The following is a 72,089-nucleotide window of genomic DNA, read 5'->3' as shown; positions in this document are numbered from 1 at the left end:
GCTTCTCTGGATGAGGAAGGCTTCCTAGCAGAGAGAATTTTTCGCCGAGCTGCCAAATTAATAGCAGGAGGATACTACCTTAATTTTTTTGGGTATAAATATCTTGTTCTAAGTTTTTGTCGGGACAATTCTTATCTATATTATTTTCTTATAAAAAGAAGAATTGATAGGTGCAAAGTAACAAATTGATATATACATATTCTTAGCATTAATATCAAAAACATCCATCCATATGTACTAATTAAGAGTGTCTTTATTATGAAACCAAATGCAATGAGATGTTCTTTTTTACGTAACAAGCTATGCCTCCAATCCCCCTGTAGGAGCATTTCTTATTCCGTGTTGACCACAATATAAATCCCTCAATGTGATGAACCTTAGATTTTTCATGCTCCTAAGTTTCAACCATAAATATAATATCAATTTACTTAGGATCTAGCTTAATATAGACCCTTTGCTCCATGGAAAAACATGGTAGTTCCATGCGAGGATCTAGAGTGTACCGAATTCCTATTTATTATTATCATTTTGGTATATGCCCCTCATAATAGTTTTTTCAATTCCTAATTATTGTCCATTTTATTTCCTTTATAACTTCTTTTACCTTTTGAACTTCCCTCATTCTACTTGGTCTTATGGAATGAGGTCTTTGTTTATAAATATTCTTGACCCTTTTAAGCTAGAAGTATGTTATATTTATGGCCACTAGATCTTATCTGATCATGAATCAACCTTTTTTATGTTTAATAATTTTTCCCAACCTCTTTGCTTCTATGAAGTTGTTTCAATTTCTGATTTGTTGTTTATTTTTCCTTAACTATTGCCAGTATGTCTTCATCTTTTTACTCTTTAATACAAAAAATGATAAGGTTCAAGGCTCTTTTGTTACACTCATGGTATAACTCTATGAGCTTATTCATTTGCTCTTTGGTGGGTTAAGTTATGCTCCAAACTATTTAGAGCTAAATTGCAAAGTATTTAGAACCAAATTGTTCCATAGTTTTTCCTCTAGCTCTTTAATCTTGTCTCTAAGATTAATATTTTCTTTGAGCTATTTGCCTTGGGTTTATTGTTTGTTTTCTTGTCCTTGGTTTTCCAGTTCTTACAATCTAGCATCCATTTCCTCCAACCAAATCTCCACTCCTAATATTAAATTATTTATCTGTATCAAAATATTGTAAATAAGTGATTATCAAAGATTGCTTCTAACTATGTTTGAAGTTTGATTTTTCTCTCTTCTCCACATTTTTGTAAAGAATCTAAATGTTCATATGATTATCGAGGGCTATTTTTTTAGCCCCCCCAAGAAGATTTTGACATTTGTTGTGACCTATAAGTATTTTTTGTTTGTTTGCTAGGTTATGTGAGTCTTGAGATGACTGACACACCTAACTTGTGGCTTGAGTAGTCACAACCTAGGGGCATCTAAGCCATCAAAATTAGTCGAGGACTGCACTCGACTTGGGCCACACCAACCCTTAGCATGGTTGGATTTTTGCCCATAGAGTTTCGAACTAGTGAAGTTAACACCACTAAGTGCCTTAACATAAATCCCTCTCACTGTCTGCTCTATGCCTCGTGGGCTATTCTTTCTATTTTTTAAATTAGAACATCTTATACTTTTTTATCAACACACTATTGCATCATATTATCCATTTGTATATTGTTTGAAATCTAAAGAGGTTTGGCAATTAATATATTATTGAGATGATAGTTTGAAGTAAAGAGAAAAAAAAAGATATATAATCATGTTTTACTAAGTTATTAAAATGAAAGGAAGTTTCAAAATTTAGAAGGTAGGGGTTTTTATTATTGAAATGTTCAAATTGTGTAAATAAATAATGTTATATTAATCATTCTCTAATGGCATCCATTTCAACATTGATTTTAATGACAAGATAATATAAAAATATTTAGAATTTGATTTTAATAATGATATAATACAAAATGATAGGGTGCATTGAATACATTGATAATACAATGAAAAATGATTCACTCCACTCCAAAAGGCATGATATCAAGAAAATCCATATGGTATATTGATTTTAACATAGAATATTAAGATATATAGACAAAGTTAGAATTATGGAGAAATATACGAGGTTAAAGAAAGAAACTATTAATATTGGAAAGCAAGAAAAGTAGAGTTGGAACTTCAATTTAATATTATATAATTTCAAGTTAAAGTTTGAATAATTTTCCAAATCAACATCTTAACACTTATGAGTAAAAGAAAAAAAATGAAGACATATTGAGATTGGTCACTACTTAATTTATTTAGGGATACTAATTACTATCTTACTATTTACCTTTTTCATCATTCAACATTATTACTTTATTATTGTTAACTTCAATCCTTTTGTAACTTTTGAATTATCCTTTCTAATAATGTTTAGTAAATTAGAAATGATCAAATAGATTTAAAACATATACAAATATATATAGACGATGATCTATAATTTGGATGTGATCATATAATCAATATAGATTTAAAACATATACAAATATATATAGACGATGATCTATAATTTGGATGTGATCATATAATCAATATAGATTTAAAACATATACAAATATATATAGACGATGATCTATAATTTGGATGTGATCATATAATCAATATAGATTTATCTTAACATCAAATCAATCATAATTAGAATGAAATCAAAGCTTTAGAAATTTTCAAATCTTTAGAAGTAAAAACCTTTCATTAAATTTTATATTTTTAAAAATTTAATTGTTAAAATAAATCTTAAATTAAAATAAATTTATAAAAAAAAATATTTTTAAAATTTAAATAAAAACTATTTCTTAACCCAAAAACGTTGATTACTTCTGATTAAAAATAAATAAAAGTTAATTAAAAACCATTTTTTAAAATCAAATTTAAAGATCACATTCCGCAAACCATGGTGATTCCACCTCTTCATCCTTCAACTATGTTCACATCCTCATTCTTGAATTATTGCTCATATAGTAACACATAATATAGATCAAGTTTATGAGATTAATCGAAGTTATGACGTGAAGGAGCTTCACATATGCCCATGTCTTAACTTTTTGGTGGCTATTGACATGGCTGGCAGGCAACCAACTGAACTGCCTCCTTTTCTTTTTCTTCAAGTTGAGAGGTCAGAGGCAGAGGCAAAAGAATTTCTAAGTTCAGAGACAGACACAGGGAGAGGGAGGTAGTCATCGAAGAAATCTTCTATGGAGGTGTAAGGAATCTCTGGATAAATTTGGCACACCTCTACATCATGAGGTCCGTCTGTCTCAAAGTTATACTGGCATCCCTTTATGAAGATGTCGTGTGTGAGAGAAGCCACAATGCTCTCTGGAATGCTGTTCTCTGCATTTATCAAATAATTTGAGTGAAGAGTGGGTAGTTTCATCTTTATATTGGGTGTAGATTTTGGAAATATTTAAAATCAGAAAGAGATGAGTAAGGTGAAATTTCGAAATATTCTTAAAATCTAGCTTAAAATTAAAACTAAGTAATAATTCTAGTTCTTTAATGGCATCCACAATCTTGAGTTGGTCTGTCACCTTTGAGCCTCCCATGACAGAGATAACAACTTCTATGCCCCTCATTGCATTCACCAAGGAGTTGTGGTCGCTCACAGAGCCCTATACAACCATGGTATCAAACCAACAGGATATTTTTTTGGAGCATAACTGAATTGCAGATTCTAAAATATTCTATTCACCAGCATAGATTCATCTTAAATAAAGATCTAATATGAGCTTAGAAGGACCCAATTTCTCCACTTGCAAATTTTTTTATGAACTGACATTTCAATATTTTGTATAGTTATTTATTTATTTTTGTTTTATTTTTTTGGACAGATATGAGCAAAATTTCAACTTTGATGATGGACTGACAGGGTTACACATCATTCTGGGCTGTAGAATGATCCTCTATGCTCAGTTAAACTCCCTATATATCAAGTTCCGAAAATGATCAAATCTCTCAAAGTGCAAGTCTATTTTTTGAGTGCAAAACTTGATGAAGATTCAGAATTAAGATGATCCAAGCTAGTTTAATTATTATTAATTATAATTATTAATTTTGTTAAATTTTATTATTTTTTATTTTAATTCAATTTTAATTTTTATATAATTTTACGAAATCAAATTGTTTAACATACCATAATCTTACAACATTTTTTACATATTAATGAGTCACTCTTAGCACAACAAATTTGACAATTTTTTTTTTTTTTTACATATAAGTGACTCTTGGCACAACAAATAACAAATTTGACATTTTTATTGCAAAGGATCTCTTATGACAACCAACTTGATATTATTTAGAAAAGATTATTGAAATCCCGAAATTAACAGTTTTACTTGAGAGCACCTCTGGGCCCAACTAACTTGACATTCTTTAGAAAAGAGTATTCAAATCATGAAAATTTCGGAACAGTATATTATAAGTTAATTTAATAAAATTATAAAAAATATATAAAAAAATGTGAAAACCTGAATTATTTGATAATTTGACAGGATCAAAGATAATCAGAAAGGATCAAAACACAGAAGACTTTATTCGCCCCCATTTTATCATGAAGATTTTTAATCTGTAAATAGACTTTATTACAATACATGGACGAATATCATGGTTTATTAGTACCTCATGCTGAAAAAATCATAACTTAATTCATATAACACTTGTTCATATGACATTTTTTTAATTTAATTAATTTAATTAAAGAGGCAAAACAGTTATAACTACTTTGAAAATAAATCTCAACCTTTGATTTGTATATACTACTAAGAATATTTTAGAATATTCTATGAAGGTTAATAATTATTGATAATTAAATTAAAATTTTGGAAGCCCTATTCCAAAATAGGCATGCTTATAAACACAATTATTAAATTTGAAAGTTTGGCACTTCAAAATCCATGCAATGATTAAATATGAAGGGTTGGCACTTTAAATAGTATAATTTATGTGTTTATTTCAAAATAAAATATTTTGGAAAAGTATATATTTTAATTGATAATAATATATTAGCAATACATTTATTAAAAATGTGTTAAAAATAACATATTTTTAGCTTTGAGGGTTAGCTCAATTCGTTGAGTCTTTTTTGTTAAAATACTTTTGTTATTGAGAGTTCATGGGTTCAATTCTCTTGACACTCTCGTGCTCAACTCTTGTGGTTGAGCACAAATATTCCCTTCAAGTGGTGTCACTATAGAGACAAAGCATAAGTACAAATAAGAGTAAATGTTTCTAATATAAGAAATGCATTGTGGTGTCACTATATATTTTTCCAAATAAAAACTAAATTAAAGACAAAGCATAAGTACAAATGAGAGTGTGTTTCTAATATAGGAAATGCATTTTAGCACTTATTGTTTTTTATTTCACAGTAGTTAACATCAAACAGTTAGTCAAATTTGAAATGCATATTAAAATAACGATAAACTTCGTAAATTATACTATTTCTTTTCAAAATGAAATAGTACATTTTGTTCCCAAAACAACGTATTTTTGAGTGGTTTTATCCATCATATTTCATCTATTCTCCAAAAGTCTATATTGTAATTTTAAGAAGCTGAAATTTGGGACTATAGATATGTTCCACAAACTTTTAGAAATTAACTACTAAATCTCAGTATTTTTAGTGGCAAAAACTTAAATGAAAGAGGAGTGGCTTTGCAAAGTGTTCACATTCACATTTTTTAAAATTATCAAATCTTGGATAATTAGAAACATGAATCTATTTTTCTAGTCAAAGAGGTTTTCAAGTTTCATATGTTCTTATATATCATATATAGCATGTTTGTGTACCTTGTTTAGAGCATGAGGTACATTGAGAGACATAAACATTAACATATTGAACATTTCTAAACAAAGTCTTTGATATACCATCATTTATATTTGATTTAGTTTTGAGAATCCTCTTGCACATATTGATGTGCTAGAGGGAATAACAATAATAGCTTTCCATACTTGCATCAAACATGGAGATTATTCAAACCATTTATGTTCACCTCCTTATACCTCACATGTTCCAAACATTAGTTTTTTTAGGTATGATTTATAAATAGTATAAATAAATTCATCCATTTCATCAAAACATCTAGCATTATCCACAATAGGTGACTCCCCAACACTAAATTTCTCCTATAAACATGCTAGTCATCTTTTTGTTTGGGAATCTTTATCATCCATATCTTTATAATACTTATGCAAATTAAAAGACTTAGCAACATTAAATATAGGTAAAGATGTGAACCTTACATTTAGAGAGTGAATCACCTTCATTACAAAATTTTTTCCCAACATAATGTAATAATCTAGTGTCCTTGTTTTTTATGACTTTGAAAAACTCTCAAACCTCAACGTATGTACACATACCATACCTATGCAATTTGCAAACAAAAGAGTTCCTTGTTGTGTTTTACTTAAAAAATATGATGTGAATTGCAATTTCCCTAAATATGCCTCTTAGAAATCACTTATCAAGGAAGCTAATAGTGATATCAAATTCATTTCAATGATATAATGTGAACATCATCCTCTTAGAACTTTTGATTCAACATATTTAACTCAAGAATAACATTTCCAAGTAAATGGATGAAAAATTGCACTCAAAATATTGTGGCTAGCTCATACAATTTGTCCCCTAACTTTAAGTCTCATGAATAAAGTAAGCATGAACTTAACGAGTTTTTCCATGAATTTTCCTCTTGAGAGCCACCTAATATAATGAATTTGTATGTAACAATTTTAACATTGTGATTTGAAATGATTCCATTAGATCTTCCAATTATCCATGTATTTTAGTAGATTTCCCAAGTCATGAATAAACCTTGTTTACAAACTTATCAATAGCTCACATTTTTGCAAAATAAGTTGAAGCATCACTTGTTGTTAATGCTTCTCAAATCTCTATGAACTATGCAATGGACATCTAATAGATAAGAAGCATGCTAACAGAGCATAGTAGGTAAACCTTCATGAATACTCCTCATGGATGAATATCCATCAAATCCAAGTCCAACTAACTTCATAGAGGATATATCCATTTCTACCAATAGAAATGTCACAACAACATACAAGATTGTGATGTTCCATCCCTAATTTGAAGCAAACATATCAAATTTTTAACACATTAACCTCTTCCTTCATTTGTTAAATATGTAATATAAATGTTTAATTGTTGTGCCATAGTTCAATAAATAATTTCATAAGATAAAATCAAGTAAGATGGGTTGTCGAAAATATCATCTTTTAAATTTGTCCAATATACCTCTATAATAGCTTGTAGTTTATTTTTATTTTTCTTCACAGAAAAATACATGTAATTTTATTCATCAACGAAGAAGAAAATTACATTTTTCATATGCACCCAATGCATTCCAGACAACATTCACCATCCAAAGCCAGGAAAAATTCTTACAAACAAAAAAAACTAAGGCATGTAGGCCCGTTGTAAAACCCTGAAGGAAGCATCATTACAAAGCCCAAAAATGGGCACCCAACATTGCAAAGCTGGAAAACAAACCCCGACAAGAAAAAAATAAGGAAAATGACACAAGGCCCGCACAACAAAGCCCCAAGGGCACTGAAATTCCGGGAACAAAAACAAGAATATGACTCATAAATGAGTGACAAGAAACAAGTCATAAACGCCCAGAAACCGGGCCTCCACACAAATGAAAACGAGCAATAAAGCCCACACAAAAACCCACAACAACATCAAAGAGGGTACCATCGCCAACACCCCTGAGAAAAAAGACTAACAGTGACAAGGAAAAGTGATGACACATTAGCCAAGCCTAATGATGGGATGAAATAAAACAAGTCACAAAGCTTAGAGGAAAACGAACAGAGGCGCCAAAACAACAAACCCACAATCAGGGTGGCGATAAGAAAACCAACGTGAAACAAAGACAGACAATGAAGCCGAATAGGTGGTAAGAAATACTTCCAGGACCCAACAAAGTAGAGTGATAGTGCAAGAACAAATGACGATGGCGGGAAGGAACAACAACATCCAAACCCCAACGGGAAGCACAATGCGGAATACCACACAAAAGAGAACTTGCAAAAACCTAAAAATACCCGCTAAGGAACAAGGAAGAAACCCCTAGCTACCTGGAACGAGACGATACAAACCAAGGAGCCAGGGTGACTATGGTTCTAGCCTCCCCGCTCCCTTCTCCCTCAACTTCTACCTTCTGATAATAGCTTGTAGAAATTATTTTCCATATGTTTTATTTGTATATGCTAAGTATTACTTTGTAAGAAACATATGAGGGGTGTTTTTATACCTATTGAAGTCAGATAGTGACTTAAATACTTCTAAAGGTAAATCATGTGTGGCAACAAAATACATGTTTTTGATCGCTAATATAATTATATCCTTTGTAGCAGGGGTCATTAGCTCTACATGTTTAGTAATTCTAAGAGTACTCCATTTTCTTTCCCCTTCCAAAAGTTTCAAAGAAAATATATGAACATCTAATGTTGTATGGGTGTTTAGACCACTGACTTAAAGACTCATAATTCCTTCTTTAACAAAAGGAATGTTCTATAAACTACCATGGATATTCCACTCAACAATTCATCCCAACAAATCTCATAAATTATACTTTAAAATATGAAATCTACACTATGAGGGTTTATTTTTCTTAAGATTTATGGATATGTAAATTATTGTTTATTACATATGCATGAAAATTACAATTATGCAAAAAAAGAAAATATCACAAACCATGGTTTGAAACAAGATATAACCTGGGAAACCCTTTTGGGAGAAAACCCAACTGGAAGGTGGGACCACTCAACTCACTTTCTCTAAATATAAAATTGTTGTGAGTAAAAAAAAGTGAGGCATGTGGCCCATGGGCTACTACAATGCACACATCCTATCAGTGTGCTCTCTCCCTATCCCTGTTAGTTACTCTACTTGTCTATGGAATGAATGCACTAAAAAATTGTAACAACCCCAGGTTAAAAGTTCATGTAATAAAGTTAATAAAGGAAAAATAAGACCAAGTTCATGGGACAGGTATTCCAAGTTGAATGTTGGGAAAAATATCCTAGTGGTTGTCACTTTCGGTTTATTATGGCTAAGGAAATTGGAAAAGGAAAAGAGACATTAATTGGAAATTGGCAAAGGTGAAGAGGCATTAATTGGAATTTATTTATGAAAAATAAAGTAAAATAGGAGAAAAGGGAGATGAAGGGCCACAAATTTTCATGAGAGGAAAATTGAAGGAAAATGGAGGAAAATTGAAGAAAATTGAGGCCTCAATGATAAAAAGGTTTCTAAGGATCAATTCACAACTTTTCATCAGTTCATTTTTGGAACTCTCTTTATTCTCTCATCCTATTTCACACTTCGAGAATTCTTGGAGCACTCCAGCATTGGATAAAGTAAAGCAAGGAAAGACAAAAAAGGTGAAGGGGGGGCAAGGAAAGAAAAGGACAAGAAAGGAAGGTTGGATCAAGTAGCTTCAGCAGGAGGAATTTGTAGGTAATAGGTTGCATGTGTGATTTCCTAGTTGGTTTGTGAATGCATGGTACAAGAATTTGTGTATTTGGTTCTTTTACTGTCATTGGCATGGATTTTTCTGGGTGTGACAGTGGTTTCAGACTTGCCTTTCCATTTCCAGATAGTCGTGGTGTGATGGGATTCTTTTTTGGTTGAGCTTTGGATTGCCAGAAGGTTTTGTAACCGAGTGAGGTGGTCTCAGGAAAATTCCTAAGGGTTTGGGATGGAAGTGGTTTAATCTCCGGCAAGCCCTCAATATGTGGGTGGAGATAGACAAATTCATCAAGGTAATGGTGAAGAAAATCTGAGGCATCCAAGCTTGTTTTGGGCATTGTGATCTCTTGACCGGTTTTGGAGGGATCGCGGTAGCCTGAGGCTGGAGGTGGTTTAATCCTCGGGAATCCCTGGTTGTTTATGTCTTTAGTCACCACATTCATGCTTGAAATATGACTCAGGGGTGGTTAACTGAAAGAAATATTTATTTTAGCCCAATCTATGGTCGGGTGATACGTGGAAGTCCCTGACTTGGTTGGCTTTTGCATATGTTAATAAGAGTTATTTTCTTATTTTGATTCATGAGTACTTGTACTTGTTATTATGTGGCTTTGATGTCTATTCTATCATGGTTAATATTTTGGTTATATGTGTTGGGCCTCACAATTTTCATGATTCCCTTATCCTATTTCTTAGTTTTAATATTGTTTTCTTGTCTTTTTCCTATATTTATGATACACTGGCCTATATAATATAGGTTTTAGAAGGAATCAAATTATTTTTACTATTTTTCCTTTTTGATGAACTATTTCGGTTGCAAAAGCATTATTTTCTCATTATTGAGCCTTTACTATGAACGGGGGTTTCGTGATAACTGGAACTCGATGCTACTTCTTGACCTATTCGTGATAAAATCGAGATAGCGTGATGGTGTCTTAGCCAACTATAGCAGAAAAGTGAGCCTGATTCTTTCCTGAGTAAATCTGTTAGGGACAAAGCCCTTGATTCTATCATTTGGGCGATATTAAGACTCTTTTATAATTGAAAACGAGCATCCTAAGAATAATTAGATTCTCAGGATTGCTCTTTTTTAAAAGATTTACTATTTTTATCTTCTGTAACTGTGGTATAAAACTGGGGGCTTGTGTCCCGAAAGAGAGCTTTTGGATGTAATATTTTTATACATTTGAAAAAACTCGTTGAAGTGTTGTAGTCGTTCTTTGGTAATATAATGCAAGTTTTTGTTGTTGAGAGTTAATCTACTATTATGATTTCTCCTATAAGGCAGTCTAACTCCAATAGTTTGGGCCATCTCCTAGATAAGGTGTTGTATTCCTTTGTACACTAGCTTTGAATTTTATCCCTTTATGTCAATTATCTATATGTTAGATTAATTGCAAATCACGTGCTTTATTTTGAGTAGGGTTAATATTGGTAGCCATAATATTGGTTTGTAGGGAATGCTATTTAGATAAGTTGATTTATAATTATTGTTGCTTTACTGTGGTTCCTTGAAGGTTATCTCTAGATCATTGATGCTTCTGCACTAGTTCAGTTTCTTTCCTATTATTTGTTCGTTTTATTTCACACAGCATAGTTTTCTTGTGTTGTTCCTTCAATTACGTGATTTCCATTTCTTAGGTAGAAGATTATAATTCTATAGATTTCTTTGCTATTTCTTGTGAAGATTAATTAAAATTCGATTTTTCTGAATGTTTTCTAGAAGCTGAGAGATAGATCTTTTGAATGTGTGTTTCATGTTAGGAATTGATTCAATCGATTGAACAATCACTATTCAATCAATTGAACAACACTTATTTGTTCAATTGATTGAACAATCACTGTTCAATCAATCAATTGAACAACACTTAGGAATTTACTGTTCAATCGATTGAACAATTATTGTTCAATCAATTGAACAACACTTATTTGTTTGTGTGTATTTTTCTGTTCAATCGTTTGAACGATTGCTGTTCAATCAATTGAAAAACACTTTTTTTTTTTTGTGTTTTGTTGTACAATCAATTGAACGATTGCTGTTCAATCAATTGAACGATTGTTGTTCAATCAATTGAACAACACTAATTCCTTTTTTTGAGTGTATGCTGTTCAATCGATTCAATGATTGATGTTCAATCAATTGAACAACACTAATTCCTTTTTTTGAGTGTATGTTGTTCAATCGATTCAATGATTGATGTTCAATCAATTGAACAACCTCGATTTTGCTTTTTTTGTGTGTGTTTATTGTTCAATCGGTAGAATGAATAACTGTGATTTCTTTTTGTTGTTTTATCGTCAATCGTTCTTTTTGCCATTTTCTTTCTCTTTTATGTTTTGAATAAAAACCATCTGGTTGGATATGTGCCTAAGATAAAGAAAAATAGTAATGTTAATACCATTATGACCTATGAAACCTTTTGATGGTCATATTTATTCAAAAGTTGACATGGTGCATCTCTATAATGACTGGCTGAATATCTTCTCTTTGGACACATCATAAAATGATTTATTATTCTAATACCATGCTGCTTTATCTTTTACACTTTCAAATGGATAAATCCCTTTGATATGATGATATGGGGGTAAAAGCATAACTTTCATTGGCATTTTTTTACTTCTTATGCCATCCCTGACTCTTAAGGAGTAAATGAGCCTCCCTCTTTTTACAATAAAAGCATCAAAATATGAAAATACAACAAATATTGTTTTAAAGAGGATAGGGGGTCTCATCACGAGCCAGCCTACCATGATCATAAGGATGTAACAGGTGACATTCCATTATGGCCACCACACCAAGGTAATGACCTTCTTGATAATTAAAACTGTCAGAAGGATAGGGGGTCTCATCATGAGCCAACCTGATCACTTTGTTATATCCTAGTGAATGGCACTATGATTACCTAGTTACCATGCCAGCATAGTGGTCTCTTTATAGCAAATAAAAAGAGAGAATCATCTAAATATTAAAAGGAGGACTTTGGCTCATTTGTGGGGTTAAAAAGAAACCCTGTCGAGGCTATGGACGCCTGCTGGCAGTAGTGGCTCTGCTTGTGGTATTGAAGTACTATGTGACACTGCCAAATGCTCTCTATTCTATTACCACCTATGGATTCGTTTCTAAAGGAAAATTTCCCATTTGAACAACATTCCTAAAAGCCAACATGCATGGTAACTTATATATTATATCCATTATATCATATTTGTCCAATCACTTTACTGCCAGTCATTAATATTTATCGTCGGTCGTGCGTTTGCCACTTTGCCACCTAAGGTAAAAATCTATTGACATAATGGTATAAATATCTATTTTATTTTACAGGCATTTCAAATCTTTTGACGTGTACTGCTTTGATTGTTGTTGTCGTATATTACACTGCTTTTATTGATTGGTTGCCTGCATTTATGATTTACCGATGCTTTCTCCTTTATTTCCCATGCTTGGCGGGCGTGGACGCCCTTTTCTAATTGGAGGGGGGATGGTCTGCGTATGAACAACATGTGTGACAATTTATGGATAGTTGTGTGATGATTATTAAACTGATTTTCGGTTAAAGGACTGCATGATGATTGCATGTGTGTAATAATTATCAAACCATTTCTGATTGGAGGAAAGAAGGCAACCATTATGGATAGCATGCGAATTGATTATGATCATGTGCCAAATATTGCTGACGAGACAAATAACTTAATTTTCTATGATATTAATTCTCAAAACAACATCATTTTCCTGTCAATAGCTTTAACGTTCTCTGTTGCTGTTCCAAACTGTGAAAGTGTGAGAGAAGTGCATGCAAGTGAATCAGTCACAGAAAAACAATAGCCATGGGAGGAAAAGCCATTCGAAATGAACCCACAGTGCTCAGGGTATCAGACCAAGCTCGTGCGATTCTTGAGCACGCCGACTGGCTACAATATTTGACCAAATTACAGGGATTTCATGAGGAGATGACACTTGAATTTCTGCATAATTTATTGAATGGCTACACCATGGTGAGAGGCAAGAACATAACGGTCTCCAAAGAAATCATAGTTGAAGTCATTGGACTTCCAACAGAAGGAACAAGATGGACAGACAAACATGTTCTTCTACAGGAAGCAGTCACAGTATTTCAGGACCCAGACGAGCAATTGGTGCGAAAAGGAAAAGGGTTTCACCCTACAGCTTTGAGACAACCATGGTAGGAATTGGCAGTCATTGTGCAGAGGTACATCACGTGTGACGGATGACAGGACATGGTAAAACCTCGCCAACTTAAACTGTTAGCTATTTTGAAATAGAAAATTACAGTTAACTTGCCATTTTATTTAAATTCTGTATTGCATGATGTTGCTCGTCGGGTCAGAAAGGCAAAGGACCCACATACAATCATCAACCATCATGGGCTGATCAAATTAATCATCATTCATGGACTGGCCCAGCAGCAGCTAACCTAGGATAACCTTGTGAATCCTACTTTGGCCCCACCTATAGAAAACCCAGCAATTGAACAACAAGGGCCAAGAGTGACAGGTGCGAAAAGGAAACAGAAAAGGAAGAATACCTCTTTGGCCTCGAGCCCAACAAAACGAAGACGCTCTGCGAGGATAAAGTCGCAACGACACACCCCAATTCAAATAGGTGAGGCAGGGCCATCTCACATACCCCCTCCAAGTCCACAAGATGTCTCTCTGCAAGACTATGAGGAAGAGGTTGCCCATGTACTGGAGAATATGGGGATATTTGGTGAAGGAAGGGAGCAATCTGGGAATTTTGAAGGGAAAAATTATGCCCCCAACCAGTCTGCCCCTGCTGGTAGTCCTGGTCATGATGAAACCCTATCGTTTACTGATAATGTGGAAGAACAGAGAGAACCAGTTCCTTCTATGGAGGAGCCCCTTGAAGCAAAAGTGCATGCAGAGGAAACCATTAGGGAAGGAAATCAAGTAGAAGCTACTGGTCCACTGGAACCCCCAGCTAAGGAAAACCCTACAAAAGAAACCCTGGAAGGTGAAAATCAACCAGGGAGCACCATTTTTATGAAGTCCCCAGAGGACGAGGCCCATCTTGAAGTAGACCCTGAAAATGATAATTGCTCAGGAGACACCATTCCATTGGGGTCTCCTGAGAGGGAAGCTCATGGAGATAGAGACCTGGAAGGTGAAAATCCATCAGGAGACACGGTCCCATTAGAACCCCATCCTGATGTTGACACAATTCCACCTAAACATGAACCTGAAGTAAATACAACCGTGCCATCGCCGGTCAAAAGCCTCACAATAAAGAAAACATACAAGGATAGACTCAAGAAGATGCTTAAGAAATATAGGAGGCAAAAGAAAACAATTAAGCAGCTAAGACAATGGTTGAAGGAAGCAGTCAGGGTTAAGAAAGTGAAAGTAGAATTGGAGACCACAGGGACCCAAACTAAACATTGCTTTGGGGAAGATGTTGAAACCCAGACTGAGACCATTTTGGTTTATTCAAAAGAAACCCAAACAGAGCCATGTCTTTTAGAAGACAGTGAAATGCAGACAAAATATCCTTGTGTTTGCCCATAGGAAACCCAAACAGACTTCCCTACTGTTGATGCTACTGTTCAAACTGATACTGAAGAAAACACCCAAGTTGTTTGTTGCATGATTTGAGAAGCGACCAAGGTTGCTGTTCAAACTGACCCAATGGAAACACAGGATGATAATGTCCAGACAGAGGAGACGCTTGCCTACATTCCCCTGGTAAGGGAAGTGATCATTAGGAAATTGCAGAATGAACTAGTCAAGACTCAACAGGAATTGACTCGGCATAAAGAGGAAGTAGTGCCCCTGCGAGTACACCAGGAGTTACGAAAGAAATTTGAGGCACTCACGGTCACAGAGGATGATACTTTCACTAATTACAAGGATGAACAGAAGAAAGTCGAAAAAGCATAGGTCAAGTTGCAGAAAGCTAAAGAGAAATTGGACACTGTTTGCTCTCTTTATTCAGATGCCTTGTCATGCCAAGCTCCTGACACTAACTATGCACTGTTCCTACTAGAAATATACTTCTTATTGAAGATAAAAGTTGTTAAAGCTGGAAAGTCAGTGGAAATTAAGACCACCCCAGATTTTGTCAAGTGTTTCAAAGAACTGAATGAACAAGTACATCGCCTCCTGTGTGAATTGTACATGCATTTTAGAAGATGACTTAGATAGCAATCCTGGCCCCTTCATAGGGGATATCCAATTCCAAGCTTTTCTTTCCTTTTCTACTAACTAGATCAAATGGGCTAAAGCCCATAATACTTTTAGAAACCGAGAATATAGCATAGACTTATGGGTTAGGGGAGAACCTACAAAACCCCTGCATCTCTCTATCCAACACAAATAGTTCATGAAACGAACGGGTGTTGTGGGCCAATTAGGATCCCTGCACACAGACATTATACAGGCAGGGAAGGAGTACTTCTAGGAAATAAAAGAAGAAGCTTTATCTGCAACCAGACAGAGAGGGGAAGCCTCCAGCAATACTATCCGGAACAGAGAGCTATTTGGATTAAGGAATTTCAAAGCTTCCTCCATCCACTTACACAAATACAACAACATGGTCTTGAGCATGGGCCCTGAGTGGATAGGGTGCCGATATAGAAGTCCAATTATTTGGTATCACCCAGATGGTACCGCAGTGATTATAACTTGATAGATCAACAAGTGCACCAGGCTTTTGCAATGCTAAAAAAGAAAAACAGTTTCAGGCTGTATAAGGAGGAAGTATATCCAACATATTCCTTAACTCAACTACACATTAACCATCTGATTTCATGAGGACATGCAATAAGGTAAGCAAGGGAGTATGTTGGGCCGAGGAAAAGGTATATTTTCTCCTCGTAAATAGCCTAATTAAGCATTTGTCTTCACATGTTTATCTTCATTTTATGGATAAAAATAGAGGAAACAATAGCAGAAGTTGGGTAAAATCGATTAGTAACAAATTAGATAAATCTAGGCATAGAAAACTGACTTTCACTATCTTTATATGTAGGGACGCGGATTGGACAATTGCTGTTCAATCGACATGACAAAAACAACCAATAAAGGAAAAGAGACAACATCCTAAGCATGGAAGAAAGCAGAAGACCAGGAGGACCAATGCTATTTTATGATGAAATCAGATCAAGTGTTGCGAAATCCTCAGGATCCCCTGATCCTGAGGATTCACTTTTATCTATTTACTTTTCCAAATGTTATATAAAGCCGTAAGGCGAACTGAACAACTAGTTTAGGAATTCACATATTGTAACTATTCTTTTTGGACATATAATACTTTCATCTCGGTGATGTTGTAACTCTGTTATTGATTTTAATGAAGAATATTGCATTTAATTCATAATCATATTCTGAATATCTAACAGTGGGGACTTCTAGAGACTTTGGGCCCAGTCAATAGAAGATCTACTGCTTCAATTGTGTTATAATCATTTATGTTTATTCTTCACTGTTTATTATTGTTAGTTTGCAAAGTTAGTATCATTCTGATTACTGTGAGGATTGATGATTCTGATTTGCGTTTGTTGTTCAGTCAAGATTCTAGATTTAGTTGTGTGATTATATATGCGTGATGCTCTTTATTGAATTGGTTATGTTAATTCCAGATTGTTGTTCATTCTAAGGTAACACTATCATAGATTTCAAAGCTAGAGTGATTGCTTTCCATGAGATGTTTATATGGTTATTTGTTGTTCAATTATCATAGCTTTCCTTCATGTTAAATGAGTTAGTTTCAATACCAGTTAGATTTTCAAGTGTGATTCTTTCTATTTGCATTTTGATTCAGTTGCTTGCAGAATAGATTAAGTAGCTTTGAAAGTGTGTTATGAATTCCTTTCAGAAGTGTTTGGATTGAATTTAGAGAAATAGACATTAGCAATTGCAATGATTCCAACATAAATTGACCTCTGAATTCACTACATATATAGTGCTGACACTCTTGAAATAAAAATTGCCCTAAGTTGAAAATGAATGTAGGTATTAAGATTTCTTGTAATAAGACATCTTATTTCACCAACACCAACTATCATACAAATCCAGGGGCGGGGAACTAGAAAGAGAAAAAATAAGAAAATATTCAGATTGAGTATCAGCTGCATTATTTCCATACCTTGAATTTCTTGATCTCTTTTGAGGATGATGGCCTTCTTCACGATCACTAGGAGCATATATTCTTCTTCTATTGAAATCATCTCTTCTTCTTCTATCATTCAACCTGTTGTTGTTGTAGCCATAATTGTTGTTGTAGTTGGACCTTGGAGCATCTCTCTTTTCTTGACAGTCTCAAGCATAGTGACCATGCTTGGGGAAATTGAAACATTAAATTCTTCCCACTCTTCTATTGGAGTCCTTTGATTCAGGGGCAGGATTTCTTGAATTAGATGGTCTTCCTCTTCCTTTCCTCTTCTTGTCTTGAGCAACAAATGCAGGGGGTTCTCCTTCTTCATGATTTTGAATCCTTCCTCTAGAAATCATCTTGGTCTCTTCTTGAGTGCACTTTCCAACCAGTTCATCAAATTTCAAAAACTTGTAATTGTTGCTAATAGTAGTAATGAATGTCTCCCAAATTGGAGGAAGACCTTGAAGTGTAACGAGTACCAGCTCTCTATCAGACATAGATTCTCCAACAGTCAGTAATTGATCCCTGAGTTGTGATAATCTCATGAAGTATGATTGCACAGTCTCTCCCTTGTTCATCTTGATGTCCTTGATTTGATTTTTCAAGGAGATAATATCGTTTAAATTGTTGATCTCATACATCCCAACTAGCGTATCATAGATTTCCTTGGACTTTTCCTTCCACATATTCCAATACATTGTTCTCATCTAAGGTCACTTCCAACCTGATCTTCCAAACAACAAAATTTGATGAGTCATTCAACTTCTTTCCCTCCTTGAAGTAGGTAGAGATCTTGACAAAGTTAAATAGGCCTCTTCAAATTTGTCCAAAGATGATTACTTTCCTCTTGTCTCCTTGGGCTTGTCTTCACCTCAACTCAGATACCATGTTAATTTTTCCAGTGTTCCATGCTTAACACAATCACTTATTACAATTCTTCAATTAGAAATGAATTCATCCAATATTCATCCAACAATAATAAGAAATTGTAGATAGAACAATAAATCAATGCACAATAGAAGACAACAAAGAACAAGAGAGACACAATATTTGGTCAAAGACCAGGGAAAATCTCCACAAGGGGGAAAACACTATCAAAATTCTTCTTCTATTAGATTGTCATCAAATGTTCAACAAAGAGATATAATTTTCAATTTCATCCACAATGAGTCAAAGGGCTAAGCCCTTGACTAACCAAGTCAAAAATTAATATCCAAGTGAATGATGAGCTCAAAAGTCAAATTTGGTCAACAAGTCAAATGTGCAATTCTAGTCGAAGTCAACAGTAGCAGTAGTAACCCTAACCAGTCAATGATCAATGGTCAAACCACCTCTAAATCAACTCTGCCAGCAATCAAAATATGTGGCCTTCTGTGCTAGTCAAAGTCCAGTCGAAACAATCAATAATATTCTCCCAGAAATCGGTCCAAGTTAACATGTTGACCTGTGGAAACCCTAGGTTTAGACTTGCGGTCAACTCTGGTTAACTTCGGTTAAACTGATCAGAAAAATTTAGTCAACCTTCCAGTCAACTCAACCTACCAAGTAGATAAAAAATATGGTCAAACAAAGTCAAAATCTCCACAATCAACATTGGTCAAACAATCCCAAACAAAAAGTTAATGCACCAAAATAGAAAAAGCTTCCTTCCCTCCGCACATGTGAAGTCAACCTATAATTCCAGATGTAGTACGAACCAATCAAGAGAAGAGAGACGATGTGTGATGATGTTCCAAAGTGATGTGACATAAGGTCTATTTATATGAGCCTTTGGAGGTCAAATTAGCTTGCCCATGCCAACTTGTAATTTTGTGCACATGTGGGTTTCACCTTAAAAATAATATTTTTTCCTTTAACAAATTAAATTCTTTCAAGGGCTAGTACGGGCTTCTCTGGATGAGGAAGGCTTCCCAATGGAGAGAATTTGTCCCTGAGCTACCATATTAATAGCGGGAGGATACTACCTTAATTTTTTTGGGTATAAATATCTTGTTCTAAGTTTTTGTCGGGACAATTCTTATCTATATTATTTTCTTATAAAAAGCGAAATTGATCGGTGCAAAGTAACAAATTTATATATACATCTTCTTAGCATTAATATTGAAAATATCCATCCATATGTATTGATTAAGAGTGTCTTTATTATGATACCAAATGTGATAAGATGTTCTTTTTTACGTAACAAGTTATGCCTCCAATCCCCCTGTAGGAGCATTTCTTGTTCCATGCTGACCACAATATAAATCCCTCAATGTGAGGAACCTTAGATTCTTCATGATCCTAAGTTTCAACCAGAAATATAATATCAATTTACTTAGGATCCAACTTAATATAGACCCTTTGCGCCATGCAAAAACGTGATATTTCCATGCGAGGATCTAACGTGTATTGAATTCCTATTTATTATTGACCTTTGGGTGTATCCCTCATAATAGTTTTTTCGATTCCTAATTATTGTCCATTTTATTTCCTTTATAACTTCTTTTACCTTTTGAACTTCCTTCATTCTACTTGGTCTTATGGAATGAGGTCTTTGTTTATAAATATTCTTGACCCTTTTAAGCTAGAAGTATGTTATATTTATGGCCACTAGATCTTATCTGATCATGAATCGACCTTTTTTATGTTTAATAATTTTTCCCAACCTCTTTTCTTCTATGAAGTTGTTTCAATTTATGATTTGTTGTTTAATTTTCCTTCACTATTGCGAGTATGTACAAAAAATGATAAGGTTCAAAGCTCTTTTGTTACACTCATGGTCTAACTGTATAAGCTTATTCATTTGCTCTTTGGTGGGTTAAGTTATGCTCCAAACTATTTAGAGCTAAATTGCAAAGTACTTAGACCCAAATTGTTCCATAGTTTTTCCTCTAGCTCTTTACTCTTGTCTCTAAGATTAATATTTTCTTTTAGCTATTCTCCATGGGTCTATTGTTTGTTTTATTGTCCTTGGTTTTCCAGTTCTTACAATCTAGCATCCATTTCCTCCAACCAAATCTCCACTCCTAATATTAAATTATTTATCTATATCAAAATATTGTCTTACAAGTAATTAAATTGATTATCAAACATTTCTTCTAACTATGTTTGAAGTTTGAATTTCCTCTCTTCTCCAATTTTTTCTAAAGAATCTAAATGTTCATATGATTATCTAGGGTTAATTTTTTAGGACCCCCCCAGAAGATTTTGACATTTGTTGTGAATTATAAGTATTTTTTTTTCTTGCTAGGTTATGTGAGCCTTGAGATGATTGACACACCTGACCTGTGGCTTGAGTAGTCATGACCCAGGGGCATCTAAGCCGTCAAAATTACCCGGGGACCACACTTGGCTTGGGCGACACCAACCCTTAGTGTCACGCCCCCAAGCCTACGGCAATTTTTTTGACCGTGCCCGGCGGGGTGCGGCACCACCGTGTACTTTCTTTTCGTTAATACTTGTACATATGGACTACGCATTTCACATAAACATACTTAATTTCGTCTTCTCAATTAAGTAAAATGCATTAATCTTCATTCACATATATAATCAACATGCAATTAAACCATGAACATAACAATTGCACATAATCATATAGGGAGGGGCAACTCCCGAACGAGTCCGCCCAAATAATATATTATGAAACCTTTTCAATAATACATACACATAAGTGTGCCGGGCAAGTCCACGGCCAACACTTAGAATAATTACAACGAGGCAAGAAAGCCTTTTACAATTCGATACCAATCACCTTTGGTAGGAGCGAGCTCACCCGAGCCTCCAAAACTCCACCAAACCAATTCTGCACCAAACTGTCCTTCACCGTGAACCGTCGTCCTTGAACCAATCCCCGGTAAAATCTGCGCACTTATTCTCTTATGCGCATGAGAGATGCGCACTTCTCTGCGTCCTCTTTATTTCAGATCGAATACAAGAGGAGAGCGAAGTGCTTGTTGCCAAATGAGCCTTCTGCGCCTTGAATATATAGCCATCTCAACTCTTTGATGAAGGGGTGTCAGCTCTTAGGCCGACCCCCATAATACATACGTTGGGGCCCCTACTTTACTTTTTAGCAGGTCGGCCCTTGCCTAAGGGCAAGGCCTCCCTACGCCCTTATAAAGTTCTGCAACTCCATCGCATTATTTTCCAAGTGTTATGTGTGTGCTCCCAAAACGTCGCAGCCGGTTTGTATGAACGTCGCATGCTGTCCGCTCTTCGTGGCATGTCGCCCGTCGTCGTCGCACTGTCGTTTTCTGTCGCACATTGCCCGGTTGTGGTCGCGTTCTGTTCGTCCGCCGTATGGAGGGGCGCCCGCCCGGGTCGCCCTCCCTTCGCACACATCTACGCTGTCCAACCGTGCCACGCCCTCGTCGAACCCACTCGCGTCCATATCGTGCTGTCGCCATGTTCGCTGTTCGGTGGTCCGCCCATCGGGCGTGGGCCGCCCACGGGTCGCCCTCGGGTCGCCCTTCCGTTTCAGCTCGCCCGAGCCTCAACTGTCAACCTGTTCACCGAGTCGGGTAGCTGCACCCGCGTCCTAACTTGCTGCAGCTCGTCCGCAGCTCGCCCTTGTCCGCCGAATGTCACAGCTCGCCAAACTGTCCATCGCTCGCCGTGCACGGGTCGCGGCACCCGGGGCGCTCGCCCGTCGTGCACGGGTCGCCCGCGGTTCGCCCATGGGTCGCCCGTCCGGGTCGCCCGCCCGTCGTGCATGGGTCGCCCACCCGGGTTGCCCGCCAAGTGAAGGCGCGCCTCTGCCCAAGTCGCCAGGGCGTTACACTCTCCTCCACCTGAAGACGTTGTCGTCCCGACAACATACCATCTTAGTGACTCTCCACCAAGACTAATATCGACCATGTGCCAACTGCCCATGTATAACAACAAGTGTTACACATCCTAGCCATGTGCCAACACTTATCTCCACGATTCCATGCCCAGGTCCATGGAAACCCCATCTTTCTGCAGCATGTTAAGATCACCATACCTGCTCAACCATGTTTGAGGGCTCACTGCCATGAGCAGCTTAACAATGAGCCCCATCTTCTATGTCATCTAAGAAGATGTGGAGGGAGAAGAGCCAGGTGGCTCTCTCTCACTAATCAGCTCAATCCATCTGTCCGGATCCTCAACCTCCATCCTTTGTAGATATGCCTCCCGATCTTCCTTCTGGATGTTCGGCCTCACATATACCTCATCGATATCATCATCATCATCCTCCACCCGCTCTAGCCTTCTTGATAAGTCCAAGATGCTATCTGAGAGTGATCTAATGACCAATGATTGTTCTGCAAGTTTTGCCTCCATCGTAGACAACCGCTTGTCCACCTTCACTTTGTCCTCCATCTGCATTCCTCCTAACTTATGATCAGGTTTTGTCACACCAATGGTTGGAACACCAATGGGTACATCTTCCCTTCCATCATAAATGAAGAGTTTCTTCAAATGTGGTACGACCATGGCCTCATATTGCTTCATGAACTCCATCCCCAATACGGCCTCATAGTCATCAATCCTTACTATAGTGAAGTCCACTTTTCCGGTCCATGCACCAAGAGTAGTGTCCACCTTTTCAGCTATACCAAGAATGTTTGTAGGAGGAGAATTCACCGTCTTCATTTGTGCCTTCACTGGTACAAATTTCAGCCCAAGTCTCCTTGCAGTATCTTCACTCATGAAGTTGTGTGAAGCACCACTATCCACCATAGTGAGTACATCAGCACCTCCGACCTTCATCTGAACATACTCCAACCTGTTCCTTTCTGGGTCCCTCCTAGAAGGTGCCTCCGTAGTAGCAGAAGCTCCTAGTACCTGCATCATTCCTACCGCAGCATTCTCATCATGCTCATCATCGGATTGTGCAGCAGCAGCCACCTTTGGTTTGGAGGGGCAATTCTTCACCACATGTGGTCCTGCACACAAGAAACACTTCAAAGGCTTCTTTGCCTTTGGACCATCATCTGATTTCGAATCATCATCCTTCTTCTTTTCTTTTGGCTTATCGGACTTCCTTTTCTCATTAGAAGTCTCATCGTAGTGATCCACCAACCTGTCAACTGCAGCAAAAGCCTCCTCAAGTGTTCTGATCTTCTGCCTCTTCACCTCATTGCGTGCCCAAGGTTTCAACCCAATAATGAAATTGAACACCTTGTCCCTTTCCGCCATGTCGGGAAGTTCCAGAGCTGCACTTGAAAACTCTCGCTGATATGCTTGTAAGCTTCCAGTTTGTTTGATGTACTTAATCTTTGTCCTTGCTTCCCATGTTTCGTCCTGGGGACTGAAATGAGTCTGCAAAGCCTTTTTCATGTCACTCCACGAAGTGATGTCATCAGCATTACCATTGATAATCTGATCCACTCTCCTTCGCCACCACATCTTAGCATCTTTTGTTAGGAATTGAGCAGCTACCTTGACTTGTGTCTCCCCATCGGGTAGACTCAACCGTTCCAAGTACTGTTCCATATCCCATAGAAAGTTGCCAAGTGTTGCTGCATTCCTGGTACCATCGTAAGATTCCGGTTCTTTGACCTTCACATGAGGCACTCCTCCACCTGAGTTGTGTCTCACGGCCCTCTTCAATACCGCAATCTCATCTTTGGCATCATCAAGAGCTTTATTTACCTTGTCAAGAGTTCCTTTCAAGTTCACGATCTCAGCAAGACCTTGATCCCTTGATTTTTCAACCTCTCCAACCCTTTCTTCCAACCGAGTACACATAAGATCATTGTACTCACATTGTGCTTTGAGCTCATCGTTTTGTGTCCGGAGTTCTTCAAGTTCTTCCCTGACCTTTGAGATGGCTTCTCGCTCCTTAGTAAGAGAGTCCACATCCTGGTTCCAAGAAGTCTCTAAAGTCTCCATCCGTTCAATTACTTTTTCCATGAACCCAAGAGTAGAATCCTTCATGACGTCCTTCATTGTATGGCTAGACCCGGCTTGAGAATTAGATGCCATCTTCTTCTGCGACCTAGTCTCAACCATTCATCTGTAAGAACCTGTCCAAGTCTTCACGAGCAACCCTGCTCTGATACCACCTGTCACGCCCCCAAGCCTACGGCAATTTTTTTGACCGTGCCCGGCGGGGTGCGGCACCACCGTGTACTTTCTTTTCGTTAATACTTGTACATATGGACTACGCCTTTCACATAAACATACTTAATTTCGTCTTCTCAATTAAGTAAAATGCATTAATCTTCATTCACATATATAATCAACATGCAATTAAACCATGAACATAACAATTGCACATAATCATATAGGGAGGGGCAACTCCCGAACGAGTCCGCCCAAATAATATATTATGAAACCTTTTCAATAATACATACACATAAGTGTGTCGGGCAAGTCCACGGCCAACACTTAGAATAATTACAATGAGGCAAGAAAGCCTTTTAAAATTCGATACCAATCACCTTTGGTAGGAGCGAGCTCACCCGAGCCTCCAAAACTCCACCAAACCAATTCTGCACCAAACTGTCCTTCACCGTGAACCGTCGTCCTTGAACCAATCCCCGGTAAAATCTGCGCACTTATTCTCTTATGCGCATGAGAGATGCGCACTTCTCTGCGTCCTCTTTATTTCAGATCGAATACAAGAGGAGAGCGAAGTGCTTGTTGCCAAATGAGCCTTCTGCGCCTTGAATATATAGCCATCTCAACTCTTTGATGAAGGGGTGTCAGCTCTTAGGCTGACCCCCATAATACATACGTTGGGGCCCCTACTTTACTTTTTAGCAGGTCGGCCCTTGCCTAAGGGCAAGGCCTCCCTACGCCCTTATAAAGTTCTGCAACTCCATCACATTATTTTCCAAGTGTTATGTGTGTGCTCCCAAAACGTCGCAGTCGGCTCGTATGAATGTCGCACGCTGTTCGCTCTTCGTCGCATGTCGCCCGTCGTCGTCGCACTGCCGTTTTCTGTCACACATTGCCCGGTTGTGGTCGCGTTCTGTCCGTCCGCCGTATGGAGGGTCGCCCGCCCGGGTCGCCGTCCCTTCGCACACATCTACGCTGTCCAACCGTGCCACGCCCTCGTCGAACCCACTCGCGTCCATATCGTGCTGTCGCCATGTTCGTTGTTCGGTGGTCCGCCCATCGGGCGTGGGCCGCCCATGGGTCGCCCGCCCATCGGGCGCGGGTCGCCCTCGGGTCGCCCTTCCGTTTCAGCTCGCCCGAGCCTCAACTGTCAACCTGTTCGCCGAGTCGGGTAGCTGCACCCGCGTCCTAACTTGCTGCAGCTCGTCCGCAGCTCGCCCTTGTCCGCCGGATGTCGCAGCTCGCCAAACTGTCCATCGCTCGCCGTGCACGGGTCGTGGCGCCCGGGGCGCCCGCCCGTCGTGCACGGGTCGCCCGCGGTTTGCCCATGGGTCGCCCGCCCGTCGTGTGCGGGTCGCCCACGGGTCGCCCACCCGGGTCGCCCGCCAAGTGAAGGTGCGCCTCTGCCCAAGTCGCCAGGGCGTTACACTTAGCATGGCTAGATTTTTGCCCACAGAGTTTTGAACTAGTAACATTTACACCACTAAATGCCTTAAGGAACACCATGTCACCATCTGCTCTACACCTCGTAAGCTATTTTTTCTATTTTTTAAATTAGAACATCTTATACTTTTTTATCAACACACTATCGTATCATATTTTTCATTTTTATATTGTTTGAAATCTAAAGAGGTTTGGAAATTTATATATTATTAATTAATATATTATTGAAATGATAGTTTGATATAAAGAGAAAAAAATAAGATATATAATTATGTTTTAATAAGTTATTAAAATGAAAAGAAATTTCAAATTCAAAATTGAGAAGGCAAGGGGTTTTATTATTGATATGTTCCAATTATGGAAATGAATAATGTGATATTAATCATTCTCAATGATAATATAATATAAAAAGAATATGATTTTAATTATGATATAGTACAAAACAATGAAAATTGATTCACTCCAAAAGACACGATATCAAGAAAATCCATATGGTATATATTGATTTTATAGAGTATGTTAAGATATATAGACAAAGTTTGAATTATGGAGAATATACGAGGTTAAAGAAAGAAACTATTATATTGGAAAGTAAGAAAAGTAGAGTTTGAACTTCGATTCAATATTATATAATTTCAAGTTAATGTTTGAGTAGTCTTTTAAATCAACATCTTAATACTCATGAGTAAAAGAAAGAGAATAAAGACATATTGAGATTGGTGACTACTTAATCTATTTAGGGATACTAATTACTATTTTACTATTTATCTTTTTTATCATTTAACATTATTACTTTATTATTGTTAACTTCAATCTTTTTGTAACTTTTGAATTATCTTTTTTAATAGTGTTTAGTAAATTACAAATGATCAAATTGATTTAAAACATATACAAATATATGTAGATGATGATCTATAATTTGGATGTGAGCATATAATCAAAGTAGATTTATCTTAACATCAAATCAATCTTTTAAAAGTACAAATCTTTCATTAAATTTATATAATAGTTAAAATAAATCTTAAATTAAAATAAATTTATAATATTTTTTTAAAATAAAAATTATTTCTGGACCCAAAAACATGGATTACTTCTGATTAAAAATAAATAAAACTTAATTAAAAGCCATTTTTAAAAATCAAATTTAAAGATCACATTCCGCAAACCATGGTGATTTCACCTCTTCATCCTTCAACTATGTTCACATCCTCATTCTTGAATTATTGCTCATATAGTAATACATAATATAGATCAAGTTTATGAGATGAATCGAAGTTATGACGTGAAGGAGCTTCACATATGCCCATGTCTTAACTTTTTGGTGGCTATTGACATGGCTGGCAGGCAACCAACTGAACTGCCTCCTTTTCTTTTTCTTCAAGTTGAGAGGTCAGAGGCAGAGGGAAAAGATTTTCTTCAAGTTCAGAGACAGACACAGGGAGAGGGAGGTAGTCATCGAAGAAATCTTCTATGGAGGTGTAAGGAATCTCTGGATAAAGTTGGCACACCTCTACATCATGAGGTCCGTCTATCTCAAAGTTATACTGGCATCCCTTTATGAAGATGTCGTGTGTGAGAGAAGCCACAATGCTCTCTGGAATGCTGTTCTCTGCATTTATCAAATAATTTGAGTGAAGAGTTGCTAGTTTCATCTTTCATCTTTATATTGAGTGTAGAATTTGGAAATATTTAAAATCGGAAAGAGATGAGAAAGGTGAAATTTCGAAATATTCCTAAAATCTATTCTAAAATTAAAATCAACTAATAATTCTTTATATATGTTTTTATATGCAACATACACATACCCTCAGCTAAATCCAAAAGATCTTGTTCAGAGATGTATACTCTGGGCAATGTCCTTCCGATCTTCTTCTCCCATATACCTGCAAGCTCGTTTATAGTCAAGAAATTCTTGGAAGGCCGGAAGTGGACACATTTGTTCAGAGTCCTCACATCGTCCAGGGTCTTGATGGTGTATTTCCCAATGTCAGCTCCAGTCACAAAGTAAGCTGTGTTTGAGTATATACAGGATCCCAATTATGGTTAATAACTGCACCTTATATTTTTCCAATTTTTTTCCAAATAACTTTATGATTTAGTAACAGAGGTGCTTTACCTTTCACATTCCCATCTCCATAGATTTCAAACTGTTGTGTGGGAGGAGGAATTTGAGAAGGATGAGTGTGATAAAAGTAAGGCCAGCCAGCTATGGAGTTGCAGCAGATATAGGTAAAAGGAATTTTGGCTGCCTCCACAGCCCGCCGAATTTTTCTCTTCTCCTTGTAAAAGGTGAGCCCAGGCTCCACCGGCTCGGCTCTGTCGATGTCATGCCCAAATTCTGAAGGAAGAAACCTCTGCAACACATCTCTTTATAATGATCAGGTTAACACAAATAGTTTAAATTTGCTTATTTGAGGAAAGCCAAACAAATAATGATGATTAAATGTTTGGAATATTCTAAAATTTAGAATCAAATTCAGAATTATCTACGAATACTAACCTTACCAGCTCCATCTAGTTCTTTAATGGCATCCACATTCTTGAGCTGGTCTGTCACCTCTGAGCCCCCCATGACAGAGATAACAATTTCTATGCCCCTCATTGCATTCACCAAGGAGTTGTGGTCGCTCACAGAGCCCTAAACAACCATCGTATCAAACCAACATGATAGTTTGTTCGAGCATAACTGAATTGCAGATTTTAAAATATTCTGGAAATTTGATGAACAGAAGTCAAGTCAAACAGTTAACCTTGCTTCTATCTACCAGCTTAGATCCATCTTAAATACAGATCTAACATGAATTGTGAGGGATCCAATTTCTTCACGTGTAATTTTTTTTATGAGATGACATTATTTAAATATTTTGTATAGTTATTTATTTATTTTTGTTTTGTTTTTTTCGGACAGACATGAGCAAAATTTCAACTTTGATGATGGACAGACAGGGTTACACATCATTCTGGGCTGTAGAATGATCCTCTTGGTTCAATTAATTCCCTATATATCAAGTTCCGAGAATGATCAAATCTCTCAAAATGCAAGTCTATTTTTTGAGTGCAAAACTTGAAAAAGATCCAGAATTAAGATGATCCAGGTTAATTTAATTATTATTAATTTTGTTAAATTTTATTATTTTTATTTTAATTCAATTTTAATTTTTATATAATTTGACAAAATCAAATTGTTTAAAATAACATAACATTACAACATTTTTTATATATTAATAAGTCACTCTTGGCAAAACAAATTTGACATTTTTTTTTACATATGAGTGACTCTTGGCACAACAAATTTGACATTTTTTTTTAACATATGAGTAACGCTTGGCACAACAAATTTGACATTTTTATTGGAGAGGATCTCTTATGACAACCAACATTATTGAAATCCTGAAATTAACAGTTTTACTTGGGAGCACCTCTGGGCCCAACTAACTTGATATTCTTTAGAAAAGAGTATTCAAATCATGAAAATTTCGGAACAGTATATTATAAGTTAATTTAATAAAATTATAAAAAATATATAAAAAATGTGAAAACCTGAATTATTTGATAATTTGACAGGATAAAAAATAATCATAAAGGATCAAAACACAGAAGAGTCAAGCTACGTTACTCAGAATTAAAATAAATTTACGCTACAAAATTGGAAAATATACATGAACAATGTGAACACCGGAGTCCTTCAATTGTTGGATCCGTTGAGCTCTGGCGGGATCAGAAGCAGTGCTAGAGCTACAGCTGCTGCAACAATAAACTGGCCTATGTAACCAGTGCCTCCAATCACCAGTATTTGACTGCTAGCCATGGAGGTGGTACTGCTCGCTACAGTTGAACAATAGACCTAGACCTTTTTCAATTAAGATCCTATTTTCAGAATTTTCAGTCTGTTAGGTTAATTTTATAGCCATGAACCTGACCATTTTTGCATGCCGCCCAACGCTTTTCCCGAGGATATGAAGAATCCTCGGGCCGTTGATGATACGCGTGTTTCTTCCTGGCTGACAATTTGAACTGAATCGTGAATTCAGATCCTGGACAGGCTGTAATCCGCAGACAAATGCGGAAAATGGCAGGCCAATTTTTTTTTGGGGTTGAGTAGGTTTGAGCATAGTCCAGCGCTATTTATTATTTATTGGATGGAAGAAGACTAATTTACCCTAATGACATGTTTATTATTATTGGTTTGTTTTTTTGGTTTATTATCAGTATTTATCTATAATGAGATGCTTATCCCTAATGACATGTTTATTATTATTGGTTTGTTTTTTTGGGTTTATTATCAGTATTTATCTATAATAAGATGCTTATTATCAGATTGTGTAATGTTTTGTTGATTTTTTCTCAAAGTAATTTCCATCCTTAATCCTTTTTATAACATTTGAACTGTGATTTAGCAAGAACTACTGTCTATCCGCCTTGGAAATATTTAATTCCCAAATAATTTCCATCCTTAATCTTTCCTATAATCTCACCCATAACATTTGAACCTGTGATTTAGCAAAAACTACCGTAAGTAAACATAGATAGATCATAAATCAAAACAGACTCCTCTCAGTAAACTTTTGGAAAAAAACAAAAAAATGGAAAAGTCAGTAACACCCTTAATTAACTGATTTGCAGAAGAACGGTTGTTCTTTTTCAACTTCAGGGAGATCCATGGTTGATTCTGCACGCTCTCACCATTTCCGTTGTTCTATGAGTGGGAGCAGCCTGTGACACGCAGAGCTTAGAAGTACACAAGAGCACGTGGTTTCATACGCGTTAGGGTTTGTTTTCAACGATCACGAACCGATGTTGATCCACTCATGTTCCTCGTGGACAAGTTATGCCCATGTGAATTCTCATCCACAAGTCATGGCGTTGATTTTTGTATTGAAGAAAATTCAAGAACCAAACAAGTCCACATCAAAAAGATGGTTGTGGGTCGATTTTGGATCCTGCAATGCATATAGCTTGCATATGGCTAAATTCTGGGAAAAAATATATTACTAGCAATGTTATATAGAAATCTATGCATTCTGAAATTTAGATAATATTTATTCAGGGATATGTAGTTAGCTTTTATGGATCGGTTTGTTTTCGTGTTAGCTTTTATGGAAGCTTTAACTATCTATGGACTAGTTGTGGTCCTGACGCTTCTATTTGTGAATCCCTTTGTTTAATTTTGAAAAAAAAAGATCTCTACACCTCGTCATCACATTAGTATTTCTCCAATAATTTACTTGTTAAACTGCAGGAGAGGCTGATCTGAATAATAATAATAATAATAATCTTAAATCATTTAAGAATTAATATAATACTTAAATTCCAAGAATTAGTATTTTAAAATTCAAGCAATAATTAAATATAAAAGGTTGGCACCTAGAATGATATAAATTTACAATTACTAATTTTGAAGGATTAAAGAATTGACATTTAAGAATGGTATAAATTTACAATTAAAATAAATTCTTAGGCTCACTGCGGTGTAGATGTTTAGTCCCCACAAGTCCCAAGGTCTATTCTCGGGCAAGGCTATATACTCACTCTTGATTCCTCGATCATAATAAACATTTTATCATACATCTCAAGTATCTAAAATTAAAAAATCATAAGAATTAACTAAAATATAACCTCATTTAAAATATTTATTATTATTATTCCTGAATTATTATACAAATTAAACATATATACATTTAAAAATATATATAATAAGATTATTAACCATGGATATTCGCCCCCATTTTATCATGGATATTTTTAATATGTAAATAGACTTTATTACAATACATGGACAAATATCATGGCTTATTACTACCACATGCTGAAAAAATCATAACTTAATTCATATAACACTTGTTCATATGAATCTCAGTCTTTGATTTGGGTATACTACTAAGAATATTTTAGAATATTCTATGAAGGTTAATAATTATTGATCATTAAATTAAAATTTTGGAAGCCCTATTCCAAAATAGGCAGGCATATAAACACAGTTATTAAATTTGAAAGTTTGGCACCTCAAAATCCATGCAATGATTAAATATGAAGGGTTGGAACTTTAAATAGTATAATTTATGTGTTTATTTCAAAATAAAATATTTTGGAAAAGTATATATTTTAATTGATAATAATATATTAGCAATACATTTATTAAAAATTTGTTAAAAATAACATATTTTTAGCCTTGAGGGTTAGCTCAATTCATTGAGTCCTTTCTGTTAAAATACTTTTGTTATTGAGAGTTCATGGGTTCAATTCTCTTGACACTCTCGAGCTCAACTCTCTGGTTGAGCACAAATATTCCCTTCAAGTGGTGTCACTATAGAGACAAAACATAAATACAAATAAGAGTGAATGTTTCTAATATAGGAAATGCATTGTCGTGTCACTATAGATTTTTCCAAATAAAAAATAAATTAAAGACAAAGCATAAGTACAAATAAGAGTGAATGTTTCTAACATAGGAAATGCATTTTAACACTTATTGTTTTTTATTTCACACTAGTTAACATCAAACAATTAGTCAAATTTAAAACGCATATTAAAATAACGATAAACTTCGTAAATTGTACTATTTCTTTTCAAAATGAAATAGTACATTTTGTTCCCAAAACAACGTATTTTTGAGTGGTTTTATCCATCATATTTCATCTATTCTCCAAAAGTCTATTTTGTAATTTTAAGAAGGTGAAATTTGGGACTATAGATATGTTCCACAAACTTTTAGAAATTAACTACTAAATCTCAGTATTTTTAGTGACAAAAACTTAAATAAAAGAGGAGTGGCTTTGCAAAGTGTTCACATTCCCTTTTTTAAAATTATCAAATCTTGGATCATTAGAAACATGAATTTATTTTCCTAGTCAAAGAGGCTTTCAAGTTTCATATGTTCTTATATATCATATATAGCAATTTTGTGTACCTTGTTTAGAGCCCGAGGTACATTGAGAGAGATAAACATTAACGTATTGAACGTTTCTAAACAAAGTCTTTGATATATCATCATTTATATTTGATTTAGTTTTGAGAATCCTCTTGCACATATTGATGTGCTAGAGGGAATAACAATAATAGCTTTCCATACTTGCATCAAACATGGAGATTATTCAAACCATTCATGTTCACCTCCTTATACCTCACATGTTCCAAACATTATTTTTTTTAGGTATGATTTATAAATAGTATAAATAAATTCATCCATTTCATCAAAACATCTAGCATTATCCACAATAGGTGAGTCCCCAACACTAAATTTCTCTTATAAACATGCTAGTCATCTTTTTGTTTGGGAATCTTTATCATCCATATCTTTATAATACTTATGCAAATTAAAAGACTTAACAACATTAAATATAGGTAAAGATGTGAACCTTACATTTAGAGAGTGAATCACCTTCATTACAAAATTTTTTCCCAACATAATGTAATAATCTAGTGTCCTTGTTTTTTATGACTTTGAAAACTCTCAAACCTCAATGTATGTACACATACCATACCTATGCAATTTGCAAACAAAAGAGTTCCTTGTTGTGTTTTACTTAAAAAATATGATATGTGAATTGTAATTGCCCTAAATATGCCTCTTAGAAATCACTTATCAAGCAAGCTAATAGTGATATCAAATTCATTTCAATGATATAATGTGAACGTCATCCTCTTAGAACTTTTGATTCAACATATTTAACTCAAGAAGAACATTTCCAAGTAAATGGATGAAAAATTGCACTCGAAATATTGTGGCTAGCTCATACAATTTTCCGCTAACTTTGAGTCTCTTGAATAAAGAAAGCATGAACTTAACGAGTTTTTCCATGAATTTTCCTCTTGAGAGCCACCTAATATAATGAATTTGTATGTAACAATTTTAACATCGTGATTTGAAATGACTCCATTAGATCTTCCAATTATCCTTGTATTTTAGTAGATTTCCCAAGCCATGAATAAACCTTGTTTACAAACTTATCAATAGCTCACATTTTTGCAAAATAAGTTGAAGCATCACTTGTTGTTAATGCTTCTCAAATCTCTATGAACTATGCAATGGACATCTAATAGATAAGAAGCATGCTAACAGAGCATAGTAGGTAAACCTTCATGAATACTCCTCATTGATGAATATCCATCAAATCCAAGTCCAACTAACTTCATAAAGGATATATCCATTTCTACTAATAGAAATGTCACAACAACATACAGGATTGTGATGTTCCATCCCTAATTTGAAGCAAACATATCATTTTTTTAACACATTAACCTCTTCCTTCATTTGTTAAATATGTAATATAAATGTTTAATTGTTGTGCCATAGTTCAATAAATACTTTCATAAGATAAAATTAAGTAAGATGGGTTGTCGAAAATATCATCTTTCAACTTTGTCCAATATACCTCTATAATAGCTTGTAGTTTATTTTTATTTTTCTTCACGGAAAAATACATGTAATTTTATTCATCAACGAAGAAAAAAATTACATTTTTCATATGCACCCAATGCATTCCAGACAACATTCACCATCCAAAGCTAGGAACAATTCTTACAAACAGAAAAAAACCAAGGCATGTAGGCCCGTTGTAAAGCATCATTACAAAGCCCAAAAATGGGCACCCAACATTGCAAAGTTGGACAACAAACCCCGACAAGAAAAAAATAAGGAAAATGACACAAGGCCTGCGTAACAAAGCCCCAAGGGCACTGAAAGTCAGGGAAAAAAACCAAGAATATGAATGAGTGAAAGGAAACAAGTCATAAACGCCTAGAACCGGGCCTCCACACAAATGAAAACGAGTAACAAAGCCCACACAAAAACCCACAGCAACACCAGAGAGGGTACCATCGCGAACACCCTTGAGAAAAAAGACTAACGGTGACAAGGAAAACGATGACACATTAACCAAGCCCAATGATGGGATGAAATAAAACAAGCCACAAAGCTTAGAGGAAAATCGACAGAGGTGCCAAAAAAACACACCCACAATCAGGGCGGCGACAACAAAACCAACGGGAAACAAAGACAAACAATGAAGCCGAACAAGTGGTAAGAAAGACTTCTAGGACCCAAAAAAGTAGAGCGATAGTGCAAGAACAGATGACGATGGCGGGAAGGAACAACAACATCCAAACCACAACGGGAAGCACAATGCGAAATACCACACAAAAGAGAACTTACAAAAACCTAAAAATACCCTCTAAGGAACAAGGAAGAAACCCCTAACTACCTGGAACGAGACGGCACAAACTAGGGAGCCAGGGCGACTACGGTTCTAGCCTCCCCGCTCCCTTCTCCCTCAACTTCTACCTTCTGATAATAGCTTGTAGAAATTATTTTCCATATGTTTTATTTGTATATGCTAAGTATTCCTTTCTAAGAAACATATGAGGGGTGTTTTTATACCTATTGAATACTTCTAAAGGTAAATCATGTGTGGCAACAAAATACATGTTTTTGATCACTAATATAATTATATCCTTTGTAGCACGTGTCATTAGCTCTACATGTTTAGTAATTCTAAGAGTACTCCATTTGCTTTCCCCTTCCAAAAGTTTCAAAGAAAATATATGAACATCTAATGTTGTATGGGTGTTTAGACCACTGACTTAAAGACTCATAATTCCTTCTTTAACAAAAGGATTATTCTATAAACTACCATGGATATTCCACTGAACAATTTGTCCCAAGAAATCTCATAAATTATACTTTAAAATATGAAATCTACACTATGAGGGTTTATTTTTCGTAAGATTTCTGGATATGTAAATTATTGTTTATTACGTATGCATGAAAATTACAATTATGCAAGAAAATAAAATATCACAAATCATGGTTTGAAACAAGATATAACCTAGGAAACCCTTTTGGGAGAAAACCCAACTGGAAGGTGAGGCCACTCAACTCACTTTCTCTAAATATAAAATTGTTGTGAGTACAAAGAGTGAGGCATGTGGCCCATGGGCTACTACAATGCACACATCCTCTCAGTGTGCTCTCTCCCTATCCTTGTTAGTTACTCTACTCGTCTATGGAATGAATGCACTAAAAAATTGTAACAACCCCAGGTTAAAAGTTCATGTAATAAAGTTAATAAAGGAAAAATAAGACCAAGGTCATGGGACACGTATTCCAAGTTGAATGTTGGGAAAAATATCCTAGTGGTTGTCACTTTCGGTTTATTACGGCTAAGGAAATTGGAAAAGGAAAAGAGGCATTAATTGGAAATTGGCAAAGGCGAAGAGGCATTAATTGGAATTTATTTATGAAAAATAAAGTAAAATAGGAGAAAAGGGAGATGAAGGGTCACAAATTTTCATGAGAGGAAAATTGAAGGAAAATGGAGGAAAATTGAAGAAAATAGAGGCCTCAATGATAAAAAGGTTTCTAAGGATCAATTCACAACTTTTCATCAATTCATTTTTGGAACTCTCTCTATTCTCTCATAATATTGCACACTTGGAGCACTCCAGTATTGGATAAAGTAAAGCAACGAAAGACAAGAAAGGTTAAGGGGGGACAAGGAAAGAAAAGGACAAGAAAGGAAGGTTGGATCAAGTAGCTTCAGCAGGAGGAATTTGTAGGTAATAGGTTGCATGTGTGATTTCCTAGTTGGTTTGTGAATGCATGGTACATGCATTTGTGTATTTGGTTCTTTTACTGTCATTGGCATGGATTTTTCTGGGTGTGACAGTGGTTTCAGACTTGCCTTGCCATTTCCAGATAGTCGTGGTGTGATGGGATTATTTTTTGGTTGAGCTTTGGATTGCCAGAAGGTTTTGTAACCAAGTGAGGTGGTCTCAGGAAACTTCCTAAGGGTTGGGGATGGAGGTGGTTTAATCTCCGACAAGCCCTCAATATGTGGGTGGAGATAGACAAATTCATCAAGGTATCTGTTATCACAAAATCTGACCTTGATAGGCTGCTGATCAAGTAGACTCTGAGTAACTCTTTCAAACCAATCTTTTGGTTGAGGCTTAGCCTCCTCAACCTGAGAGGGCTCTCTCAATAGGTTAAAGATTTTTGATTAATGATTAGATGGCTAACTCTAGGAACAAATGGACAGATGTATAACTGGTTGACTGGTTGAATCAAAGATTAGCAAATATCTATTGGGCTATGGAGTCAAAATAGTCTTCAACAAAACAACATGATCAACAAAACATGGAAGTCAAGGCACTTAGAGTTTAGGTTTATAAATAAAACAGTAACACAGTGAATCAACACAGTTTACAAGCATGTGAAGGAAGTTAGAGCATTTTCCAATGAATTCTAAGTATCACAAGCTCATACCACTGCAAATAAGTAATTGAACAAAGCCATAAGAACATCAAACACATAAACTCCTTGTGAATCTTGAGTAGTCAAACTGATCTCTGTATTAAGTATGAAAACCACAGTTTCTTACAATAACACAATCTTTCCTTTACTAATGAAATTTCCAACCCTGAGGAATTTGATTCTCAAGATTTATATAGAGTTTTACAACCTTGGATACTATGATCCATCTTTGGCACGGGGCTTGCCTTCTGATGGAATTGGCGATTCCCGTACAGTTTTATACCTTTTCCTCGTGACCGAGCACTTGGGGCTTTTCTTCACTGAGGGGGATGCCTTGTGATACGCGATTAGCGCTTTAGCACTAATCGTGTATTAGAAACTGCCTCTGTTTTTTGGATTTGGCCTCTTGATTTCCAATTTGTGCCAGTGCACAGTCACCATGGGCCAACGGTCTGCGTGCTTTGACCGAGGGTCCTCGTTGTTCTGTGCTGACCACAAATTGCCATTGTTTAGATGTTATTTCTGATAAGCTCGATATCCACAAGACTTTGAACTTCGGCATGAGTTTCTTTACAGAGTTTGGGTAACTTTAAGATAGTTTAGGGATCCAATTCGAATCACTCCTTCGGGCCACTAAAAGAACTTTTGGTCCACCAAAAGACTGATATACTGATCTGAGCAGTAAATGAGAGTAACAACACCCTCTTCTTTCAACCTCCCTATACTTGCCTTTGCACAGTGCCTTTGAACCACAATCTCTAACCACTTCCCTTCTTAGATGGGTTGGTCGTCTTGGGAAGAACTGTTTTCCTCCTTGACTTCATGCAACACTTCTGCTGTGAAGTTTACAGAAGGTAGTTTGAACTTATTTACCTTGATCCTTGATCTAAGGTGGCTTAAACGAATGTGAAGTACATTTTCTCCACAAAACTTTCATTTGTACCTGTTTGAAAAGCTGCCAACAACAACTGTTAACAACAGCAGGTATACAGACAAAAACTGGATGGACTAACTCCTGCTTCAACAAAGAAACATATTTCACATCTTGTGAACCCTTCCTTGTCTTGTATCTGCATACAAATGATTGACTAGATAACAAGACAATAAAACATGCCTTTAGAACAAATGACCCTTCAGGTCAAGCATGTAGAAAAAGACCTTTAGAACTCTTTTCCAAAAGATGAAACACTTCATCATTATCTCCATTTTGGAGACCAAGTTAACTTCTCCCAAGTCAATATTACATGCATCTTATGCTCATGCATGCATTCCATCTATTAGCTTTCGCTTAAGTACACTGTACTTTCGAAGCTGAAATGAACATATTGTTGCAGCAATAAAGTGGGTTTCCTACTCAACTTCTTTCCATTTACCATTTTGGTAAGATCCTGCAACTTGCATTTATTCCACAAAGAAATGCAAATAGATGCTTCAAAGGACATGCAATATTAATTGGATAAGAATTCTAACCATTTCTTACCAATCCATTTCAAAGGTCCCTCCTTGGTTTGCACATCATGATCAATATGTGAATCATCCTGAAACACACCAATCATGGAATCTTTATTTCCATCCCTGCCATTTTCTTTTTCCACCTTCTCCTTCAGCTTTGGTGGAAGCAGTGCTGGATTCAAAGTCCAACACCTTTCAGCAAGATGCCCTTGCTTATGGCAGTAAGTGAAACACATGTGCATCCTTTTGACAGCATGATTTGCGTTGTCCTGTGGACCTTTGGCTACTTGCTTCTTTTCCTTCAAAAGTTTCCTGTATGTGGCCATCCTCTTCCAACATCTAGAAACATAATGGTTATCCAAACCACAAAAGGAACATGCAATTCTTTTTCTAGGCTTTACAAAATCAAAAGGAATGTGTTTAGAACCAGATTTATACTTGCCTTTTTCACCTTTATTGCCTTCAGGAGTAGGTGAAGCAAATGAAGAAGTGGCTCCCTTTGGAACACCATCACTTTCTTCAAGGCTGTTAGAGTTTCCACAACTCTCTGGTTCAAGTGTGTGCTTCTGAACACCTGCATCCTGCGAATGATGTTTCTAGCTATTGCATTCCTCCTGAATACAATCCTCACACTTCTGAGGTAGAGGACCTGCAATGAAACTCCTTTTGGGAACTGTTTCAATGGCCTTCATGGAAGCTTTGGAAGTCTCTCCATAAGAATGTCCATAACCAAGACCCAAATACTTAGGCCTTTCCTCAACCATTATTGGCTCAACAATACCTTGTGCATATTTTCCCAATCCTTTTCCTTCATAGCCCATCTTGGACATTAACTTGGAACCTATGCCTCTTGTATGTTTTTCAAAAAGAACCAATATAAGCATTCTTAGAAGTATTTGAAGACAAACTGGAATGGTTTACCTCTTCTTCAACCTGATACTTGACCAAGGCTTATTTGGCAACAAAGAGTTGTGACTCCAACTCATGCATCCTTTTCAAGTTCATATTTGCAATATAAAGTTGCCTTTCCATTTCCTGCAATTTGCCAGAAAGCATCTGTGTCTCTTCCTCCATGGAATTCAACTGCTCTCTAAGTATGCTACTCTTCCTTCCATCCTCATACATTTCTCTTACCTTGTTCATCATGATGAACAAGTCTTACTTCATGTCTCCATCAAAGGAACTTGTGAAGAAAGAAGAATTCGAGGATTCAATTGTAGAAGTCGTCATTATGCAAATGAACAAAAGAACTTCAAACAATATTATTAAAGAGCATATTCACTAACCTCTTACAACAACCTTTTGTGCTTCAATTATTGCCCCAAGGTCCTTTGGGATAGAAGAATGCCTTCAACCCTTCTTCCTTCTTGTCCTTCCTGGACTGAGCTATCAATAGCTTTCCCTTCACCTCTGCAAACTCAAACAATAGTCAGTCTGCAACCAAGCATACAATCAATGAGGCAATCAATCCTTGACTGTCCAAAAACCTTTCAGACAAGAAATCTTTGCCCTGTCAATCAAGCACTCTCATACAACTTTCTTTGAAGGTGGGGTTAATCAATCTTAAGCTCTGATACCACCTGATTTTAAAATGGGGCTCTTAGGATTCTTGTCTAACTTATAAGAACCTCTCCCACTTCCAAAGCTTTAAATTTTCCCAATTCTTAATGATTAACCAATGCGGAATTAAGAAATGCTTAAAAATAAGGTGTATGCTGGCATGTGTTTTTAACTGTTTATGTGCTTTTAAAATTCAATTGTTCGTGCTGATATGTAAATACATATGATAATAGACAAATGCAACAATAAGCAAACACATAAGACAACAATTTAATACGGAGTTCACCCGAAACGCTTGGGCTACGTCTCCTTGAGATTTAGTCAACTCGAATAGGCTCCTTGGGATTATGGCAATAGTTCTTTTACAAGTTCCACACTCAACTCTAATGTTTTACACAGGAACATTGGGCTCAGAACACCATATTATCACTTGGCTCTTGGAGCTCTTCGACTTTCTGGATCTGGCTCTTGCTCTGGCTCTTGGCTCTGACTCTAGCTCTGTCTCTTTGGCTCGGGCTCTGGTTCGGGCTCTTAGCTCTCGCTTCTGGCACTCGCTTTGGCTTTTGGCTCTGGCTGTGGCTCATGGCTCTCTGCTTTGGCTCTCTAAGCTCTTTCTCCTAGCCTTTGCATGCCTCTGTGAGTTGCTCAACCTCCAAGCAACTCCAACAACAATATCCTGCTGTTAATTGAGCTCTTTGGCTTTTCACTCGACCTTTGAGTGACTCCAAAGGCTCTCTGCGCATTCAGCTTTTTCTTGCTGTTCGCTCTCCTCTCTTCTCCTCCCCCCTCTATCTTTGTCAGTCTGTGGCTTTGAGCCATCTTCTTCCTAACTGTTCGTTTCCGCCTTTAGCTCTCTCGTTCCCTGCCTCTATCCGTTCAAATCCATTCTTCGGTTGTTACAGTCATTGCATCACACCTCACAAGGAAGTGGCCACCTATTCCGTAACGGATAAGTGTCAGGTTTACTGGAAACACTCGATCATTTGAAACGGTCGTTATTTCCGTTTACTCCAAGAATGCCCGCGAAACACGAATCTCTGCCAACTCATCATCCACGTCGGACTTCAAAATCCCGCACAATCTACTTTATGACTTTGTCAAATCCGGTCATCCATCAGTCACATCTCCGCCGTTGATTTGGAGCCTCCAGATCCTACGGTCTCCGTCCATATTGCGCGGGTAAGTTGCGTGACCTTTACTCGCGCGATGTGAGCGGTTTTCTCTCTCATTTGCTAGACACGTGTCACCCAGTGTATGGAATCGTGCGGGACTCAGTCGAACCTGCTTACCGCCTGAAGTGCTCGTGATATCTTGTCAGTTTTGGCGTGAGACCCGCCTTCTTACAGAATTGGAAATTTCGGTACGGTTTTATGCCTTTTCCTCGTGACTAAGCGCTTGGGGCTTTCCTTCACTGAGGGGGATGCCTTGTGATACGCGATTAGTGCTAATCGTGTATCAAAAACTGCCTCTGTTTTTTGGATTTGGCCTCCCAATTGCCAATTTGTGCCAGTGTGCGGTCACCATGGGCCAACGGTCTGCGCGCTTTGACCGAGGGTCCTCGTTGTTCCGTGCTGACCACAAATTGCCATTGTTCAGAGGTTATTTCTGATAAGCTCGATATCCACAAGAATTTGAACTTCGGCATGAGTTTCTTTACAGAGTTTGGGTAACTTTAAGAGAGTTTAAGGATCCAATTCAGATCAGGGGAAAACCATTTCAAAATTCTCCTTCTATTAAATTGTCATCAAATGTTCAACAGAGAGATTCAATGTTCAATTTCATCCACAATGAGTCAAAGGGTCAAGCCCTTGACTAACCAAGTTAACAATCAATATCCAATATAATGATGAGCTAAAAAGCCAAATTTGGCCAACAAGTCAAATCTACAATTATGGTCAAAGTCAATAATAACAATAACAACCCTAACCAGTCAATGAATAATGGTCAAACCACCTCCAAATTAGCTCTTTCAACAATCAAAAGATGTGGTCTTCTTTGTTGGTCAAAGTATAGTCAAAACAGTTAACAAAAGTCTTCCAGAAATCGATCAAAGTCAACATGTTCACCTATGGAAACCCTAGGTGCAGATCTGCGGTAAACTCTGGTCAAATTGCTTAGAAAAAATCAGTCAACCTTTCAGTCAACTTGGCCTCCAAAGAAAATTAGAAATATGGTAAAACAAGTCAAAATACCCATGGTCAACACTGGTCAAACAGTCCCAAACATAAAGTCAATGCACCAAAACAGAGAAAGCTTCCTTCCCTTCGCATGTGTGAAGTCAACTTTCAATTTCAGATGTAGTACGAACCAATCAAGAGAAGAGAGATGATGTGTGATGATGCTCCAAAATGATGTGACATAAGGTCTATTTATATGAGTCTTTGGAGGTTGAATTAAGTTTCTCGGCTGACTTGTACTTGTGCACATGTGGATTTCACCTTAAAAATAATATTTTACCTTGACTAAATTAAATTCTTCCAAGGGCTAGTAGGGGATTCTGTGGATGAGGAAGGCTTCCCAATGGGGGGAATTTCTCCCTGAGATGCCAAATTAACACTCCCTCTCAGCTAGGGAGAAATTTCCAACTACATCATAAGTCCCATATCAAATGTCTCATCGTCGTCATCGCTGAATCAAGTCATATCTCGTCTCTACTCATCTATTGAACATTGAATTTAAAGAAGAAGAATCATCATAGGGGAGATCTAGCTACCACCCTCTATAAAAGAAAAATATGTGAGATACTACTTACCACAAGGGGTAAGGATAGCACTCTATCCTATTGATCCGTGACAATAGGCGAGATAAACTTACCATGAGAGGTAAGGATCACACTCTGTCCTATTGTGCGCTAATACTTCCCATCTTGACCCTCAAGCGTCAAGTGGTAGAACACCTGCATCCACCTAGCTTGCAGGAGATACACACTTGCCATAAAAGGTAAGGATCACACACACACCCAAATCACCTCACCCATTCGCCAGATGGGGAGGAACAATCCCAGCAAGCCCAACTTGTGGGTAGGATTCCAAATGGGGTATACTTTGTCAAGTCCTAGACTTGATGGTAGGGGGAGATACCCACTTGTCATAAATGACAAGGATCACACACATGCCCTACATTGACAATAGGCGAGATACACTTACCACAAGGGGTAAGGATCACACCCTATCCTATTTTCCTGAGATCCCTCAACCCCAGGAGTTCACTGGCTCAATTCCTCTCCCTGTGAGCTCAAACGGGGGGGAAGAACATAGCTCAGTGTCCTCAATCAGCTATGACCCTTACCCGAGAGGGTTGCATCCATCAGTCCAAGTTTCACTTTGAAGACCAAGAAATTCCATTTAGGCAAATCCCTAGTGAGAATATTTGTTATCTACTCATCATTCGAAATGTGATGGAGTCTTACGACTCCTCTCTGCACCATGTCTCAAATATAGTGATACCCAATCTTAATATTCTTGGACTTGTCATGGAACATGGCATTATCTGCCAGATGAATCCCACTTTTGTTGTTGCAATATATCACTATCGTGACCAAAACCTTCTTAAACAACTCCAAAGAGATTCCTCAACCATATTGCCTCATGACTAGCCATGGTAGTAGCAATATATTTTTCCTCGACCCTGCTTAAATTAACGAACTTCTACTTACTGCTCATCTGAGATATCATGGCAGAATCCAAACAAAAGTAGCACCCTAATATTCTCTTCCTATTAATAACATTTCCAGCCTAGTAAGCATTGGTGTAACAATGAAGTCTCACATCTCTAGAAGTATATCTTAGACCAAGATTAATCGTCCCATGTAAATATCTCAGCACATGCTTAGCAGTGACCTGGCGTGCATGTAGAGGCTCAGTCATAAATTGACTTAGACTGTTAACTTCAAAACATATGTCCGGACGGGTGTTCACAAGGAACATCAATGCCCCAATCATCTATTGATACTAAGATGGATTCACCAAGTCAGGTGTAGAACCTTCTCCGCATAGCTTATTGAAGTTCATTTCCATCGGTGTGGCCATGGATTTGCATTCTACCATACCAAATATTTCCAGCAATTTCACAACATATTTTCCTTGTGAAAGGAAAATCTCACCGGGTCTTTGCCACACCTCTAAGCCAAGGAAATTGTGCATCAATTTGAGGTATTTCATTTCAAATTAACAGGCCAACTCCCTCTTTCACTGGAGCATTAGAGGCTCACTACCTTTCAAGAATAAGTCATTAACATATAAAATCAAATTCAAGGGCATACCTTGAACAAATTTGAAATATAGATCCAGGTCACCACTGCTTCTTATGAATCCAAGCTTCATTAGGTAGCTATAAATATGGGCATATCAAGCCCTAGGGGCTTGCTTCAATCCATAGAGAGCCTTATTCAGCCGACACACATGAGTCTTCTTGTCCTATACTTCTAATCCCTATGGTTTCTCAACATATACTTCTTCTTGGAGTATGCCATGAAGAAATGCAGCCTTCACATCCATCTGGTGAAGAGTCCATCCCTGGCTGGCAACTAGAGCCACAAAAGATCTAATGGTAGTGTAGTGGGCAACTGGTGCAAATATGTCATCGTAATCTTCTTCCATTTCTAGGAGAAACCTTTAGCGATGAACCTCACCTTATATTTTTCGATGCTTACATCTACTCCATGCTTGATCTTGTACAACTAATTAGAAGTCACAATATACTTCCCTTTGGGTCTCGGAACCACTTCCCACACATCATTCTTCATAATAAATTTGTATTCTCCGTCCATAACATCTTTCCAAACCTTCTCTTTCACTGCTTCTTCAAAGGTGGGAGGCTCAATGTGTATGATGGTGCTCATAGCTACAACATAACCATAATATCAACATGGCTTCTTTCTTTTCTTGAAGGTTCATTTAGCAACGATATGTCTTTCAACATCTTGTAAGGTGTCATGAAGCCATAATGGTCTCTTCCTAGTAGGAGGATCACTCGGAGGGGGATCCAAGGGGTCCATGGGATCATCAATAAGCTCATTCTCAAGTCCAGGCACAGAAGGACCTTCTAGTGGGTCCATGTCATCATCCTTTTTCTCAATAGGAGGAGAAGGAGGAATGTCCCTTGCTTTTCCAAAGGCCACATATTCATCGAAAGTCACATCCCTACTAAACTTGATATTCCTTTGACTAGACACATATATCCTAAAAGATTTAGAATTTTCACAATATCCAACAAACATACCTTTATTTCTAGTGGCTTCCAACTTGTTCCTCTTGTCCTTTGGGACATGAAAGTACACGAGGTAGCCAAAGTTCCTCAAGTGTCCAACTTTGGGCTTCACACATGTGAAAACTTCTTTGGGGTTCTTGTAACCCAAGGCTTGATGAGGGGTCCTATTTTGAACATAGATGACAATGTTGGAAGCTTAACCCCACAGAAAATTCGAAAACTTTTGATCATGTAACAGGGCTTGAACAACTTCCATGATGGTCCTATTATTTCTTTCAGCCACTCCATTTTGTTGAAGGTTTTAAGGTACGATGGTTTCCTTCTTTATCTCGAATTTCTTACAGAAATCAATGAACTCTTTTGAAGTGAATTCTCCACCATTATCATACATGAAGACCTTGATTCTCTTCCCTATTTGATTCTCTATTAGTGCCTTAAAGTCCTTGAATTAGATGGTCTTCCTCTTCCTTTCCTCTTCTTGTCTTGAGCAGAAAATGCAGAGGGTTCTCCTTCTTCATGCTTTTGAATCCTTCCTCTAGAAATCATCTTGGTCTCTTCTTGAGTTCACTTTCCAACTAGTTCATAAAATGTTAGAAACTTGTAATTGTTGCTAATAGTTGTAATGAATGTCTCCCAAATTGGAGGAAAACCTAGAAGTCTAATGAGTATCATCTCTCTATCAAACATAGATTCTCCAACAATCAACAATTGATCCCCGAGTTGTGATAATCTCATGAAGTATGATTGCACAATCTCTCCCTTGTTCATCTTGATGTCCCTGATTTGGTTTTTCAAGGAGAGAATATGGTTCAAATTGTTGACCTCATACATCCCAACCAACTTATCATAGATTTCCTTGGATTTCTTCAACTTAGAAATATGAGTAAGCAAATGATCTCTCAAAGAATCAATAATTATTTTCTTGGATTTGATCTCACCTTTCTTGTACTTGGCCTTGATAGCAACAAAATAATTTTATGGAGGCTCAGGTACTTTTCCTTCCACATATTCCAATATATTGTTCTCATCCAAGGTCACTTCCAACCTGATCTTCCAAGCAACAAAATTTGATGAGTCATTCAACTTCTCTCCCTCCTTGAAGTAGGTAGACATCTTGACAAAGTCAAATAGGCCTCTTCAAATTTATCCAAAAGTGATTACTTGCCTCTTGTCTCCTTGGGTTTGTCTTCACCTCAACTTTGATACTGTGTTAATTTTTCCAGTGTTCCATGATGAACTCAATCACTTATTACAATTATTCAATTAACAATGAATCCATCCAATATTATTCCAATAATAATAAGCAATTGTAGATAGAACAATAAATCAATACACAATAGAAGACAACCAAGAACAAGAGAGACACAATATTTGGTCAGAGACTAGGGAAAATCCCCACAAGGGGGAAAACCCTTTCAAAGTTCTTCTTCTATTAGATTGTCTTCAAATGTTCAGCAAAGAGGTACAATGTTCAATTTCATCCACAATGAGTCAAAGGGTCAAGCCCTTAACTAACCAAGTCAACAATTAATATCCAAGCCAATGATGAGCTCAGAAGTCAAATCTGGTCAACAAGTTAAATTTGCAATTTTGGGCAAAGTCAACAATAACAACAACAACCCTAACCAGTCAACGATCAATGCTCAAACCACCTCCAAATCAACTCGGTTAACAGTCAAAATATGCGACCTTATTTTCTAGTGAAAGTCTCGTCAAAATAGTCAATAAAATTCTCCCAGAAATCAGTCAAAGTTAACTCGTTGACCTGTGGAAACCCTAGGTGTAGACCTACAGTCAACTCTAGTTAACTTCTGTCAAACTGCTCAGAAAAATTCAGTCAACCTTCCAATCAACTCAACCTCCCAAGTAGATAAAAAATATGGTCAAACAAAGTCAAAATCTCCACGGTCAAGGTTGGTCAAATAGTCCCAAACAAAAAGTCAATGCACCAAAACAGAGAAATCTTCCTTCCCTTCACACGTGTGAAGCGAACCTGCAATTTCAGATGTAGTACAAACCAATCACGAGAAGAGAGATGATGTGTGATGATGTTCCAAAGTGATGTGACATAAGGTCTATTTATACGAGTCTTTGGAGGTCAAATTAGCTTCCTCAGGCCAACTTGTACTTTTGTGCACATGTGGGTTTCACCTTAAAAATAATAATTTTCCTTTACCAAATTAAATTCTTCCAAGGGCTAGTAGGGGCTTCTCTGGATGAGGAAGGCTTCCTAGCGGAGAGAATTTTTCCTCGAGCTGCCAAATTAATAGCAGGAGGATACTACCTTAATTTTTTTGGGTATAAATATCTTGTTCTAAGTTTTTGTCGGGACAATTCTTATCTATATTATTTTCTTATAAAAAGAAGAATTGATAGGTGCAAAGTAACAAATTGATATATACATCTTCTTAGCATTAATATCGAAAATATCTATCCATATGTACTAATTAAGAGTGTCTTTATTATGAAACCAAATGCGATGAGATGTTCTTTCTTACGTAACAAGCTATGCCCCCAATCCCCCTGTAGGAGCATTTCTTATTCCGTGTTGACCACAATATAAATCCCTCAATGTGATGAACCTTAGATTTTTCATGCTCCTAAGTTTCAACCATAAATATAATATCAATTTACTTAGGATCTAGCTTAATATAGACCCTTTGCTCCATGGAAAAACATGGTAGTTCCATGCGAGGATCTAGAGTGTACCAAATTCCTATTTATTATTATCCTTTTGGTATATGCCCCTCATAATAGTTTTTTCAATTCCTAATTATTGTCCATTTTATTTCCTTTATAACTTCTTTTACCTTTTGAACTTCCCTCATTCTACTTGGTCTTATGGAATGAGGTCTTTGTTTATAAATATTCTTGACCCTTTTAAGCTAGAAGTATGTTATATTTATGGCCACTAGATCTTATCTGATCATGAATCAACCTTTTTTATGTTTAATAATTTTTCCCAACCTCTTTGCTTCTATGAAGTTGTTTCAATTTCTGATTTGTTGTTTAGTTTTCCTTAACTATTGCCAGTATGTCTTCATCTTTTTACTCTTTAATACAAAAAATGATAAGGTTCAAGGCTCTTTTGTTACGCTCATGGTATAACTCTATGAGCTTATTCATTTGCCCTTTGGTGGGTTAAGTTATGCTCCAAACTATTTAGAGCTAAATTGCAAAGTATTTAGAACCAAATTGTTCCATAGTTTTTCCTCTAGCTCTTTAATCTTGTCTCTAAGATTAATATTTTCTTTGAGCTATTCGCCTTGGGTTTATTGTTTGTTTTCTTGTCCTTGGTTTTCCAGTTCTTACAATCTAGCATCCATTTCCTCCAACCAAATCTCCACTCCTAATATTAAATTATTTATCTGTATCAAAATATTGTCTTATAAGTAAATAAGTGATTATCAAAGATTGCTTCTAACTATGTTTGAAGTTTGATTTTTCTCTCTTCTCCACATTTTTCTAAAGAATCTAAATGTTCATATGATTATCGAGGGCTATTTTTTTAGCCCCCCCAAGAAGATTTTGACATTTGTTGTGACCTATAAGTATTTTTTATTTGTTTGCTAGGTTATGTGAGTCTTGAGATGACTGACACACCTAACTTGTGGCTTGAGTAGTCACAACCTAGGGGCATCTAATCCATCAAAATTAGTCGAGGATTGCACTCGACTTGGGCCACACCAACCCTTAGCATGGTTGGATTTTTGCCCATAGAGTTTCGAACTAGTGACGTTTACACCACTAAGTGCCTTAACATAACTCCCTCTCACTGTCTGCTCTATGCCTCGTGGGCTATTCTTTCTATTTTTTAAATTAGAACATCTTATACTTTTTTATCAACACACTATTGCATCATATTATCCATTTGTATATTGTTTGAAATCTAAAGAGGTTTGGCAATTAATATATTATTGAGATGATAGTTTGAAGTAAAGAGAAAAAAAAAGATATATAATCATGTTTTATTAAGTTATTAAAATGAAAGGAAGTTTCAAAATTTAGAAGGTAGGGTTTTTTATTATTGAAATGTTCAAATTGTGTAAATAAATAATGTTATATTAATCATTCTCTAATGGCATCCATTTCAACATTGATTTTAATGATAAGATAATATAAAAATATTTAGAATTTGATTTTAATAATGATATAATACAAAACGATAGGGTGCATTGAATACATTGATAATACAATGAAAAATGATTCACTCCACTCCAAAAGGCATGATATCAAGAAAATCCATATGGTATATTGATTTTAACATAGAATGTTAAGATATATAGACAAAGTTAGAATTATGGAGAAATATACGAGGTTAAAGAAAGAAACTATTAATATTGGAAAGCAAGAAAAGTAGAGTTGGAACTTCAATTTAATATTATATAATTTCAAGTTAAAGTTTGAATAGTTTTCCAAATCAACATCTTAACACTTATGAGTAAAAGAAAAAAAATGAAGACATATTGAGATTGGTCACTACTTAATTTATTTAGGGATACTAATTACTATCTTACTATTTACCTTTTTCATCATTCAACATGATTACTTTATTATTGTTAACTTCAATCCTTTTGAAACTTTTGAATTATCCTTTCTAATAATGTTTAGTAAATTAGAAATGATCAAGTTGATTTAAAACATATACAAATATATATAGACGATGATCTATAATTTGGGTGTGATCATATAATCAATATAGATTTATCTTAACATCAAATCAAGAATGAAATCAAATCTTTAGAAATTTTCAAATCTTTAGAAGTGGAAACTTTTCATTAAATTTTATATTTTTAAAAATTTAATTGTTAAAATAAATCTTAAATTAAAATGAATTTATAAAAAAAATATTTTTAAAATTTAAATAAAAACTATTTCTTAACCCAAAAACGTTGATTACTTCTAATTAAAAATAAATAAAACTTAATTAAAAACCAATTTTTAAAATCAAATTTAAAGATCACATCCTCATTCTTGAATTATTGCTCATATGGTAACACATAATATAGATCAAGTTTATGAGATGAATCGAAGTTATGACGTGAAGGAGCTTCACATATGCCCATGTCTTAACTTTTTGGTGGCTATTGACATGGCTGGCAGGCAACCAACTGAACTGCCTCCTTTTCTTTTTCTTCAAGTTGAGAGGTCAGAGGCAGAGGCAAAAGATTTTCTAAGTTCAGAGACAAACACAGAGAGAGGGAGGTAGTCATCGAAGAAATCTTCTATGGAGGTGTAAGGAATCTCTGGATAAATTTCGCACACCTCTACATCATGAGGTCCGTCTGTCTCAAAGTTATACTGGCATCCCTTTATGAAGATGTCGTGTGTGAGAGAAGCCACAATGCTCTCTGGAATGCTGTTCTCTGCATTTATCAAATAATTTGAGTGAAGAGTTGCTAGTTTCATCTTGCATCTTTATATTGAGTGTAGAATTTGGAAATATTTAAAATCGGAAAGAGATGAGTAAGTTGAAATTTCGAAATATTCCTAAAATCTATTCTAAAATTAAAATCAACTAATAATTCTTTATATATGTTTTTATATGCAACATACACATACCCTCAGCTAAATCCAAAAGATCTTGTTCAGAGATGTATACTCTGGGCAAGGTCCTTCCGATCTTCTTCTCCCATATACCTGCAAGCTCGTTTATAGTCAAGAAATTCTTGGAAGGCCGGAAATGGACACATTTGTTCAGAGTCCTCACATCGTCCACGGTCTTGATGGTGTATTTCCCAATGTCAGCTCCAGTCACAAAGTAAGCTGTGTTTGAGTATATACATGATCCCAACTATGGTTAATAACTGCACCTTATATTTTTTCAATTTTTTTCCAAATAACTATATGATTTAGTAACAGAGGTGCTTTACCTTTCACATTCCCATCTCCATAAATTTCAAACTGTTGTGTGGGAGGAGGAATTTGAGAAGGATGAGTGTGATAAAAGTAAGGCCAGCCAGCTATGGAGTTGCAGCAGATATATGTAAAAGGAATTTTGGCTGCCTCCACAGCCCGCCGAATTGTTCTCTTCTCCTTGTAAAAGGTGAGCCCGGGCTCCACCGGCTCGGCTCTGTCGATGTCATGCCCAAATTCTGAAGGAAGAAACCTCTGCAACATATCTCCTCATGATGATCAGGTTAACACAATTAATTTAAATTTGCTTATTTGAGGGAAGCCAAACAAATAATGATGAGTAAATTTTTGGAATATTCTATAATTTAGAATCAAATTCAGAATTATCTACGAATACTAACCTTAACAGCTCCATCTAGTTCTTTAATGGCATCCACAATCTTGAGTTGGTCTGTCACCTTTGAGCCCCCCATGACAGAGATAACAACTTCTATGCCCCTCATTGCATTCAGCAAGGAGTTGTGGTCGCTCACAGAGCCCTATACAACCATGGTATCAAACCAACATGATATTTTGTTGGAGCATAACCCAATTGCAGATTTTAAAATGTTCTGGAAATTTGATGAACAGAAGCTAATTCAAATAGTTAACCTTGCTTCTATTTACCAGTATAGATTTATCTTAAATTCGGATCTAACATGAGTCTAGAGGGATCCAATTTCTTAGCATGCAATTTTTTTTTATGAACTGACATTATTTAAATATTTTGTATAGTTATTTATTTATTTTTGTTTTATTTTTTTTGGACAGACATGAGCAAAATTTCAACTTTGATGATGGGCAGACAGGGTTACACATTATTCTGGGCTGTAGAATGATCCTCTCGGCTCAATTAACTCCCTATGTATCAAGTTCCGAGAATGATCAAATTTCTCAAAGTGCAAATCTATTTTTTGAGTGCAAAACTTGAAAAAGATTCAGAATTAAGATGATCCAAATTAGTTTAATTATTATTAATTATAATTATTAATTTTGTTAAATTTTATTATTTTTTTTTTAATTCAATTTTAATTTTTATATAATTTGACGAAATCAAATTGCTTAATATATCATAATCTTACAACATTTTTTACATATTAATGAGTCACTCTTTTTTTTTTTTTTTTTTTTACATATGAATGACTCTTGACCCAACAAATTTGACATTTTTATTGGAGAGGATCTCTTATGACAGCAACTTGATATTATTTAGAAAAGATTATTGAAATCCTGAAATTAACAGTTTTACTTGAGAGCACGGCCCAACTAACTTGACATTCTTTAGAAAAGAGTATTCAAATCATGAAAATTTCGGCACAGTATATTATAAGTTAATTTAATAAAATTATAAAAAATATATAAAAAGATGTGAAAACCTGAATTATTTGATAATTTGACAGGATCAAAACACAGAAGACTTAAGCTACGTTACTCAGAATTAAAATAAATTTACGCTACAAAATTGGAAAATATACATGAACAATGTGAACACCGGAGTCCTTCAACTGTTGGATCCGTTGCGCTCTGGCGGGATCAGAAGCAGTGCTAGAGCGAACAAGTGCATATGTAGGATGACCAGCAGCTACAGCTGCTGCAACAATAAACTGGCCTATGTAACCAGTGCCTCCAATCACCAGTATTTTACTGCTAGCCATGGAGGTGGTACTGCTCGCTACAGTTGAATAATAGACCTAGACCTTTTTCAATTAAGATCCTATTTTCAGAATTTTCAGTCTGTTAGGTTAATTTTATAGCCATGAACCTGACCAAGAATCCTTGGGCCATTGATGATACGCGTGTTTCTTGCTGGCTGTCAATTTGAACTGAATCGTGAATTCCGATCCTGGACAGGCTGTAATCCGCAGATAAATGCGGAAAAATGGCAGGCCAAATTTTTTTTGGGTTGAGTAGGTTTGAGCATAGTCCAGCGCTATTTATTATTTATTGGATGGAAGAAGGCTAATTTACCATAATCTCACCCATAACATTTGAACCTGTAATTTAGCAAGAACTACGGTAAGTAGACTTCCGGAAAAAACAAAAAATGGAAAAGTCAGTAACACCATTAATTAACTGATTTGTAGAAGAAGTGTTGTTCTTTTATCAACTTCAGGGAGATCCATGGTTGATTCTGCACGCTTTCACCATTTCCGTTGTTCGATGAGTGGGAGCAGCCTGTGACACGCAGAGCTTAGAAGTACACAAAAGCACGTGGTTTCATACGTGTTAGGTTTTGTTTTCAACGATCACGAACCGATGTTGATCCACTCATGTTCCTCGTGGACAAATTATGCGCATGTGAATTCTCATGCACAAGTCACGGCGTTGATTTTTGTATTGAAGAAAATTCAAGAACCACACAAGTCCACATCAAAAAGATTATTGTCGATCGATTTTGGATCCTGCAATGCATATAGCTTGCATATCGATTTTGGATCCTGCAATGCATATAGCTTCCATATGGCCAGATTCTGGGAAAAAATATATTACTAGCAATGTTATATAGAAATCTATGCATTGTGAAATTTGGATAATATTTATTCAGTCATATGCACTATATTATTGAATGTATTATTAAAAATGTATATCATGTTAAAAGTATGTGTTTTTTTGTTGTTGAAAAGTTAGGTTCAAAATCTGAGAGATGGAGTAATTATGTCTTATAGACAAATCTAGGTGGTTCCTTGTTCCATAAACAAGAGGTTTCATATATTAATTTGGTGACCTTAAAAGTGGTTAATAATAATAATCTTAAATCATTTAAGAATACTTAAATTCGAAGGATTATTATTTTAAAATTCAAGCAATGATTAAATATAAAAGGTTGGCACCTAGAATGATATAAATTTACAATTATTATTTTTGAAGCATTAAAGAATTGACATTTAAGAATGGTATAAATTTACAATTAAAGTAAATTCTTAGGCTCATTGCGGTGTAGATGTTTGGTCCCCACAAGTCCCAAGGTCTATTCTCGAGCAAGGCTATGTACTCACTCTTCCTTGATTCCTACGAACATGCATCGATCATAATAAAAATTTTAGCATACATCTCAAGTATCTAAAATTAAAAAATAATAAGAATTAACTAAAATATAACCTTATTTAAAATATTTATTATTATTATCACTGAATTATTATACAAATTAAACATATATACATTTAAAAAATATATAATAAGATTATTAACTATGGATATTCGCCCCCATTTTATCATGGAGATTTTTAATTTGTAAATAGACTTTATTACAATACATGGACGAATATCATGGTTTATTAGCACCTCATGCTGAAAAAATCATAACTTAATTCATATAACACTTGTTCATATGACATTTTTTTAATTAATTAATTTAATTAAAGAGGCAAAAAAGTTATAACTACTTTGAAAATAAATCTCAGTCTTTGATTTGTGTATACTACTAAGAATATTTTAGAATATTCTATGAAGGTTAATAATTATTGATAATTAAATTAAAATTTTCGAAACCCTATTCCAAAATAGGCATGCTTATAAACACAACTATTAAATTTGAAAGTTTGGCACTTCAAAATCCATGCAATCATTAAATATGAAGGGTTGGCACTTTAAATAGTATAATTTATGTGTTTATTTCAAAATAAAATATTTTGGAAAAGTATATATTTTAATTGATAATAATATATTAGAAATACATTTATTAAAAATGTGTTAAAAATAACATATTTTTAGCCTTGAGGGTTAGCTCAATTCGTTGAGTCTTTTTTGTTAAAATACTTTTGTTATTGAGAGTTCATGGGTTCAATTCTCTTGACACTCTCGAGCTCAACTCTGTGGTTGAGCACAAATATTCCCTTCAAATGGTGTCACTATAGAGACAAAGCATAAGTACAAATAAGAGTGAATGTTTCTAATATAGGAAATGCATTGTGGTGTCACTATAGATTTTTCCAAATAAAAAATAAATTAAAGACAAAGCATAAGTAGAAATGAGAGTGTGTTTCTAATATAGGAAATGCATTTTAGCACTTATTATTTTTTATTTCACACTAGTTAACATCAAACAGTTAGTCAAATTTGAAATGCATATTAAAATAACGATAAACTTCGTAAATTGTACTATTTCTTTTCAAAATGAAATAGTGCATTTTGTTCCCAAAACAACGTATTTTTGAGTGGTTTTATCTATCATATTTCATCTATTCTCCAAAAGTCTATATTGTAATTTTAAGAAGGTGAAATTTGGGACTATAGATATGTTCCACAAACTTTTAGAAATTAACTACTAAATCTCAGTATTTTTAGTGACAAAAACTTAAATAAAAGAGGAGTGGCTTTGCAAAGTGTTCACATTCACATTTTTTAAAATGATCAGATCTTGGATCATTAGAAACATGAATCTATTTTCCTAGTCAAAGAGGCTTTCAAGTTTCATATGTTCTTATATATCATATATATCATTTTTGTGTACCTTGTTTAGAGAATGAGGAACATTGAGAGAGATAAAGATTAACATATTGAACATTTCTAAACAAAGTCTTTGATATATCATCATTTATATTTGATTTAGTTTTGAGAATCCTCTTGCACATATTGATGTGCTAGAGGGAATAACAATAATAGCTTTCCATACTTGCATCAAACATGGAGATTATTCAAACCATTCATGTTCACCTCCTTATACCTCACATGTTCCAAACATTAGTTTTTTTAGGTGTGATTTATAAATAATATAAATAAATTCATCCATTTCATCAAAACATCTAGCATTATCCACAATAGGTGAGTCCCCAACACTAAATTTCTCCTATAAACATGCTAGTCATCTTTTTGTTTGGGAATCTTTATCATCCATATCTTTATAATACTTATGCAAATTAAAAGACTTAGCAACATTAAATATAGGTAAAGATGTGAACCTTACATTTAGAGAGTGAATCACCTTCATTACAAAATTTTTTCCCTAACATAATGTAATAATCTAGTGTCCTTGTTTTTTATGACTTTGAAAAACTCTCAAACCTCAATGTATGTACACATACCATACCTATGCAATTTGCAAACAAAAGAGTTCCTTGTTGTGTTTTACTTAAAAAATATGATATGTGAATTGCAATTGCCCTAAATATGCCTCTTAGAAATCACTTATCAAGCAAGCTAATAGTGATATCAAACTCATTTCAATGATATAATGTGAACATCATCCTCTTAGAACTTTTGATTCAACATATTTAACTCAAGAAGAACATTTCCAAGTAAATGGATGAAAAATTGCACTCGAAATATTGTGGCTAGCTCATACAATTTGTCCCCTAACTTTGAGTCTCTTGAATAAAGTAAGCATGAACTTAAAGAGTTTTTCCATGAATTTTCCTCTTGAGAGCCACCTAATATAATGAATTTGTATGTAACAATTTTAACATTGTGATTTGAAATGATTCCATTAGATCTTCCGATTATCCATGTATTTTAGTAGATTTCTCAAGTCATGAATAAACCTTGTTTACAAACTTATCAATAGCTCACATTTTTTCAAAATAAGTTGAAGCATCACTTGTTGTTAATGCTTCTCAAATCTCTATGAACTATGCAATGGACATCTAATAGATAAGAAGCATGCTAACAGAGCATAGTAGGTAAACCTTCATGAATACTCCTCATGGATGAATATCCATCAAATCCAAGTCCAACTAACTTCATAGAGGATATATCCATTTCAACCAATAGAAATGTCAAAACAACATACAAGATTGTGATGTTCCATCCCTAATTTGAAGCAAACATATCAATTTTTTAACACATTAACCTCTTCCTTCATTTGTTAAATATGTAATATAAATGTTTAATTGTTGTGCCATAGTTCAATAAGTACTTTCATAAGATAAAATCAAGTAAGATGGGTTGTCGAAAATATCATCTTTTAAATTTGTCCAATATACCTCTATAATAGCTTGTAGTTTATTTTTATTTTTCTTCACAGAAAAATACATGTAATTTTATTCATCAACGAAGAAGAAAATTACATTTTTCATATGCACCCAATGCATTCCAGACAACATTCACCATCTAAAGCCAGGGAAAATTCTTACAAATAGAAAAAAAACCAAGGCATGTAGGCCCGTTGTAAAACCCTGAAGGAAGCATCATTACAAAGCCCAAAAATGGGCACCCAACATTGCAAAGTTGGACAACAAACCCTGACAAGAAAAAAATAAGGAAAATGACACAAGGACCGCACAACAAAGCCCCAAGGGCACTGAAATTCTGGGAACAAAACCAAGAATATGACTCGTAAATGAGTGACAGGAAACAAGTCATAAACGCCTAGAACCGGGCCTCCACACAAATGAAAACGAGCAACAAAGCCCACACAAAAACCCACAACATCATCAAAGAGGGTACCATCGCCAACACCCCTGAGAAAAAAGACTAACGGTGATAAGGAAAAGTGATGACACATTAACCAAGCCCAATGATGGGATGAAATAAAACAAGCCACATAGCTTAGAGGAAAACCAACAGAGGCGCCAAAAAAACACACCCACGATCAGGGCGGCGACAAGAAAACCAACGGGAAACAAAGATAGACAATGAAGCCGAACAGGTGGTAAGAAATACTTCCAAGAACCAACAAAGTAGAGCGATAGTGCAATAACAAATGACGATGGCGGGAAGGAACAACAACATCCAAACCCCAACGAGAAGCACAATGCGAAATACCACACAAAAGAGAACTTGCAAAAACCTAAAAATACCCACTAAGGAACAAGGAAGAAACCCCTAGCTACCTGGAACGAGATGATACAAACCAGGGAGCCAGGGCGACTACGGTTCTAGCCTCCCCGCTCCCTTCTCCCTCAACTTCTACCTTCTGATAATAGCTTGTAGAAATTATTTTCCATATGTTTTATTTGAATATGCGAAGTATTACTTTGTAAGAAACATATGAGGGGTGTTTTTATACCTATTGAAGTCAGATAGTGACTTAAATACTTCTAAAGGTAAATCATGTGTGGCAACAAAATACATGTTTTTGATCACTAATATAATTATATTCTTTGTATCATGTGTCATTATCTCTACATGTTTAGTAATTCTAAGAGTACTCCATTTTCTTTCCCCTTCCAAAAGTTTCAAAGAAAGTATATGAAGATCTAATGTTGTATGGGTGTTTATACCATTGACTTAAAGACTCATAATTCCTTCTTTAACAAAAGGAATGTTCTATAAACTACCATAGATATTCCACTGAACAATTCGTCCCAAAAAATCTCATAAATTATACTTTAAAATATGAAATCTACACTATGAGGGTTTGTTTTTCTTAAGATTTCTGGATATGTAAATTATTGTTTATTACATATGCATGAAAATTACAATTATGCAAACAAATAAAATACTACAAACCATGGTTTGAAACAATATATAACCTGGGAAACCCTTTTGGGAGAAAACCCAACTGGAAGGTGGGACCACTCAACTCACTTTCTCTAACTATAAAATTGTTGTGAGTAAAAAGAAGTGAGGCACGTGGCCCATGGGCTACTACAATGCACACATCCTGTCATTGTGCTCTCTCCCTATCCCTGTTAGTTACTCTACTTGTCTATGGAATGAATGCACTAAAAATTTGTAACAACCCCAGGTTAAAAGTTCATGTAATAAAGTTAATAAAGGAAAAATAAGACCAAGGTCGTGGGACACATATTCCAAGTTGAATGTTGGGAGAAATATCCTAGTGGTTGTCACTTTCGGTTTATTACGACTAAGGAAATTGGAAAAGGAAAAGAGGCATTAATTGGAAATTGGAAAAGGTGAAGAGGCATTAATTGGAATTTATTTATGAAAAATAAAGTAAAATAGGAGAAAAGGGAGATGAAGGGCCACAAATTTTCATGAGAGGAAAATTGAAGGAAAATGGAGGAAAATTGAAGAGAATAGAGGCCTCAATGATAAAAAGGTTCCGAAGGATCAATTCACAACTTTTCATTAGTTCATTTTTGGAACTCTCTTTATTCTCTTATCCTATTTCACACTTAGAGAATTCTTGGAGCACTCCAGCATTGGATAAAGTAAAGCAAGGAAAGACAAAAATGGTGAAGGGGGGACAAGGAAAGAAAAGGACAAGAAAGGAAGGTTGGATCAAGTAGCTTTAGCAGGAGGAATTTGTAGGTATTAGGTTGCATGTGTGATTTCCTAGTTGGTTTGTGAATGCATGGTACATGCATTTGTGTATTTGGTTCTTTCACTGTCATTGGCATGGATTTTTCTAGGTGTGACAGTGGTTTCAGACTTCCCTTGCCATTTCCAGATAGTCGTGGTGTGATGGGGTTTTTTTTGGTTGAGCTTTGGATTGCTAGAAGGTTTTGTAACCGAGTGAGGTGTTCTCAGGAAAATTCCTAAGGGTTGGGGATGGAGGTGGTTTAATCTCTGGCAAGCCCTCAATATGTGGGTGGAGATAGACAAATTCATTAAGGTATTGGTGAAGAAAATTTGAGGCATCCTAGCTTGTTTTGGGCATTGTGATCTCTTGACCAGTTTTGGAGGGATCGCGGTAGCCTGAGGCTGGAGGTGGTTTAATCTTCGGGAATCCCAGGTTGTTTATGTCTTTAGTCACCAAATTCATGCTTGAAATATGACTCGGGGGTGGTTAACTAAAAGAAAGATTTAGTTTAGCCCAATCTATGGTCGGGTGGTACGTGGAAGTCCCTGACTTGGTTGTCTTTTGCATATGTTAATAAGAGTTATTTTCTTATTTTGATTCATGAGTACTTGTACTTGTTATTATGTGGCTTTGATGTCTATTCTATCATGGTTAATATTTTGGTTATATGTGTTGGGCCTCACAATTTTCATGATTCCCTTATCCTATTTCTTAGTTTTAATATTGTTTTCTTGTCTTTTTCCTATATTTATGATACACTGACCTATATAATATAGGTTTTAGAAGGAATGATATTATTTTTACTATTTTTCCTTTTTGATGAACTATTTCGGTTGCAAAAGCATTATTTTCTCATTATTGAGCCTTTACTATGAACGGGGGTTTCGTGATAACTGGAACTCGATGCTACTTTTTGACCTATTCGTGATAAAATCGAGATAGCGTGATGGTGTCTTAGCCAACTATAGCAAAAAAGTGAGCGTGATGGTAGTTTATTTTTATTTTTCTTCACAGAAAAATACATGTAATTTTATTCATCAACGAAGAAGAAAATTACATTTTTCATATGCACCCAATGCATTCCAGACAACATTCACCATCCAAAGCCAAGAAAAATTCTTACAAACAAAAAAAACCAAGGCATGTAGGCCCGTTGTAAAACCCTGAAGGAAGCATCATTACAAAGCCCAAAAATGGGCACCCAACATTGCAAAGCTGGAAAACAAACCCCGACAAGAAAAAAATAAGGAAAATGACACAAGGCCCGCACAACAAAGCCCCAAGGGCACTGAAATTCCGGGAACAAAAACAAGAATATGACTCATAAATGAGTGACAAGAAACAAGTCATAAACGCCCAGAAACCGGCCTCCACACAAATGAAAACGAGCAATAAAGCCCACACAAAAACCCACAACAACATCAAAGAGGGTACCATCGCCAACACCCCTGAGAAAAAAGACTAACAGTGACAAGGAAAAGTGATGACACATTAGCCAAGCCTAATGATGGGATGAAATAAAACAAGTCACAAAGCTTAGAGGAAAACGAACAGAGGCGCCAAAACAACAAACCCACAATCAGGGTGGCGATAAGAAAACCAACGTGAAACAAAGACAGACAATGAAGCCGAATAGGTGGTAAGAAATACTTCCAGGACCCAACAAAGTAGAGTGATAGTGCAAGAACAAATGACGATGGCGGGAAGGAACAACAACATCCAAACCCCAACGGGAAGCACAATGCGAAATACCACACAAAAGAGAACTTGCAAAAACCTAAAAATACCCGCTAAGGAACAAGGAAGAAACCCCTAGCTACCTGGAACGAGACGATACAAACCAAGGAGCCAGGGTGACTATGGTTCTAGCCTCCCCGCTCCCTTCTCCCTCAACTTCTACCTTCTGATAATAGCTTGTAGAAATTATTTTCCATATGTTTTATTTGTATATGCTAAGTATTACTTTGTAAGAAACATATGAGGGGTGTTTTTATACCTATTGAAGTCAGATAGTGACTTAAATACTTCTAAAGGTAAATCATGTGTGGCAACAAAATACATGTTTTTGATCGCTAATATAATTATATCCTTTGTAACAGGGGTCATTAGCTCTACATGTTTAGTAATTCTAAGAGTACTCCATTTTCTTTCCCCTTCCAAAAGTTTCAAAGAAAATATATGAACATCTAATGTTGTATGGGTGTTTAGACCACTGACTTAAAGACTCATAATTCCTTCTTTAACAAAAGGAATGTTCTATAAACTACCATGGATATTCCACTCAACAATTCATCCCAACAAATCTCATAAATTATACTTTAAAATATGAAATCTACACTATGAGGGTTTATTTTTCTTAAGATTTATGGATATGTAAATTATTGTTTATTACATATGCATGAAAATTACAATTATGCAAAAAAAGAAAATATCACAAACCATGGTTTGAAACAAGATATAACCTGGGAAACCCTTTTGGGAGAAAACCCAACTGGAAGGTGGGACCACTCAACTCACTTTCTCTAAATATAAAATTGTTGTGAGTAAAAAAAAGTGAGGCATGTGGCCCATGGGCTACTACAATGCACACATCCTATCAGTGTGCTCTCTCCCTATCCCTGTTAGTTACTCTACTTGTCTATGGAATGAATGCACTAAAAAATTGTAACAACCCCAGGTTAAAAGTTCATGTAATAAAGTTAATAAAGGAAAAATAAGACCAAGGTCATGGGACAGGTATTCCAAGTTGAATGTTGGGAAAAATATCCTAGTGGTTGTCACTTTCGGTTTATTATGGCTAAGGAAATTGGAAAAGGAAAAGAGACATTAATTGGAAATTGGCAAAGGTGAAGAGGCATTAATTGGAATTTATTTATGAAAAATAAAGTAAAATAGGAGAAAAGGGAGATGAAGGGCCACAAATTTTCATGAGAGGAAAATTGAAGGAAAATGGAGGAAAATTGAAGAAAATTGAGGCCTCAATGATAAAAAGGTTTCTAAGGATCAATTCACAACTTTTCATCAGTTCATTTTTGGAACTCTCTTTATTCTCTCATCCTATTTCACACTTCGAGAATTCTTGGAGCACTCCAGCATTGGATAAAGTAAAGCAAGGAAAGACAAAAAAGGTGAAGGGGGGGCAAGGAAAGAAAAGGACAAGAAAGGAAGGTTGGATCAAGTAGCTTCAGCAGGAGGAATTTGTAGGTAATAGGTTGCATGTGTGATTTCCTAGTTGGTTTGTGAATGCATGGTACAAGAATTTGTGTATTTGGTTCTTTTACTGTCATTGGCATGGATTTTTCTGGGTGTGACAGTGGTTTCAGACTTGCCTTGCCATTTCCAGATAGTCGTGGTGTGATGGGATTCTTTTTTGGTTGAGCTTTGGATTACCAGAAGGTTTTGTAACCGAGTGAGGTGGTCTCAGGAAAATTCCTAAGGGTTTGGGATGGAAGTGATTTAATCTCCGGCAAGCCCTCAATATGTGGGTGGAGATAGACAAATTCATCAAGGTAATGGTGAAGAAAATCTGAGGCATCCAAGCTTGTTTTGGGCATTGTGATCTCTTGACCGGTTTTGGAGGGATCGCGGTAGCCTGAGGCTAGAGGTGGTTTAATCCTCGGGAATCCCTGGTTGTTTATGTCTTTAGTCACCACATTCATGCTTGAAATATGACTCAGGGGTGGTTAACTGAAAGAAATATTTATTTTAGCCCAATCTATGGTCGGGTGATACGTGGAAGTCCCTGACTTGGTTGGCTTTTGCATATGTTAATAAGAGTTATTTTCTTATTTTGATTCATGAGTACTTGTACTTGTTATTATGTGGCTTTGATGTCTATTCTATCATGGTTAATATTTTGGTTATATGTGTTGGGCCTCACAATTTTCATGATTCCCTTATCCTATTTCTTAGTTTTAATATTGTTTTCTTGTCTTTTTCCTATATTTATGATACACTGGCCTATATAATATAGGTTTTAGAAGGAATCAAATTATTTTTACTATTTTTCCTTTTTGATGAACTATTTCGGTTGCAAAAGCATTATTTTCTCATTATTGAGCCTTTACTATGAACGGGGGTTTCGTGATAACTGGAACTCGATGCTACTTCTTGACCTATTCGTGATAAAATCGAGATAGCGTGATGGTGTCTTAGCCAACTATAGCAGAAAAGTGAGCCTGATTCTTTCCTGAGTAAATTTGTTAGGGACAAAGCCCTTGATTCTCTCATCTGGGTGACATTAAGACTCTTTTATAATTGAAAACAAGCATCCTAAGAATAATTAGATTCTTAGGATTGCTCTTTTTTAAAAGATTTACTATTTTTATCTTCTGTAACTGTGGTATAAAAATGGGGGCTTGTGTCCCGAAAGAGAGCTTTTGGATGTAATATTTTTATACATTTGAAAAAAATCGTTGAAGTGTTGTAGTCATTCTTTGGTAATATAATGCAAGTTTTTGTTGTTGAGAGTTAATCTACTGTTATGATTTCTCCTATAAGGCAGTCTAACTCCAATAGTTCGGGCCATCTCCTAGATAAGGTGTTGTATTCCTTTGTACACTAGCTTTGAATTTTATCCCTTTATGTCAATCATCTATATGTTAGATTAATTGCAAATCACGTGCTTTATTTTGAGTAGGGTTAATATTGGTAGCCATAATATTGGTTTGTAGGGAATGCTATTTAGATAAGTTGATTTATAATTGTTGTTGCTTTACTGTTGTTCCTTGAAGGTTATCTCTAGATCATTGATGCTTCTGCACTAGTTTAGTTTCTTTCCTGTTATTTGTTCGTTTTATTTCACATAGCATAGTTTTCTTGTGTTGTTCCTTCAATTACGTGATTTCCATTTCTTAGGTAGAAGATTATAATTCTATAGATTTCTTTGCTATTTCTTGTGAAGATTAATTAAAATTCGATTTTTCTGAATGTTTTCTAGAAGATATAGTTTATCTGAGAGATAGATCTTTTGAATGCGTGTTTCAAGTTAGGAATTGATTCTTTTGTTACAGTTACTTTTCTTGTTGTTAGAGAAATAGTCACTGTTAGTTTCAACATTATCTCTTGCATATAATTTGCTGACAACCTTGAAATAACCAGACGAAACCTCGGGTTGATAATTTAATATGTGGTAGTTAGTTTCTTCTTTAGAACAATTAATTGTCCCAACATTTTGGTGCAGTTTTCGGGGATATTGTCAAAAGAGAGTGCTATTATATTTAGTTTTATATCTGATTCTTTAAGGGTTGGATAATGAAGACAAAAGGTAAGAACTTGTGCATGCACCCTAGTAAACATAAACTTGTGGTGGTGTCTACCATCAGTTGATAGATGTAGGTTATTTAGAATGCATGAATAGGAAGAGTGTTACGGGTAGAAACCAAGTTGAAATAGATCAAAAATCCACTTCAAAAACTACTAAAAGTCAGGGTTAAGTTGGCCTTTGGTGAGTGACCTTTATAAAAAAAATCATTCGAAAGGCACAATATCAGGCCTTGGTAGGCCCCCGAATGGTATCCGAGAAGGGCTCTGATGTTATTGCCCCTCTAGTAGCAGAATGTTCTGTTGTGACTAATGCTGAGATTCACAACAAAACTGTAGGATCTGAGCAGATCTTTCAAGATTTACCTAGCGGGCATATTGATCCTTTTAGAAAGAGTGAGGGGCACTCTTGCAATTTAAAGGAAGGGAGAGGTGAGACGAGTGATCCACATCCTCAACTTCTTGAGCATGAACTTCCTGCGACACCCATTGTGAAAGAAGGAATTGAAATTCCTGATTTGAGTAGTGTTGTAAGACCTATATCAGGTTTAGGGTCTCGCCACCATACCAATCTCTTTCCGCTAGTACCTCCTGATTTTGGAATTCCTAAAGGATACTGGTATATTTTTAACCAAATGGCAGGGTAGGTATCAGGCACACAAACTTCAACCATAGAATACCCTATCATTGATCTGCAAGCTAATGCACCTATGAAGGCTATTCCACTTCAAAATCTTCCAAATTTTCATGGGATGGCCTCTGAAGACCCAAACACATTCCTATTCAAATTCGATGTTATATGTTGAGGAAATGATTATGCTACTGACCCATAGAAATTAAAGTTGTTTCCTTCCACTCTAAAGGGAGCAACACTACGCTGGTTCATGGGATTAGGGGGTGGTACTATTAACTCATGGGACCAGATGAAACAAGCCTTCCTTACTAAATATCAAGATTATTTCTGATCTCAATACTCAAAGGAAGAAATATTCAAAATTACATTTAAGGAAGATGAAACCTTAGAGGAATATATCAAGAGGTTCCAATATAACTTGCAAAGATCACCATACACCACTCTACGTAAAGAAGTATTGAAAACTGTGTAATTAGAGGAATGAAGGAAGAATGGATAGAAACACTTAACCTAATGGGGCAGGGTGACATTTACAAAGAAAAGTATGATGATATTGTGAAATTATGTATTACCTGTTTGCGTGGGAGTACAAAAACTAAGCTTGGGATTTGTGATCCGCTCAGTAGAACTATTAGAACTGTAGGCGGAGGAGTCATGCGTGCAGAAATTGGTAATCTAATAGAAAATCTTAAAACCGATATATTAAGAACATTGACTACATAATTGGATGTCCTACAAGTAAAGCAGAAGTAGGCTGAAGCAGAACATGCATTGGCAATCTTCTGTCCTCGTTGTCGATGAAAGCATGGTTGTAAGGAATGCCCACCGGATATAGTCGAAATATGTGTTATTTGTACCAAATATCACTCGACCGATCACTGTCCCTCTCTCCTTGGGTTGAAAGACGTATTTAAAGAAGTTGAGGAAGAGCCAAAACCTCCATTCTTTGTAGCACAACGGCGACAGTGGAAAAATCACCCTACAAGTAAGGTTGAGAACCATTCCATGTTTTTTTTCTGAACAATATAGTCAACAATAGTCCCCTGGACTAACTTGAAAGGGTCAACAACATTCCAATACCACCTGGAAGCCTCAGTAAAATCCCCCATCACCTTGGTCAAATTAGTCATTTCTTGGACCTTCTTGGTCAAACCAACGATATTATACACCTCCATGACATAATTCGTAGAGTAATTCATATCCTTTGCAATGGTCAAACCAACCCACTCAGGGGCCAATGTGGTCCCAAAAATAGCAGTGCCCATCTGGACCCGTTAATCAATTAGCGGGAACACTACCTCAATCACAACCACCGCTACAACTATTACAACCCCCACTTCAGTTACCCCCAAACACCCCACCTCTGTTACACCCTCAGCTACTTGTGCAACCAAATCCAAATCCAAACAATAGGCTTGTGCAACTTTTAGAAATTCTTAACACTTGTAACTATTGTACACCATCCTTAGAATTTAATGAACTCTGCTTAAGATCTAGGCGACCATTTTTCCAGAGAACCCCTAAAGAACTTAGAGTAGATAGAAAATGAAAATTCTGCTAAAGAGCAGCATCAGTAAAAAAAAACCCCTTCTATCGTGATCATCACTGAGACAAAATCACCCAGCAAAGTGATTAAGAATCAAGAATCCAATAAAATTACAGATGTTGCTCCTCCATTTCCAGAAAGATTGGCCATAGTAATACCATCCACATATCCTGAATTCGATCTCGTAGGGGAACTATAAAATTTGTGTATTAAAATTCTGTTTATTCAAGATATTAGAGATATACTTATTTATGCTAAAAATTTTAAGGACCTATGTGTCAAGAAAACTGTAATAAAATCAAAAGACCCTCCTACAGTCCATGCCCTTGGGAAGATTTCTTATCTTATTTTAGGAAAGCAGATACCCATCAAATATGATGATCCCAGAAACCCAATGGTCACCACTCAAATTTGGGGACTTATCTTTCCAAATAATTTAGTGGAATTAGTAGCTGCTATAAATATCATAACACTTGAAACCTGTGCCCTCCTTGAAATAACCACGTTAAAACCAACCCCAACCATGCTAGATCTAGCTGACAGATTTGTGGTAAAGCCAGAAGGAACCCTAGATGATATTATTGTCTTGTGGATTCCTGGGAATATCCAGTAGATTTCTTGGTTCTTAACCCTAGAAATAAGTTGGAAGGGCACCCTCTCATACTGGGTAGATCGTGGCTCACCACTGCGGATGCATACATTGGGTGTCAGACTGGAAGTATGACTATTGCCAAAGGAACTGTAGTCAAGAACCTTATTCTATACATATCTGTTAAACCCAACATGTGACTTGATAATCTTAAATCTTAAGTCTTGATAATCTTAAATCTTAAGTGGCTTCCTCTCGAGTATGAAGAACACAAACTACGTTCTCACCTTACCATTGATAAAGCCCTCGTTTTCAAGAGATATATTGAGGATGACACAATCAATGATTTCATTAGCCATCCCTCCACCGTAGGATATCCAACATGTCAGATGTTGAAAGTCATACTTGATAATGAAGCCCAAGGTGATCTAATGGAGGAGTTCAATAATTATCATATACCTACAACTGTAGTCCATAACAATATTGTTGCTGAGATTGAACCAGGAAAAACGCTGAATATTAATGCCAGTCTTGATGACCTTCATCGTGAGAAATTGATCCAAATCCTTCAAAAATACAAACAAGATTTTGCCTGGGATTATACATACATGAAAGGAATTGATCCACAAATATGTACACATCACATTTATATTGATAAATATGCTTGATCCATTTCTCAACCACAAAGGAGATTGAATCCACATCTTAGGGAGATAATGAACGAAGAAATACAGAAACAACTCGATGTCAACTTTATACACCCTATATATGATAACCAATGGGTTTCACCATTGGTGGTATTCCATAAAAAGAATGGAAAATGAAGGATTTGTGTAGATTATAGAGAACTAAACAAGGCCACATAGAAAAATCATTTTCCTCTCCTGTTTGTAGACCAAGTCCTTGATACACTCGATGGGAAGAAATATTTTTCCTTACTAGATGGATTCAGTGGATGCAATCAAATTCAGATTTTTCTTGAGGATAAAGAAACAACTACGTTCACTTGTCCATGGGGAACATTTGCATACATAGTTTTACCATTTAGGTTGTGCAATGCACTAACCACTTTTCAGAGGGAAATTATGAGTATATTTTCTAATTTAATCAATGATGGACTTGAGCTTTATATGGATGATTTTACTCTTTATGGTAACGAATTTGATGAATCTTTGGATAATTTGGAAAAGGTCCTTGTACAATGTATAAATACTAGACTATGCCTTAACAATGAGAAATGCCATATGTTGATGACAAAGAGTGTAGTCTTGGGACACTTTATTTCTACTGTAGGTATTCAAGTAGATTTGGCTAAAATCGAGGTAATCCTTAAACTCCCTATTCCTCGTACACCAACAAAGGTACGTATCTTCCTTGGTTATGTTGGGTACTATCGTCATTTCATAACACATTTTTCAAAAATTGCAGCATTGTTGTATGCATTAACTGGGCATGTGGAATTCGAATGGACTGATAAGTGCGATATTTCTTTTGCAGAGTTAAAGAAGCCAATCTCAACAACACTTGTGTTGTGGGGACCAGACTGGAGTTTTCCATTCCATATATCTTCAGATGCATCTGACATGATGATAGGGGCGGTTCTGGGACAAGAAGAGGATAAGAAACCTTATGCAATTTATTATATCAGCAAAAACCTTACACCTACATAATCAGATTACACTGTGATAAAAAAGGAATTTCTGGTTGTTGTCTATGCTGTAAACAAATTTCGTCATTATATAATAACATATCTAGTTTTCTTGTATACTAATCATTTTGTTATATAATATTTAGCCAATAAACCTATGACCAATGGTAGAGTAACTCGTTGGTTACCATTGTTATAGGAATTTGACATCACTATAAAGGACCAGACGGGAAAGAAGAACCATCTTTTTTTGTCAAGAATTCCACCTGCAGCCAATTCTTCACCATTGGAAGATCAATTCCCAGATGAACATTTTTTTTTTAATTTTTCAATCTTAGACTCTTGTGATCCATAATGAATTTTTAGACTAACTTTCAGATTAATCACATAGAATACTTTTCTAGTTAATCACATAGAATTCTAGAAAAGTATTCTATGTGATTAATCTGGAAGTTAGCCTAAAAAATGAGCATTTATTTGTCATGACTATCAAAATATTGTGGTACGCTGATGTTGTGAACTATTTGGCGGCTAGAAAACTATCATCACATCTGTGACCTTGAGAAAATAAGAACATTATTCAGTGCAATGCTCGATTCTCATCATTAGACTTTTATCTCTTCCATATAGGAGAAAATATCCAAGTCCATGGATGCATTAGAGAGGATGAGATCTATGATATCCTAAGGGATTGCCTCGATGAACCTTGTGGACGACATTTTTCCAACCGCAGGGCTGGGCATAAATTATTCTAGATGGGCTTTTTTTGGCCTACGATATTCAAATATGCCAAGAAATACGTCCAAAGTTGTGATAGATGTGAAATGATGGGTCATCCCATTCAGGCTAATGAAATGCCTCTCCAACCACAACTTGCATTGGAAACATTCAAGAGATGAGTGATGGACTTTGTAGGTCCCATTAGTCCACCTTCAAACCAAAAATCATACATTCTAGTCTGCACAGACTATGTAACAAAATGGGTGGAGGTAGTAGCAGTCACAAGAGCCACATAAGAGGTAGTCATCAACTTTCTATTTGAATTGTTTGTCCGATATGGTGTTGGGCATCACAGAAGAAATTACCATTAAAAGTGAATCTAATGTCTATGTCAAAGGAGAGGGAGAGAACTCGTCATCCATCATCAATTCTTGTTTGTTCTTTCTCTACTGAAAATCCCAACTGGAGAAACTTGTCCTTCATTACACCAAACTTTCTAGCCATTCATGCCCAGCAAAGCGATAACGAAGCAAGCAAAGGTTTAATGAAAAGAAAATACATTTTTTTTTAAGAAGTTCAACTTCCTTACCCTGTACTCCAAACCATCAGCTCCCACAAAATCGAGTTCTTGGCATCTTTTTCGGCTTCAACATCTTCGTCTGGCTCAAATCAAATTTAATGAAGTGAGTGGGCCACATGGTGGTTTCTATGGCTGAGAGGTGATGATCAAAAGATCCAAGGAACGAAACCATGCCGTCCAACATATGCATAAAATGTTTATACCTAAAAGTGGCTTGAGTTGAAATTCGAATTTGATCTTGGGAGGCCACATAAAGGTGCCTTGGAAGCTTCCAAATGATCTACACAGTTCATCAAACTCAAGCCACTTTTAAGGTATAAGCAAATACATGTTATTTCTCTAACATTTAATCATAAATTCACTCTAAATACATAAAATTAATAACTTTGGAAAATGAAGATATGAACCCATATGGTATTGGAAATATAGAGTTATGTGATGATAATGTGATGAAATGAGGTGAAAAAATGAGGATAAAGGTGAAAATGGAGTGAAAATGTATGTTAATTTGGCGGCCCAACATATGGCTTGCCTCGAGAACTTGTAACTAATGTAGGATCACAATTTATGACCCATAAAATATCTACCACTTTGAAAAAGCATCATATCAAGCATAGAATCAATTCCCTTCACCATCCAAAAGAAAATGGTCAGGTGGAAAGGATAAATAAAGTCTTGGAAGGGATCCTAACCAATACAGTATCCACAAATCGTCGAGACTGGGCCTTTAAACTCTCTGAAGCCTTGTGGGCTTATCATATGAATTGGCACAATACTATTGCCTTTTCACCTTATCAACTTATCTTTTTTAAGGAGCCTATTTTTCCAGTCGAATTTGAGGTTAAGACTCTTAGGACTGCTCAAGAAGTCAATCTGAACCTTTTAGAAGCACAAAAGAAACTCCTACAATAGCTCAACGAAATGGATGAAATGCACCTTGCCACTCTTCAACGTATAGGTATAGTTCAAGAACAAAGAACTAAGTGGCATGATCATTTAATTAAAAATAAGGCCTTTCAGAAAGTTTATTGAGCACTATTATACAATTCCAAATACCTAGGCTTTTCAGGTTAGCATCAAACAAGATGGTTGGGTCCTTACAAAGTCAACAAAGTTTATGATAATTGGACAATATGCCTTACTACGATCGATGAATCTAGCATTTCTTTCCTCTTTAACAATCATTGACTTCATTTGTACCACCAACCACTTACAAGAGAGTCCTTCCTTCATGAAATCGAAAATGATGCAAACTTGTAGGCTGCAGCTGATTGGGGGCATATCCCCATGACCAGGATCAGGTGAAATTTCTCTAACAACCCCTTATTGTCATGTACATAATGTAAATAGTCTTTATTTTCTTATGGTGTGTATATTTTCTTTATTTTGGGAAAACATTGTGTTGTTGTTGCGACATGCACCCTCCAAACTTTTTCCTACACTCGAATTTTGGAGCCTACTGCAGATCTTGTGATCGGTCATTCCGTAGTCACTTCTTGATTAGTTGATG

The 72,089-nt window shown here is 36.0% G+C and overlaps 1 protein-coding gene and 1 pseudogene across 2 annotated transcripts; both read right to left on the bottom strand.

The window, feature by feature from the left end:
* Positions 1-27,255: 27,255 nt before the first annotated feature.
* LOC149158016 (leucoanthocyanidin reductase-like) lies at positions 27,256-29,899 on the bottom strand (annotated as a pseudogene). The gene is made up of 5 exons (XR_016262021.1): positions 29,751-29,899; positions 28,592-28,729; positions 28,208-28,445; positions 27,897-28,100; positions 27,256-27,700 (listed from the first exon to the last, which is right to left on the bottom strand). The product of XR_016262021.1 is annotated as a leucoanthocyanidin reductase-like (transcript).
* A 20,680-nt stretch (positions 29,900-50,579) lies between these two features.
* LOC149158015 (leucoanthocyanidin reductase-like) lies at positions 50,580-53,128 on the bottom strand. Its single transcript, XM_089437695.1, has 5 exons — positions 52,933-53,128; positions 51,820-51,957; positions 51,436-51,673; positions 51,125-51,328; positions 50,580-50,928 (listed from the first exon to the last, which is right to left on the bottom strand). Exons 1-5 carry the CDS (start codon positions 53,110-53,112, stop codon positions 50,699-50,701), a joined length of 990 nt encoding a protein of 329 aa, XP_089293821.1. The 5' UTR covers positions 53,113-53,128; the 3' UTR covers positions 50,580-50,698.
* Between the last annotated feature and the right edge of the window lie 18,961 nt (positions 53,129-72,089).

This window comes from Pinus tabuliformis, chromosome 5_2 (assembly GCF_031772625.1).
Source record: "Pinus tabuliformis cultivar Carrire ecotype Pingquan chromosome 5_2, CPIR1, whole genome shotgun sequence".
Taxonomy (NCBI): domain Eukaryota; kingdom Viridiplantae; phylum Streptophyta; class Pinopsida; order Pinales; family Pinaceae; genus Pinus; species Pinus tabuliformis.
Note: the sequence above shows the minus strand (reverse complement) of the source record. Positions and strands in the feature narration are given on the sequence as shown.

Excerpts from the sequence above, each read along its gene's own strand:
- LOC149158015 (XM_089437695.1), bottom strand. The coding sequence starts at position 53,112 with ATGGCTAGCAGTAAAATACTGGTGATTGGAGGCACTGGTTACATAGGC. Across the intron at positions 51,958-52,932 it reads CCGGTGTTCACATTGTTCAT|GGCTCTGTGAGCGACCACAA; the intron begins GTATATTTTCCA and ends ATGGTTGTATAG. Across the intron at positions 51,674-51,819 it reads AACTAGATGGAGCTGTTAAG|AGGTTTCTTCCTTCAGAATT; the intron begins GTTAGTATTCGT and ends GATATGTTGCAG.